Source organism: Electrophorus electricus, chromosome 25, assembly GCF_041902795.1.
Source record: "Electrophorus electricus isolate QZ-2024a chromosome 25, ASM4190279v1, whole genome shotgun sequence".
NCBI lineage: Eukaryota > Metazoa > Chordata > Actinopteri > Gymnotiformes > Gymnotidae > Electrophorus > Electrophorus electricus.
Window position 1 is genome coordinate 7449343 of NC_137521.1, and position 63158 is coordinate 7512500.

Genomic DNA, 63158 nt, shown 5'->3' on the forward strand with positions numbered 1-63158 from the left:
ACCATGACTATGACCCTGATATTAACAATGATGGTGACCTCCAGAGCTCATGCTCTTTCTCCTGTCAGCAGTGTCAAAGGCGATTTAATAGCAGACCAAGCCTGGAGCGGCATACTGCAACATCCTGTCACAAACGCATGTTCAAATGCCGCCACTGTCGAAAGGGCTTCAGCACACAGTTTGGCCGACGGCGGCATGAGAGAAGACATGATAACATGAAAAGAAGGATGGGTCGATTTATGATTAGGCCATTTCTAAAGGGTGAGCGAGAGACTGACAGGGTGGTCTCTTCACAGGAGAGACATCACAGCTCCCAGCCAGTCACAAATTCTCCCATGCCTGATTCAAAACGAAGAGGTGACTCAGATGGAGGTAGAGAGAATAAAACTTCCTTTGTCTGCAAGTACTGCAAGAAAGCTTTTGGGACTCGCACTAGTTTGCGAAGACATGAACGCAGGATACATGAGCGTCATCTTCTACCCAGAGGTATCTGCCAGAAAGTCATAAGTTTTGAAGAGCCTGGTGGTGTGTCAGACACCTCTTCAACTGCCAATATATTGCATGAGGAGGAAGGTGAACAGGAGCAGGAATATATGGTTGACATCTCCAGCAACATCTCTGAGAACCTCAGCTTCTACATTGATGGGAAAGTCATCTCCACCAGTGCAGTCACTAACTGTGAAATGATGGAAGTGAATGCTGGTGCTGCTGTGATTGGACTTGATGCCTTGATTATCAGCCCAGGTCAACTCACACAGGCTCTTAAAATAGAGACTAAAGACTGTGGCTCAACCTCTGACTTCCCTGGTCAACCATCTGGCAGAAGGAGGACATCAACTCCACCACTTCTGCCACAAATAAAAACTGAACTGGAATCAGAATCTATCTTGACAACATCTTCCTCCTCCTCGGGAGCTACACTGATTGGCACTGTTCTTCCCCAGCCTTTAGAGAGCACTGTTTTACAAAAAGAAAAAACTATCTATTTGTCCCCCAAGCTAAAGCAGCTTCTACAGAAACAGGAAAGCAACAAGTCCACCTTTGCTTTCATTACTGAGGGCCAAAAACTTCTCCCACCTTTATCATTAGCGCTTTTACCTTCATCATCCAACAGGTTTAAGAGAAGGACAATGTCCCCTCCCAACTCACCACAGCAAAGCAGTGTGTCAGGGTCGAAAACTACAATGACACAGGAAGGAGTTTCTTTAGCCCCTAAACTGCCGAAGATGAATAGCCTTCATGGGTCTCCTGTAACAAGCTTATGTAAGAAAGATGATGTGGAAACTGTAAATCCAGCTACAAATGACACTGCTGCTGATCAGCAGGTTTTGCCACTGGACTGCTCTGCATCAGGAACTGGTGGAAGGTCGTGTAACCAACAGCCGCTAGATCTCTCCAGTACTGTGGGTAAAAAAGACGGTGAGATCTTGGCTGAGGGAGTTCTGGATCTGAGCATGAGCAGAAAGAGTACAGAGTCTGACGTAACAGGAGGTTCAACCTCCCAGATACCAATCAGGCGCACTAAACCCAACTCGGACATGTTGGAGAAAGTCTTGCTAAACCAGTACTCTGGTGTAGATGTCCCAACAGCAGTAGATGCCGGGCTTCTCAGTGCTCCTGTAGTAACAGATCTTGCTGTAATGGCTGTGGCCGAAGCAGTTCCTGCTAACCCTGAAGGGATTATGTTTGAGCTGTCTCTGCCCTCTCCTGCTGTAGTGCAAACAACCCCTCCTGTACTGAGTCCTGCTGTACTGCGTGCTGCCCCTCCCACCTCACTGCCGAATGAGGTATTTGCATCAGTGCCAACATCCATACCTAATCACGAGCTTCACCCTCTCTGTTCCACTGTTCAGTCCCCCATACCTGTGGTGCCCTCCACAACTGTAGAAGTCTCTGCTGAAAATTCTTTAGCTGCTTTTAATGTGTCACTTCCAGACTGGCTAAATTCTGCCCCTGGAGGTATGACCCATACTCTTATACCCACAACCCCATCTTTAAGTTTACAAGGTTCTCAGTTTCTCACAGATCAGTCTGTATGTGAACTAGCACAAAGAGCCTTGGTGGTAGATTCTGTCTTGTCACCTGAAGCTCATATATTTTCTCCTTCCCTGTCGGTAAACCAGTCAAACATCACCTCCCTGAGTTTCCCTCCAAATGTCATTGTTATTGAGTACACAGTTGCACTTGAGTCCTCTGATGCGTCCCCTGTTCTTCAGGCTAATGCTGTTCACTCCCTCCCTGACCAACCACCACTGGCACAGGCTGACCCACGAGAGCTCCATTTCTCACCACAGCCACAGGCTGCTACCATTGGGCCAGTAGCTCCAGACCAGGCACAGGCTGGCAACATTGCATGTTTGGTTCCAGAAATGGCTTTGTCCTCAGCCACTTCTGCAGTCCCATTAGAGAAGCCTGCAGCTGCAGTGCCTCATGGTATACATACTCCAGAAACAACAGAGACCAAACTGGAGCCTACAGACAGCTCGGCCTGCTCTGATCATCTTGAAACAGAGATCTCAAACAAATCTGCACAGGATAAGCCTCTGAGTGAGGACCTATCTCCTCTGCCTCCCCTCTGTAAGCGCTTTATGTGTAATGCATGTGATGAGCCCTTCCTGTCAATGAAAGGTCTGAGTCAGCACATCAGTGAGCACTCAGAATCTTGGCCATATAAATGTGAGTTTTGTGTGCAGCTGTTTGAGAGCGACACTGGCTTATTGGAGCACCGCTCCAGTTATCATGGTATTGGTAAAATCTATGTCTGCAGAATATGTTCCAAAGAGTTTGCTTTTCTTTGCAATCTAGAGCAGCATCATCGAGATGTGCATCCTGGCCAAGAATGCTCTCACACTGAAGTAGAAAATGGTAAATTAAGACCTGAAAACCACAATAGTCCTGTAAGGGTGGACACTGTTTCCCCAGTGTCCCTGACAAAAGGCAAAAATCACCAGTCCTACATCTCATCTACAAAAGCAGAGGATTTTACGGAGTCTGATAACACTACTGAGGAGTTGTACACCACCATCAAGATCATGGCATCTGAAGGGGTCAAACCCAAAGGTACAGACGTTCGACTCGGTATTAACCAGCATTATCCAAGTTTTAAGCCACCTCCATTTCCATACCACAACCGAACACCAGCTGGAACAGCAGCTGCTACGGCTACAAACTTCACCACTCATAATATTCCACAGACTTTCAGCACTGCCATTCGCTGCACCAAGTGTGGCAAGAGCTTTGACAACATGCCTGAATTGCACAAGCACATATTAGCCTGTGCTAATGCAAGTGACAAAAGGCGCTACACTCCAAAAAAGAACCCCATACCACTCAAGCAGTTTGCAAAAGCCCAGCATGGTGTTCTGTCACCTGCTAAGGGAGTCAACAGTAGGCAGAATGTCTCTCAGAAGGTTGGACAGCCCAAAAAACCCAACTGCCCTGAGCCAGTGGCTAAGGTGAAACTGAATGCACACAGTAAGAAGAAATCTATGTGGGTGCAGAGAGGCAGGACTGTGGGGAGAAAAGGTTCACAGGATGAGCTGGGGGTTTATGTTTGTCCTTATTGTAGCAGGGAGTTTACTTACCACACCAGCCTGAAGAAACACATGACTGTCACCTGTCCCATGAAGCCTGTCTGCAGGAAGCCCAAAAAGAGAAAAGGCAGCATGACACTAGCGCAGGAGAACAACGGAAGCATCCGCACACGTACAGCAGATGTAATGATGAAACCACGACGGTCAAACCAAGGACAGAAAACCTTAACGAAAGCACAGATCAGTGTGTCTGGTTCAGCCAGCGATGAGTGTCTACCACTTAAAGCTCACATTGGCAAAGGGAAAATTACTGTGCATAATTTTAGGCCTAAAAGGTCTGACATTCTGTCAACTTCGGTAGTTCACATCAGCAGAAAAAACAAACCCATTCTAATGGAAGGCATTCAGTCACCGCTAGTCTCAAACAAATCTCCTGCAACACAAGGAAAACTTCAGCAGACTGGCATTAGGGTGCAGGGCATTGGGAGGGAACTTAAGCATAGAGAGGTAGGGGTGAATCCACTGCCGATGGCAGAGCAACAGTTCTCTCTGAGAGTGAGAGAAAGGACTGGTGGCCCCGTTACTCGCAGTTTACAGCAGGCTAATACAACTAACAGAAAGGGTGTCACCATCACTCCAATCAAACACCCAGGCCAGACAGACAGAACGAACATCAGTGAATTCCCAGTAGTTGTAGAGTCAAACGAATAAGTCAAAATACATCTTCTTAAAAACAGACAAAAAGGTTTTAATGAAGCTCTTGCATATAATCTCAAAGTTAGGTTTTTACCTGTAAATATGAACCACAGAAAGTGATGTGATCTTTTTAATTGAAAACTGGCATTATAAAGTGAACTCTGAATGTAGAATGATTGTGAATTAGTTTTGTTAAATGTGCTGCTAATAGAGTGCCCTTTGAACCAGGACTCTTTATTTATCACTGAAAAATTGTCTCTCCACTGGAATGTAGAGTAACTTTTTTATATGATTAAAATTTGGGATTTAACAATCATAGATGTCATGACATACAAACATCCATAACCAATTAACGTCTATAATATTGGTTGTTACAAACTAGTGATTTTTATTTATGGCCCATGAGTACCCCTGTACTGCACATGTTGGTGCTTTCCTTGGAACGCATCTGACTCAATTCATCAGCTAATTATGAAGCCCTTCATGACTTTGAATTTGGGGCACTAGATGAGGGAAAAATTAAATGTGCAGTGTAGAGTTGCTTGAGGATTTAGAAACATTTTCTAAACCTCTTTTAAAGATTTGTTCATTGTTGAGGTATTTACATAGAAAATGCCCCCAAATTAACTGTTTTAACCAGTTATAATCAAAAAAGCACCCCACATCACACCAGTTCCTTATAGTACTTTTGTAGCAATTTGCTGCACCCATATTAGTAAGCCTACTAAATGAACAGACATCAGTCTGCCAGAACATAACTACACACAATGTAGAGGGTATTTTTACCCCAAAATGCTAGTTAGCTGGAAGCTAGTTGGCATAAGATATTATGATTTCATTTGCATATGAAACTGGCCCACTATGGGTTTTTAAACATTAGTAACAACATTAGCATGTTTTGTAGGATTGGAAGTATTCCTTTAAATATTAATATTTCTATAAATATGTATACAGTGTTATCATACAAATGAGGGTCCTCAGCAGATTTTCATAAGGCATGTCAAACAAATGTTCATCTGTGCTCCATTGTCTGTATTAATCCTAACACCCCAAGATGCTTCATGAATTTCAGTCATGGAAAGTATTCAAATGTTTTACAGGCTTGATTACAAGAGAGTCATCTTCTCTCTGAACATGCTGGAGACCTATTCCCATGTGCAGTAACAATAACGAACCAGCCACAGGCTGGATTATTACTGCTTCTCAGTCAAGAGTGTTTTCACATCTATAGTCTTGGTGAAATTCCATTTGAGAATGCTATTTGTTTTGTATATCTTTATTATGCACTTTATAGGTTGCACAATTTCTTGTCAGACTAGTTGCAATACTAGGCTATTGGTAAATAATTTCAGTAATTTATTAGTGTAATGATTTAATGTTATTCAAAAGAAAGCTATGTATATTCCTTATTTTGCAGGTTGTGTGTTTTAGTTGATTGATATGCTATAACTGATGTTCATGTTCATACTTGTTAATGTGTCAACTGGTAGATTTGTTTTGCTATAGTCTAGTCTCCCAATTGGGTCAGGTTAATGCATGCTAAGGTCTCACTGAAAATTAAAGAGTGAGCAAAAATGTTGTCAGCATGCCACCTAAGATACTGCATCACTACAGAAATGTATATCATTGTAAATGGTAAGAAACTTGCAGTCTGTTCTGAGACGACATTTAAGACTAATTTTATTGCCTGTCATTTGGATGAATACAGATTATTCTTTTAAAAATTATTTATTTAGAGATTTAATCCCACTGTCAAAGCAGATTTTCTCATATCAAGAAGCAAATGACTTGTATTGATCTGGCTGTTCATGATGACATCAGAGAAATGAAATGTTTTGGTAATGTTCTAAAGTTGGGATGTGTTACAGACTCAGTGGTTATGATTTGCACAGTACTTTTTTAAAGAATATTAAATAATTATGATTTTGTCAGCTATATTGTTAATACTATTTGGAAACAGTGTGCAAGAAAAGCTTTAAAGGTTTCTGAAGAAAATGTTTAGCTTTGCTGATGTAATCTGCTTTAACATTAAGTGGATACATCAGATTGGTTTTTAATGCAGGGTATTCAGTAAAATTACCAGGGCTGAATGGAGTTGAAAATGTTTTCTGAAAATAGATTAAGCCTGGTTTAAATTGATTAATTAAGTGTGTGTTTTTGATAAAGTCCTAAACAGATCAGGGCTAGGGATAATTGTTATCAATGTGCAAACGAGTGTTCTTGCAGTTGTTAACTGGATCAGCTCCATGGGGTTATTCTGTAGGGGCACTTTGAAACTGATGGTTTTACAATGTACTAAGAGATTATAATACATTTTGAAGAGTAAATTAACAGTGACAACAGTTATTCAAGTATGTTTACATTGTGACTGATCAAAAAGGGTATTACCAAAGTCTGTTTAGTTTAAATTAAACTAAAATGAAATTAGAATATGATCAAAGAACATCAACATGGGAATATAATCCAATATACACACATACACATGATTTATTATTATTAAACTGGAATTCAGTAACATTAGTTGGTGTATGTATTGGAACTTCTTACCTGCAGGTGAAATGACTGTCATTTCACAGAGAAGATACTTTATTCTAAGACTAAATTGTTTAATTTTAAAAAACACTTTTTGCACCTTGTAAATCAGCACAAATCATGAATCTTAAATGTCTGCACTTTCTTGCCGGTCGAACTACCAGCCTGAGACCATGACTCTCATGTACTGGGCCTGAGGGTAAAAGCTGTGAACAGAAGGGATTTAAAATTCCCAATTTACATGAAACGTGATTGTGGAAAACTATGTGATGTTAACATTAAAAACATGTCTATGTTTAAGCCTTAGTGCAATTTTTGAAATGCCATGCTATGTATGTTGGAATAAATTGCTCTGTGAAAAATGTTGATGGAGAGATGTGCTGGTCCATGCAACATTAGGTTAAGAGAGCTTCACGTAAGATTAAACAAAAAAAATAGTATGGCACTGTTGTTTGTAACACCAGTTAAAAACTCGATCACCTTTTCAGTGTGGTTGCATGACTCTTATTGAAGCTTGGGTGAATCCAGATTTATTAAAAGGACTTTGCAGTATTGCTTTCTTTTACCAGCAGGTGGAACAGTACAGCTGTTGTGTTATAAAAGCTAATACAATTTTTATCCTCTTTATTGTGAATTTGTGAAATAATGTTGAATCTTTACTATACATTAGACTGAAATAAAGCCAGAAGTAACATATTATTTTTAAGACTTACATCATACAAAGAAAAGTAGAAAGGAGTTAAATGTTATTTAACAAACACCTTTACAATGCGGAATAACTTGGTAAAACAACTTAAATTGAACTATAGCCTATGTTTAGCATATGTCCAGGAACTGATTAAAGCAGACTAAGAAAAAATAGTTTAAAATTATGAGAGGTTCGCATTTGGCCTCTACAGTTTATGATATGAATACCTGATTAATCTTTTGTTTATGTTTTTGAATGTTGCTGGGCTTAATATACATGTGTTTTTGTCATTAAATGTTTATGGATGAAATATTTTTTTTAAAACTAAAAGTCCTAACAAAAATGCTTGAATCCTCCACTTTATTTGAAATTCCTATCTTGCAGCTATTAATCAGCCAATTATACCTTATTAGGTAGCCTACTTGATGGCTACATTTTAAAAGGTGTATAATCACAGACAAACCCATCAGTTTCCAAAGTTAGCCCTCATGGGGCCATCTTTCCATGTCTGAGGGCCGCGTTGTGTCCTAGGGCCCCCAACAGATTGTCAGAAGCACCGCCCTTTCGTTGCCCCAACTTTCTACTGGCTTACATCTTAAAGGTGGTTTATTTGGTTCACCTCATTTCAGCACTCTAGCCACACTATCGGCGGTGACTGAAGACTGTCCTCAGAACCGTTTTCTTATATCCATTAGGCTACCCTAGATTTCAATACTGAAACGGTAAATCAATCAATAAACAATCAGTCAGTCTCTCTCTCTCTCTCTCTCTCTCTCTCTCTCGCTCTCTCTCTCTCTCGCTCTCGCTCTCTCTCGCTCTCGCTCTCTCTCGCTCTCGCTCTCTCTCTCTCTCTATCCATGCTACGCGGGCATTGCACCCCCCTCCGGCGACGGCCCTCTATGTGCGTGTATAGGAATTCCAAGCTATTTTCTGCCCCAGCCACCCTTCATACAATATAGACAAAACAGATTGGTTGAGGTTACTGATGGCTCTTGCATGGGAGCTTCACTGATGTAGTCTGTTTTGTCGGCGAGGGGCGGTGTCAGTGAACCGTACAGAGCAACAAGCGTATACAAATGTGCTTACATAGTAAATCCAAAATCCAGTCTGTGTTCAACGTGTACCACTGAGAAGGCTGACAGAGGTATTTTTGTGGCTTTGGAACAGCCAAGCCTGCTACCAACTATACATGTAGAACTGAAACAAATTACAAGACAAGCTTTTTTCTTTATAGAGCACATGCATTAGTCTAGCGCCATTATTGTTTAAAGTTTAGTGTTAATCCATAGATTCATTCTACAGTGCTGGACACAGACACAGCCCCAACTTATTCGGCGTTGATCAAATATGTTATGTAGCATTTTCAACTAGAAAAACTCACTCTCCGAGGTTCTATTGAGAAATTCTCAAAGCCTTCGTTTATCATGTAAAGACTAGGCAATAAATATCCGCTTAATTCTTAGCTAAAAATCCTGGTATATACTTAATATGAGCACCGTTTAAGGCTGCTTTGTATCTTGGTCAAAAGTTAAAATAATAGGCCTATAATGTGTTTGGATTGTTTTATTGTTATGTATGAGTTCACAAATTCCGTATTTTAATTTTATTCTTTATAATCCTGTATTTTAAAATATATTTTATATAACCCATATAATGTGCTCGCTGTTCGTTTTTAACTAAAATACCAATAAACAGACGTTTAATAAAAAGTTAAGTGCTGATCACATTCAAATCCGATTGCCTTCTTACTGAGGAAACAACCTTAAGAAAAAGTCTAGTTTCCTCCGCCTGGCTATTGGTCAAATGTGACATCACCAAAATCACCACCTCCGCAGCACGCACGATGTAAACAAAGCAACTAGATTTTTTTTTATCGTGGCACTATGAAGATATTGCATACTGTTCACGTCGTTACTGCAACAGTTTGCCTAGGAATAGCAAACAAGAGATTGAAATGTAGTCTCGTCACATGCGTTCTTACTGAGCTTTTGGGCCCCATAACCCACCAACAGAGATCCTGCCATAGGAGCGAGTTCAGATAGTACGATTCTGACCAAGAATCTTGTAATATCTTGCAGTCACGTTATAAAATCGCTACATATGGCGAGAAAAGACAAAAATATCACGATTATCAAAGAGCACCTCTTCGACAAAACGAATATATTTTGAAAGTCCGGTTATCTCGGTAATATTAAGCAAGACGCATCAGCATCTACTAAACCCGTCCGTGCCCGGTCTGAACCGGTTCGGGGGGGAAGCGCGCGTCCCCGGCGACGCCCCCCTCTCGTCACGCGCCAAAACACAGCAGCGCGCGCATACACGCGCGCGCATACTACCGCTAACTCTCGTATCCTCATTGGCTCGCTAAAATGCTCGTGCCTCCCGGCAGACTTCGCGTTCATTTGTCGAGTAGCTCCTGCCGCCGCCGAGCACGCGGACGTCGTTGGTCTAAGCAGGAGCGACCCTTCCATTCTCATTGGCTCTTTTTTTATTATTATTATCACAAACGCTACGAAGAGAGTTGTAAACGAAGCGCGTGCTTGCGGAGAATCGCGGGGTCGACGATACGCGTGCGTCTTTTCTCATCTCTTCAGCACCGCGAGCTGTGGATAGCAGGTCGTACCCGTTAACGAGCGAGGCGACGCAGCCCATCGTCTGCTTTCTTTCTGTTGCTTACCCTCCCACCATTTTGTTGAATTTTCGCCAGCACCGGTAGCGTCTCGAGTCTAGCGAGCGGCGGATTTGGGCACACCACCGAGGCTTTTGTTTCGCTCCTTGACGGGCATTTAGTCGTTGCCCTCGTCGGAGCTATTGACCGATAGCTTAAGGGCAAGAGACCACCGCGTGCATCTATTCGGCGTGGTGGACGTAACGTTTTTTTTTTTTTCTCCCTCCGCCTTTTTAAGTTAGCCGTGTTAACGGTTATCTAGCGGGATCCTGGATCGGGTGAGGCGGGAGCAACTGGCAGTGAAAAAATACGCGAAAGCATCGCTCGAGCGGTCCAACTAGCGCTAGCTCTCGAGCTAGCCTGACGCGCCGCAGTCGCATCCCATTGTTTGGGCTCCCAGCTTTCTCCCCGTCGCTGCCCGACCCCGGATCCCGCGCTCTCGCCAACCTACTGTCCCTCGCGGCTGGAGCACTTTTATTGCAGTTTTTAAAGCCGAAACGATTTTTTAAGTTCCGTTTTAAACATGTGTTCCCGGGTGTGGTTTGTAACCGATCGGCGCATCAGCCAGGAGTATCCTCAAGTTCAGATCCTGCGAGCTCTAAAGGAGCGCTGTGCAGAAGACGATGTTGAATTTCGATATCTCTTAATGGATGAGATCGTTATAACCATCACCGACGGACAGCTTGGTAAATGCAACACCAATACTTTACATCAACTGCCTAAATCTCGAGTTCATACTTTATTCGATGTCTTATTTACATTTTTTAAAAAATGACTTGTTAAATTCGGAAGTGAGTTGTTTATGGTGCGTTAGCGTGGACTGGTGAGGATGTAACGTTAGGTTAGCTGGCTAGCTAACCGCTACCTTCACTCCTTTCTGTGTGACAGTGACCGCCTAACCTAATTTCCAGGCAGTCTTCGATACATATACGGACATTGGACCGTTTAAACCTAAATGTAGTCAGACCACAGTGATTTTGGTAGTGGACATGTGGGTTTAACGTCGTTTCATCCTTTGAGACCCGTATAACCAGCGTGTAGTCGCGAGCGTCTGGCGAGGCTGAACGCGTTCTTCGTCGAGACGCGACGGTGGAAACTGCTGTGGTGCGACATTTGCTTTACTATAGAGGCTGTACATGTACTAAACGAAACTGGTTTTAATACATTGAGAAATCGGCTCTTTGCATTTAAAAAAAATCATCGGATGTTTCATTCGTAAGTTCTAGAAGCAGAGTTAGGCCGTCTGGCTGCATCGCGGATTTTTTAGTCGTATTCCAGCCCCGATCAACTGCTCCATGGTGTTTGACGGTTTCGTCAGCTATCGGTTGTAAATACTGAAATAAAATTTCCCCCAAATTGTGCCCTATGCACATTTTACACAAATAAAGTTTAGATAGCGCCGTTGTTAATTAATAACCAGATTTGCGCCTGCAGTGTAACGTGTAGATGATGTAAATTCACAGCCCCCACAAAGTGTGAATGACTGCGAGTGTTTGCGTGTACAGGACACTGGTAATATCCGACACTGCAGATCGGTCCTTTATAGCGCAGCTGTCCTTAAATAACATGTCATGACAATGGACATGCAATGACCTGTTTTGGTGCTAGCTGGAAACTCTTTTGATATAAAAGAAATTTATATCGTCACCAGAGAGAAAGTGGTGAATCAAGATAAATGAGATTTGACATGATTGATGAGGAGTCACTAACAAGCTCAGGAGAATTAGCACAGTCCTTGGTCTGAATTTGGGGTGGCAGTGGTTTGGGGGGGGGGGGGTATTGTTCATCATTCTCTCTAATCTTCCTATACAAAAAAAAGTATTCAGTATCATCCTTTTATTTTTTGTACATTTTACCTCAGACAAAAAGGTATTATACAAGTATTAATTTTATTGGCCTAATACATACCACATCACTAGCTACCTGTTTCACCTTTGACCTCCAGACTTTAAAAAGGTGATGTCCAAATGCCTCCAAAAATTGTATTTTGTTTTCTGGGCTTTTATAGAAACATAATTGCATTTATTCAGAATAGTTTAAAACATTACTTGCAAAACATTCAGGTTTACCCATGAACAAAAAAATAATATATATAATCTTTTGATAAAACTAGGCATTTCTTGAGAGAGGAAAAAAATCACTGTAAACAGCAAGGTAAAGGCCATGGGTTTGCATCAGAACATTTCAAACAGTTCCAAAGTGCTATGAGTACTATGGAAATGTACTTTGGAAGTACTATGAGCCCAATACTTACTGGAGTAATTGTTTCTACAGGATTTCAGTTGATTAGGAATGAGTAAGACAGATCAATATGCCTTCCTAGGAGCTAGTTGAAAAATCTAATTAAAATAAGAGAACCTAGTAATTAATCATCTTGCAAAACAAGGAAATTTATCTGCTTACCTCTTACTGGTGGATCCTTGCTTCAGCATGTTTGTACACTCCTCTGTTCTTTCTCTGTATGGGAAGGAGCCAGCCATATTCATGTTAAGGCTTATTCATCACACTATTGTTTGTTATATATTGAAATGTTATATTTTAATACAGAATGTTAATACAAATGGTAATACAAAAAGCATGACTGCTTTTTCTTCTTAAAAAGCACCAAATAGGAATGTAGCCCATGTTATTTTTTGGGGCCATATTTTGCCCCCGACTCCAATATCAGCAGAGCCTCAAACTCCTAGTCAGACATGCCATTGTTGTTTCAGAGCTTGACACACTCTTCTGGTATCAGTATCTGACTGCGCAACTGTGTTGAATTCAAAACAGCCCCTTTTTTTTGTCTTGTGGAATGGTACCAAACTGATCCGTAATTGAAAGTCCATTCAAGATGGCTGCCCCATAACATTATAGTGTGTTGTTCTTTTTTTTAAAGATATCCTGTCATGTCCTAGATCTTGTCAGCAAGTTAGAAAATTATTTCAGAACCAGATCAAGCAAGTGTGGGTAGACTTGGACATGAAGTTACAGAAAAGATGTATAGTTGTAGGTCTTTGAATTGCAGCGCTTGCTTCCATAATTAACGTCACAGTTCTGGTACAAAAACTAATGAAGGAAACATCAGTTACCAAATGGCTCTTAATCTGTATTCCTAATTATATCACCTCGACACCAAGATAACTTTCTCTGGGGAGAGGTTCTTGCAGCTTGTTGTTTCCACCTAACAAATCACATCTGCCCGAACATGAATCAGTCACACGTTGGTTGAGGGAGCACAGCGAAGCTAAAGGAGCTCTGTTACCAGGTGTGTGCCTGAATGTGGCTGAAGTTGATCGTGTGCTCTGGGACTTGGGGAGGTCGGACTGGGCCTATAGACACAGTTGACGAATTATGCCACTACACCGTTGATTTAGGGTTTACAGGTTCTGATTGCTCTACATTCTGCTATGTTGTGTCAGTCAGCAATATGAGACCTATGTTTTGACTGCTGTGTTTGATGTTAGCAGGGCTAAATAGTCCAAATCTGTTTGATAAATATATTTACATAAATGGTAAATTTGGTAAATACATTTTTTTTGTAAATATATAAGGCCCAAACTAATTTTGGTACTGTATTTGGTAAATATGTATAGTAGATCTGTTTATAATCAAAATGCAATGACTTAAACATAGCGGTGTTTATCTGGGCTACATACCAATTACGGCTTGGTTCAGTATTTATTGAAAGACTATATTGAAATTAGAAAAATGAAAAATGAGAATGGGACGCACCCCTTCCCCGATCATCGCAGTAAGAACTGGGGTGTGGCCTGTCACAGACAATGCATGGCACAGTGGAAGCACAAACCTGGATCTCAGCAGTGAGTTTTTTTTGGCGAGAGAGAATGTGCTGTAAAGCCACACATATTTGAGACGTATGACAGTGGGAGTTTAATGTTCCATGGTCCAAACGCACTAGTGTGGGTGGGCATGTGCATTTGGGTGGGAGAGAATGAGCCTTCACGAGTGATCATTCCACTGTCCTCTGAGAAATGTAACACTGTTTTACTGTTTCTGCTTGTTTTGGTGCCCCACACCAGTTAGAGGGGACACTTCCTTCCACACATGCATGTGCGCAAACGTGCATGGTCGTAGTCTTAAAACCTCAATGAGATTACTGCACTGCAACCCACTGTGTAGTGACAGAGCACAGTAAGGCGACACATACACAGTACAATAGGTTTGCCCAACACACTATTAGAAAACTCAGTCATGGGCTATGTTACCTGTACACGCATGCACTCTCAAACATGTGCACCTGCTGCTTTTGGTGTAGACAGCCTACAGCCATGCTTAGTCAGGCTGGTTTATGTACCCATCCTCTTAAGCTCTGTAAATATCAGACACTCAAAGATCATATAGGTGTTTTATCATTTGATTATGGTGCAAAGTCTTAAAACATTGTTACAAAAAGCTTTTTTTCAGAAGTGTGTGTGTGTGAGAGCGATGGGACTTTTCACGTGTCAAAGCCTGTGCGTGCGTGTCCGTGTGTGTGAGTGTGTGTGTGTGTGTGTATATGTGGCCCAACGAGTGGTTTTCCTTAAGGGAAAATTGTCATTGGCTTGGTGCTTTGGCATGGATGTGGGATGGGTGTTTCTTTTTCTTTTCCTTTCTTTTTCCATGAAGCCCAATAATGAAAGTACCCCGCCGGCGTAAACCTGGAAAACGACAAGTCACAGGCTGAAGCCTAAGGACACATGCTAAACCATAAAGCAACAGGAAAAGGTTCCTGGGAGCAGGAGAGAGGGGAGAGGAACTACGCAGACAGATGGAGACAAGAGCGCACGAGAGTGCAGCTGTGGGGGGGTGGGTGATGTGGCCACGGATGAGTTTACCATCTGAACGGCTGCTTCATTCTGAACCCCAGGAACTCGTGACTGCTTTAACTCTTGTACTCCTAAGCGGTCCAGACCCCCAGCCGCATGTGCGCATGCCCAAAGTGTGTTCTTTATGCCCAGCTGTGCGAGTAGGAGCCTGAGTGTGTGCCAGTAGTGTTGCATCAGACGCAGCCAGAGACATATACGCAATCTCACCCTCTTTTATGCTGGATGGCCGTGCACCACACTAGCACTGAGCTGCATGGAAAGGTCTAATACAGTAATTTGCAAGTTCAATTCCAAATACACATCAACATAAGGTCCAAACCAGAATTTTTGGGAAATAAATAATTTGAACATCTTCCAAATGGGAACCCAAGATCAGTCATTAGATCAGCCTGCTCCATGTAGGATAAGAAACTGCACAAAATAGTTGAAACACTGACATCAGTTAAGTTAGACTCACAGTTAGCTTGTTAATAACCTTGGGCAAAACTACTTTTCTGTTGATCACTGCTGTGTGAATGGGTGGCAAACACACAACAGTTGCTTGGTGGGGAATTATCAATGTAATCTGAAAAATACATAATGTGCTGTTGTGAAAACTGATTATTTGAAAGAATTGCAGTTGCATGCTGATGTTTAAAAGGTCACTTGTATTCAGAGCAGTGTACTATTAAGGCAGTTTAACACTGCATGCCTGCAATGTTAAAGTCCTGTTGTAGCAAAGGCTAAGATCTGTGTGGATGTTCGTATGCATGTGTGTGTAATAATATAACTTGCAGTGTATTTAGAAAGCTCCTATGTCATCACAATACCTCATATAATGACACACTTCCTTACTTATTCCTTCTGACCCTGAAGCAAAAGTAAAAAAAAAAAAAAAAAAAGGGGGGGGGGGGGTAAGATTTATTATACTGGAGGCCTGAGTTGCAGAGTAGACCTTGATAAGGGTCGTCATTCAGGAAGTGTGTGTGTGTGTGTGTGTGTGTGTGTGTCTAATTAAGGCAAAGTGATGGTGAATATGAAATGTTGAATAAAGCTGAGATGGTAATTAAACTGTTAAAATGAGAGGAGGAGAAGGATCTGGGTTAGTGGGTCAGCACATGGCAGCAAGTAGAATGTTCATGTTGATCTACTCTGGAGGTAGCAGATCTCAAAAACTTGGTAGTGCAGAGATTTTATTTGTAAGTGTCCCGCCAGCTCATTTGGCATATCAGTAGAGAAACGGGGAGAGTGTCTGTGTGTGTGTGTCGCAGAGGGAGGCAGTGGTCCAAATGCAGGGCTTAGTGTTCTGTTGGGCATTGCCCAGATACATGTCAAGAATCCTCCCCACACCCCAGCCCTGGCGGCAGCAGTCCTGCTGACGCGATGCAGCCTCAAAACCTACAAAAGTCCTACAACCAGGAGGCTGCTATGTAATAGCCTGAAAGAAGCTGAAAACAAACACTGCTTAGTACTATGACTTTAAAAAAAAAAAAAAAAAAAAATCAATAATCTTGATGAGCAAGAAACCAAACAGTGCAATTGTGAGTTACTTGACAGATGCTGCATGCGGCGTGTTAAGCATATTCACGGGTCGCTCTGTCTCTCCTAGGGCTGCGCGTGGGGCAGGAAATGGTGACGTCGTACCCGCAGGTCGCCGTGGTGCGTGTCCCCACTCCGTGGGTGCAGTCGGACAGTGACATCACTGTGTTGAGGCACCTGGAGAAGATGGGATGCCGACTGGTGAACCGACCTCAGGCCATCCTCAACTGCGTCAACAAGTTCTGGACCTTCCAGGAGCTGGCAGGACATGGAGTCCCACTGCCTGACACTTACTCCTACGGTTAGCACCAGACACTCTCACATCACACACAGACACACTTAGCATTAACGCTGAGCAGTGATGAAGGCTCGCCCACAGGTATAAGAATACCCATGCCCGCTTAACCTCTGTGACTTGTATTTGTACACGGTGCTTGGCCATTTCTCCTTTGCTTTCCACGGACCCCATCATAACAACAGCGACACGTCACAGTCTCACACACACACATACTGGTGCTTCAGCAGTTCCCTCTTCTGTTCTTAACCAGAATTAGTTGTGGAAAGAGAACTGAAAAAAGACTTGTGTAGGACTGCTGCGCATTCAGCAGAAATCTTTGTAGTGGAAAGTAAAAACAACTTCAAAAACTTCACAAACACCTTTGTTCCATTTTAGCTGGTCTGCAGCAAGGCTTCTATTACTGACAAGCCTCAGCTCTCCTGTATTTTATTATTAGTGCAAGACACCAAACTATGTAAGTATTTATGTTAATGCTGTGTATTCCAACATAATTAGAACAACATTGCAGTACAAAAAAAAAACCCATTATTGAGTAAGACTCAATACTTTTTGACAAACCCCAGATAAGCCCGACTGTCAGAGTGTACATTCTACGCATGTCCACACATGCGCAGATAAGTGAGAGACCCTTATGCAACAGGGCTTGAAGGGAGTGGTGGTGGGACTCATGACCATCTGAATGAAAACAGACAGGGAGAGCGTGGCAGCTGCTCCAGTGACGTGTCCCGCCCCCTGCCTGCCTGCCTGTCTGTGTGTGTCTCTCTCTCCCAGCTGGAGCACAGAGCTCGCGATAGAACGCTACAAAGGCCCCAGGCAGTATCCGTGGCCAGCGTAGCGGCGCGTAAGGGAGCAGAAGGCCCGAGTCGGCGTGCAGCAGGGGTGCGGGCATGCTCTCCCCTCGGCCCGGGCGAGCGGACCGAGGCACGGTTGTAATTAAGGCTGGGGCCTGCTGCTCTCCCTCCTCCCCGCTGCCATCCAGAGCCCAGCTGCCTGTGCTCCACCCTCAGCAGCACCACATCACGCACCGACTCAGCACTGCAGCCCCACATTGTCAGTTAATACAGGCCAAAATGGGTGTGAACGTGGACAGCGGTTGTGAGTTGAGTGGTTTCTGGTTTGAGGCAGGCAGTTTTGTTCTATTAGTAATTCTAATAACTTGTTCTTTATGAATGCCTTTAAGAGAGAGTTATCGTAATAGTATAATTGTTCAGAAGCGTCCGTTCCGATGCTAAAAGGGGTACGTTTCTGTGAGTTTAAGATCGTCCCATTCAGCTCATGCCTGTGGAGTGGGTGTTAAGGTATGGCAGCACTGGGGTGGTGATTTACTGATCATCACTGCATCAGTCATCAATCCCGGCTTTGGATTCATCACACCGTGCTCTCTGCACATCTAATTTGGCCCTGCCATTTCACACACACACACACTGCAGTGGATATTAGAGTCCAATTATTGCAGAGGTTGTAATGTGTGTGTGTGTGTATGTGTGTGTGTGTGTGTGTGTCCAGGTGGCCATGATAACTTCCGCAAGATGATTGATGAGGCGGAGCCCCTGGGCTATCCCATTGTGGTGAAAAATGCTCGAGGACACAGAGGTGAGTCCCTTACTGCTCCCAGACCAGCTCTGCTGCTCTTTGTGGTTATGCTCAGTGGAGGCCCAGGGAAAGGAAGCCTGTTCCCAGATCAACTCCCACACTACGTCTGGGAGCGGCTGCACTTATGACATTTTGCATGCTGGCAAAAAAAGTGGTAGGGTGGAATGGACCAGTGCATGCTGGGAAGAAAGCTAAATGACAGGCCGCTCCACTTGAGCATCATCTACAGACAGCTCTGCACAGTGAATCAAGACCAGCTGTTCCCCACCCCGAGTGTCTGCCGTCGCGCACCAGAGAGGCCCCTCTCCCTCCCAGAGAGTGGAGAGGCCGAGTGTGCTCGGCCGACTGGAAACTCTGGGTCAGCTGCGTATGCAAAACTCAGGATAGGCCTGGAAAAATGAGTCTTTATTTTGTCCCCTTTATTTTGTCTAAAGGAGAGGGGGAAAAAAAGCAAAATGGGTCAAGAGTCTGTCAGACTTGTGTAATGTAATGTTTATTGTTTATATATTTGGAATTGTCAGGGGTATATATATATTTTTAATCTTGCTGTCAAATAATCTATTTTGTTTGTTGTATATCTGAAGTATTTAGGAAACACATGGACATGTGCAAACACACCGCTGCCTTCTTACTGTGTTAGAGGTTAACACTTGCCTCAGGCCAAAAGCCTGCCTTTACATTTTTTTGTGTGAAAATGTGCTCCTGATCCCTCACGCACATTGATGTGCACAGATGCCTCACACAGCCACAATCATGGTATGGTTCTGAAGAAATGGCTACTATAGGTACACTAGTTTCAAGTCAAGCCTTTTCTAACCCCACCTTCTCTGGCCATATGAAATCGTAAGGATGAGTAGAATGGGGAGACGTTGAGTTTGCCGTGCTAACACGTGTTTCCGTTCTGTACCCTTTGTGCAGGAAAGGCAGTGTTCCTGGCGCGCGATAAGCACCACCTGACCGACCTGTGCCATCTTATCCGTCACGAGGCGCCGTACCTCTTCCAGGAGTACGTGAAGGAGAGCCACGGGCGGGACGTGCGTGTGGTACTGGTGGGCGGCAGGGTGATCGGCTCCATGCTGCGCTGCTCCACGGATGGACGTATGCAAAGCAACTGCTCGCTCGGTAGGCCTGGGGGTAGGGGGAGGGCCACGCCAGGGGCGGGGCACGTTGGTTTTTGAGACGGGTTCAATTTAGGGTAACCGAGAGCTGAATGACAAAGTCTTTGTTCAGCTCAGATGTCGCCATAAGTCGAGCCTGAGAATAGAAATTACACTGATCTGTAAATGTAGCCTCATGTAAACCACACACACACATTTGCACACTGAGCACAGAACATACATATTGCTTATACAATATTCAAATATATTCTTCAAATTCTTATATCTGCCGATACAGACAGAGCAGTTGTTCATTATACAGTATGCTGGAAAGAGAAACACCCCTAAATGCACCCAGTTATGAAACATACCAGACTCAGCAGATGATGAGCCTCTCTCTCACTCGCTCTCTCCTCCCCCCCCCAACCCCCTGCGCTCGCTCGGCAGGTGGGGTGGGCATGATGTGCCCCCTGAGTGAGCAGGGCAAGCAGCTGGCCGTGCAGGTGTCCAACATCCTGGGCATGGATGTGTGCGGCATCGACCTGCTGCAGCTGAACGACGGTTCGTTTGTGGTGTGCGAGGCCAACGCCAATGTGGGCTTCATCGCCTTCGACCAAGCCTGCGGGATGGACGTGGCAGGAATCGTGGCGGACTACGCCCTCTCGCTCCTGCCCAGCCGCCTCAGCCGCAAGATGTCACTGCTGTCTGTGGTGTCCAGCGCCAGCGAGACCAGCAGTGAGCCCGAGGTGTGCCTCCCCGCCGAGGGCTGCATCCCGCCCGAGGTGGGCCCGCCTGTTGCCACCTGCACCATCCCTGACGCAGTCAGCACCATGAGCACCAGCTCTACCTCCAGCGAGAGTGAGGCGGAGCTTAATGAGATGGGCCATGCCCCCAGCACAGCAGACCCCGCCTACAACATCAACTCTCTCCTCGCAAAGGAGATTAAACTGTTGACTGAGTGAGCTGTAGATAAACGGCTACCACATGTGCAAGCACGCTAATACACACACTGAAGATATACATGCATATACAGTAAAGACATACAGTACATATACACATGCAAGTTGATATGTTGCATACAATGGTCCATCGTACACCTCGTGCACACACACAAACGCAAGTGTTGTCATATTAACCTACTGTGTAAATGTTGGTATGAGGCTGCTCCCCTGATGTTTCGGTTTAACTAACTGCACTGTACATTTTACAGTCAATGTGAAAGTGTACACTCAAGCCATGCTTAGTGCACTAGCTGAGGTGTATACTCCAATTTTTTGCAACCTAGAGCTATGGCTGGACAGTTTATTTCCCATCATAGCAAAATCATCAGTTATCATTCAAATTTATGCAGACTGACTTAATAATTAGACAGTGCACACAAACACAGTTGCAAATATGTATAAATATATATGTATGGAGAGAATGAATTCAGTCAGTCCCAAGACCATTGCAAGGCTTGCTGAACATGCTGCGCAGTGTGTTGTGATCATTTAATGTGGTGAGAGAAAAGGGCCCTAATCTCCTTGTTAGAGGTTTGTTAGCGTTTAAAGGAATACTGTACATGTGGCCTCAAATTGTGACACCACCCTTAGTGTGGCACATTTACATTGCCATTGAATACAGAACATAACTGGAAAAGCTGTATATAATTCTCTTCCGAATTCAGTTGAATGACCCTTAGCTGTATAGAGCAAAAAAGCAGTTAAGCACATTTTTAGTTTCAGTGGCTGGCTGTATGTAATGAACCTTCTTACTACACAAGCACAAGATCTAAATGGTCTGAGTAGTTACTGATTTGGAACCAGACTGGAGTGGTTTTATTAGTGGTAAAGGTTAGAATGTGGGTATAACGATAAATTTGTCCTGTGTCGACACTTAAGATGCCAACCTTCTGGCAACGAATCCTTTCTTTATTCTAACTCTGATTTCATAGATTTCAAAAAGATAATTTTGTACTCATTTTTAGTGCAGACAGGCAGGATATGTGACGTTGGGCAAGCCTTTCTCTTCTTTTTTAATTTAATGTTTTAGAGACTGTTCTTAAAGAGCATATTCTACCCAGAGCCATTGCTGGTATGGTTTGGTTAATGAGGCAGTCATTTTAGAAAATCTGCTGTTCCCCATTTTAAATAGGAACATTAAGTCACTCTGGTCCTATAAAATCTGCAAGGAGAAGTGACACAAGCAGAAATACAAGGTGCATTTAAAATATACCTTGAAAATTTTAATCTGCTTTCATTGCCAAGTATTCATTCACTTGTCTTGTAAATACAAGTTGAAATGTGTGTGTACAACATGTGGCACACCCAACTTTCCCATTCTGATTTTTAGCACCTAAGCAGCAAATTATGTAGAACAAGTATACATAGTGTGGATGTGAATTAGGTTTTGCATTCCACAGCAGCTGAAATTTTTGCCCAAACCTTTAAGCTGTCTTTTTGCAGTTTATTTGTACAAAATCTACAATAAAACATTAAAACTCAATGGGTGCTAGGCCTTCTCTGAGTTCATCTTGGCGGCGTAGTCTGATAGAAAAACAATTTTCTAGAGGACAATGAGCTGAACTACCATTCTTTTTAAGCAAGTTGGTCAGTTAAGGTCTTGTGTATGGCGTTAAAATGTATTAGCATGCCATCTACTTTTGGTAACTTGAAGCATCCTGCAGTAGCTCTGTCTGCCATTTCACAACCTAGTTTCTGGATTTAGCACAGGTCTGGATGGAGTTTACATCCAGACTGAATTCATTTTCACACTGAGTCTTAATCTACATAACACTGCAGCTCATTTTCAATATGGACCAAATTTATAATATGAACTCTGTTTACAGTTTACATTGTGTTTACAGGCCACAACATTCAGAAAAAAAACAGTTTACATTTATGTATAATTTGTAGTGCTGATAAGCTGAAAACAGTTGTATCTTAGAAATGAGACTTCTGAGACTTGGATAAAACTTTTGTTATAGTTTACATTGAGACTGAATTCAGATTAAACTCAGGGAAGCAGCCTGGATTACATCCCTCCCCTGTCACATGTGACATCCATCCGTACTTTGCCTATAATGTTCAACATCCAACCAACCAACTGACTGACCAATTAATCTATTTAAAAATAAATAAACAAAAAATGCTTGTACCCTGATGGTCAACATGTACCTTTTCCCTTGTTTATCATGTTCAGTGTTTTTGTTTTTTAATGGTTTATTTTTAAGGATAAAACTGGTTTGTGTGCCTGAATCTTGGTTGGTTGGGGAACTGTGAATGTGGATTTAAATGGAGCAGTTTAACTAACAATGGTTAACAGCTAAAGCACATGCATACACACATTCACCATCACATCACACCCCATGTTGTGATTTGTTGTATTCTGTGATGTGTTCCTTCATTCCATCACCTTTCATAGGAGTGAACCATAATCAAGCAACCAGAGACACTAACACTCACTGTAATCAGAGCCATCAGTTGCTTTGCCTGTTTATTGCTTTCCCCAAACCTGTCTTACTCCAAACCCTCACCTGATATTAAAGGGTGAGGCAAGATTTCAGAGCACTGAGTATTAAACTGGCATGATCATAAAAATGTTCTTCTAGTTTTAACTGGGATCAAATAGGACTTGCAGCAGAGAAATTACTTGCAGGCTCATTACTATGACTGACAGAGGCAGAGATTGGTTATACTCACTGGGTAACAACAATGTAAAATGATGTCAGTTTAATTGCTGCTAACACTTTGGTTCTGTTGCTCTCCAGGATGTAAAGGGATGTGAACAAAGACTATAGGTGTAAACCACTTATTTGCCTCTTCCTTCTTTTTGTTCCTCCTGAATGAGAAAAAAAACAAAAAAACAAAAACAAACAAAAAAAAAACTAAAAAGAGTAGTAGGAGTCATAATAAGCATTTTAAAAATGTCCAGACATGAAAACAGGGCCCGTGTTTATTTACGACCACTTCCCATTCTAATTTATAATAATATACTGACACCAGGGTAACTACTATTAAACGTATAAGGAGATCCTGCAGAGGAACTGGACAGCCATAACTATATGAATAACTATATGAACCTATAGAAAAAGATTGATATTTAGGGGATACAGAAATATATTGGATATAAATTTTTATTGAACACATGGGAGTTTTCACGAGTGATGCATTCAGATCCAAATTGAGGGTGCACCCGAGTACTTGGTGTATTATGGTTAGCACTGACTCAGAGGTGTTTACTGATTGTACAGGTTACTTTGCAAGGCATGTTTTGGTATGTGGGTGTTGAATGTATTGGTTATTGCTGAATGGTAGGTATTTGTTGTATGGTGATGTGTTTTTCTACTTCTTGTATGAGACTCTGGATAGACTCAGCCAGACTGTTCTGCTCCTCACACTGCCGGCTAAACTCTGCAGCCTTCCTGCCAAAGTCCAACGCCTGCAAACAAGTCAATATGTCCTAAGAATCAGGCATCAAAATTGTGTTATTTTATTCATTTAAAGAATCAATGATTGATTTGCTAAGCATGGCTATTGATGAACTGCAGGACGTTTGGTTCCCATTATAGCCAGTGACACACCTGAACCACCTATCTTTATCCGTTCAACTTTATCTACCAGTGCTAATTATTAAACTAGACCAGGCAGCCCAAGCACATGCACACAGCTGCACTGGGTCTTAAATACAGTTATGGTCTTCAGGACCTCCACATACAAAGAACCAGAAATTAAAAATACAGTATTCACAGACCATGAGGCTGACTGAAACAGCTCATGTTAAATGAGTTTATTTTATGGATGTATTTCTTTGTTGGAGAATGACATCAGGATAGGTTTAGTTTATGGTTAAGGAGAGGTCCATTCTTGGAGGCTGGATCCAAGAAGTTAGGTCATTAGAGAAAGACCTCTTCTGCCAAAAGGATGTCAGCTTAAATGTACTAAACTGACTAGCTTTATTCATGCATTTGGTATGGGAGTCATGCAGTCATGGCTGGCATTGCTTTTGTTAAAGAAAGGAAGACCCATAGCCAGCTATAAGAGTGCTAATGAAGAACATTAAATCAGCACTTAAATCTGGCTACTGAGCCACCTTCGATTGAGAAGTAGTTAAAACAATTTGAATAGTCCAAACTGGCTCTCACCCCCACAGACAGCAGAGGCGGCATTGCCTGTGATTGTCATACACCCAGGGATATACTGCCTGTTGCTAATGCTTAAAACCACATTCGTGAAAAGCAAAGACAATGTATTTGTGTGGAAACACTATACCTTACTGTGGTCTCTGCAAAGGAACCAAAACATGGCAAGAGAGTGAGACAACAACGCACTCTGACCAAGAGAGTGAGACAGCATGGCGCTCTGATGGGTGTTCACACCCTGCTGCTGGGCTTCCAACATCACATTCAACATCTGATCCACTTCTGCAAGCTGTGCCTCATCTAAACACACGCACACACACACACATACACACACACACACACACACACGTACGTACACCTCCTGGCAAAGTAGGATGTGCAAGGTTGTGGTAACACCAAAGAAATGGCTTTGATTCTCAGAAAGCACACATACAAATCACACTTTTAAATATGCATCAAGGATCTGTATAAGTCTGCCAAATGCTGGAGATGTACATATGTAGACATAAATCATTTAACATGCTTGCAAATACACCTGAGGTTGTATACAACATGCTCAGATCAGCATTTAAGCACACGGAGAGTAGTGCTGCCCTATATAAGCTGTTAGTCATTTTTACTGATGTTCAAAATGTTAACTGCCTACCTACATAGGTCACCATCAAATGCACAGCAAATTGTAGTGAATAGACGATGCACACTACATATTCTAGTGTATACTGCAATGCAATGCTGTCTTATTAAAGTTATACTTTTTCAGTTAGAGACAATATTGCCAACTTATTATTTCATATTCATCCTGCTTGACAACAAACAAAATGGGTAAATGAGAACCTCTTTATTGGAAATTCAGTTGTTACTCAGAGTAAGTCAGAAACAACGGCTGACACCTACTGATACTAGGTAGTATTCAAGTACAACACAATGATGCCACAAATATGATAATCCGCACACCTAGTAACATTTAGTGACATTTCGAGCAGGCTTTAGCTACTTTCCATGAAAGTAGTTGACAACACTTTGGCAAGCCCTTTTTGTGGAGATATGCAAATTGGGGGGGGGGGGGGGGGGTCCCAACTTGAGCTATATACCACAAATGCCATTTTATTTGACTTTGTCAGCCATTTAAAACATCTTGAAACAGTAGCTTGGCTATCAGTTCCAGATGTATAGGTCTTTCCCAATTTAAACAAATGAGAGCCTGGTTTTGCATGACTGAAAATAGCTATCTAGGGATGTGGCAAAAATGGCCGACAACTAAACACTTTGCACAGGGCCATAGACGTTAACGCATTCTACAGAGGTCTAAATATAGCTCAATGCAATAGCGAGAAGGGTCTGTCTGTGGCCTATTGACTTTACCATAAAACGGCGCACATTTTGGCAACGGAAATTGTGCCATTGATCCATAGTGTTTATCCAATCTCTTAAACAGCTAACCCAATTAAGAAAATATATGTCAAAATACTGTGTCAAACCATTTATCCTTACACAATGCATATACGCAGATATTTAGATTTAATAAGGTTCTTCAAAATAAAGGTCCCACAATAATGGCGAAATCGAATCAATTTAATTTTAGGCCTTTGATTTTACAATTTTGGGATAGACCATGACGTTTATTTAGCCAGCCAATGTGTTATTTTACACATGCCATGCCGTTTGCAATAAGTCACTAGATGCCTAAAAGTAATTGTAATTGGAAGGTTGCTGGTTCAAGTTGCCACTGTTGGGCCCCTGAGCAAGACCCTTAACCCTCAGTTGCTCAAGTTCTACTCAGTCATAATTGTAAGTCGCTTTGTGTAAAAGCGTCATATAAATGCTGTAAATGTAAAACAAAATAGGCGTCCATGGCAAAAGGGCGTTTTATGGCCAAGTTTGCGCGAGGTGACAATGACTAACCTAGCTAGCTGGGCAAAAGCTAGCTAACTTGAACTGAAAGGACATTAGACTAACTCATCTTCAAAAGGCCTAAATAGTCACATGTCAATGCATTTATTAACTTTTTTTTTCCGAGCTAGCTAGTTAGCTAATGTGTTTTGCTCGATAACCCCTTTCAATCAAATTAGCTAGGTTAGCTACAGAGACCCGCTAGCTGACAAACAAAAACAAAAAATAACCCCGTTTGTCAGATGGCTAGCAAGTTATCCTAGCTAGATATTAAGATACATCACATTTTTCTACATCGGTCATAGGGAATATGATCATGGTATATTTGCAGCATAGCTAGCCAGTGCATAGCTGTAGCTGAGCCATTTCCTGCTCAGGTGCCAGATACAATGCTGTTCCGTGATCAGCTGACCCAGGTTCAGCATCTTAGTGTCTGCAGTGTGTGTAGCTGATCAGAGCCGATACAGCCCGCACTGCGCCACTCCCATAGACTGTACAGTCTATATTCACTCCACAATTGAGTTCAGCAGGTTTATAGAGGGGAGGTAACGGGGCCAGACACCAGCACGTGCTACATTAAGCTGTGTCAGAGTCGGTTTTAGTCATCTAGAGCAAAGATGGTTGGGCTACCGGATTCAGCATCGGGATATGTTAAATATAATTTCAGTTACCTTACACCCCCAACACGCTCACTTCTGATACATGCATATCTCCACATGTAGGTGTGAGTGTGACCAGACTGTTAAGTTGACTAAAGTCATTTGTATTGTCACGTGAAATCAAGATTCATAACTGACTTGACTTAGGTTAGGCCTGGCATTGCTAAATGTTTATAGTCTGTTACCTGGATTGGTGCCAAGGAGAGAACTCTTTCAGAATAAGGAGAGTCACCCACTTGTTTTACGCATTCAGACAGTGTATATGATCATATCATTGATATTGGTTATGGTTAGATCAAATGTAAGAACAGAAAGAGAATCAAAAATGGGTAAATTTATAATGCTCACCAAAGTGTTGCTCTCCTTGAGTGCCCCTCTGACTGTAGTGCTCCACCATCTTAGACAGGTGCATGTGCCAGATACTGGTGACCTCAACACACGCACACCCAAACACATGCTAGAATCAAAAGCCTAATGAACAGGACACATGAGGTGAATGATTACAAGGTGCTGATGTACCTGTGAATACAGCGAGATGGCAATGTCCGGCTTCTCTTCCTTCACAAAGACATTTGCCATCAGGAAATAGCCTCCTGCCGATACCACACTATTTAAGCCAAACTCCTCGCTTGCATGAAATATCTGCAAGCACGAACAACTATTCAGTGCAACCTTTCTATTTAAACAGCACATGTGCATAAATATGCCAAAAAACTGATACTTTAGACAAAAGTCTATATGGGTCTATAAAGGCGAGGGGTAGGTATTGAGGAAAAGGGGGGAGTGACATCAATGTGTGAAAACTTAGTTATAGTGAACAAAAAGGATGTTGGTTGAAAGGAAGGAGTTCTGTTAGTGGATATTGCATAACTGCATTTGAGTACAAGTAAACACACAGGTAAGCCTTCCATGGCACACAGCACAAATGTGCAGGCAGACTCACATCATTGGCAAAGTGCAGCAGGGCTGAACGGTAGCGTCCGGTGGCGGTGTACAGACGGCCCAGGGTCCGGTGCAGCTGATGAAGAATTACCTGACTGCAGCCCAGAGTCTTCATCGTTGTCCACTGTGCCTTGGAGAGATAGCCTTCAGCCTGAGAAAGAAAACCTAAACCTGACAAAACACACAGACAGATGTACACCCAGAGAGAGAGAGAGAGAGAAGCCCTGTTAGAGCAATTAGAACTGTTGTTTATGTGGGAGCTCGACACTGAGATAAAGCACTCTTAAACTTTTCTTATTGTAAGAAGAGACATAAACACTCATACACAATGTGTCTGATCGTACAGGTCTGAGTTCAGACCGTGCTTTACTAGCTTTAAGAATGTAGATATGTCTCAAATGATTTTTCACAATGATCAGCTCAGTGACAACTATGATCACTCACAATCTGAAGCCATGGTGTGCTAGCTTGTTTATACAGAATGCAGTTACACAATGGCTTTGGAAGATGCTTAGCTTATTTAAAATTAAAACGAGTAAGCTGTCTTGCAAGTGTCTCAAAGCACATCTGAGTCTCATAGCCATTCATGTAGTCAATCGACACATATTTGCTCAAAGACAGACTGTGTAAGCGGCGCTGTGTGCTTCACCCATGTTTGCCTCAGCAAGCAGCAGGTAGGCTGGCACATGCTCCACAGCATTGGGGCCATAAACATCCATGGCACAGCGCAGGGAGAGCTGAGCTGCTGGCAATGCCTCCTCATACTTCCCCTCCGACACCCTCCTCTTAGATTCTGCATGGGACAACTCCATTAGCTGCTCCTAATGTCAGTCAAACACACATTCCAATAAGAATATGGCTCTTTGTGTCAGTTAATACATACATTAGATAATTTGTATAAGCTGTAAGTACAGCCTTTGTGCATTCAACTACTGTGGTCTTTAGCAGAGGCAGTGATTAGGTGAGCACGTACCAGTCTCTTCTGAGTCTGCATGTGGTGATGATCTCTGTCTGTTTGCCAAGAGTGTAGGGGAGCAGGTGATCGTATGAGGATCAGAAGCTCGCACGCTTTATTATGTATGCTGTTCCAGTCTGCCTGCTGGTGCGCTACATCACTGCAGAGACAACACACACACACACACACACACACACACACACACACACACACACACACACACACACACAATCCCCAAACGGCAACGCTGCACTGATATGTCTGTAAAAAGGACCGCTCACGCCAGTGCGCATGGCCGGCACCACAGCGTGGGTGTGCAAGCGCTCAGGCCCTCGAGGAATGTCCATCCTGCCAGAGAGCGAGACAGACCGCGTTCCGCTTTCCTGGCCCTCGCCGTTAAGAGATCATCACCATGGATCCTCCAATCCATGCACAATGATCATGGTCGTTGAGTACAAAATTACAAAGTGCACACTGCTTTTTTTTTTTTTTTTTTTTTTTTTTTTTTTTAACTGTCGCGCCTTCTCTCTGTTCTTGTTTAAACGCCCCCCCCCCCCCTCTCCCCCAACTTCTCTCAGCTGTCTCGTCAACATTTCAGTCTAAAAAACGGAAACATTATGTAATATGGACAAACGTTTAGAGGTGTTCAGTTGCTGCCACCTGGCGTACGTAAGGTCATATTAGCTTTTCGCTATAATCGCTTGTTATTAAAAGCTCTGGAACACCGCTTGTTTTGACCTCGTTGTTTTGAATAAAACATTTAACATTTAGCAAGTTAGCTAGCTAACTGACTAAACTTACCAGTAGTAGGTAACGCGGCATTTTGTGCATTGGAGGTAAGCCGGTTTTTGACAAAGCTCACACAATTTCTTCCCTCCTTTGGGGTTTGCTAAAGGGTTTATTGTTGCGGACATCCCATCTAATCAGACGGAAAGCATTCGGAGGCTCAGCTACAGCAATTATACTGAGAATCAAAATTTAAATCAAACTAGTTTTTCAGTTAGCTAGCTAGCCTAGGAAGCCAACTAAAATGGCCCACGAAGAGAGAAATACATCATAGTATAAAAAAATACACCGACGGTTTTAAAAGTACAGAAAATAAACGCAAAAGTAGATAATGCGTAATGTTTTTAATTCAAACGTAGCTAACGTTAACGTTACCGGTTTCTAGATAGGCTGTCTGTGCTGGCTTTGTTTCTTCTGTCGCGTTCAGGTTTCCAAGGTTACCAGGTTACGAACCGTTACCTTGGAAACCTGGCTCCCAGATGGTGGAACTTCCCTGGCTGTCCGGACAGCAGAGTTCCATGGAGTTTTCAAACGCAGACTGAAGACCCATCTATTTGTGGAATATTTAAACTGATCCTTATTGACTAATTGACCATTGATCCTGCACCTATGTTGAGTGACTGAAACTCTAGTTCTTATTGTCGGGTATTGTTTGTTATTTATATAGCGCTTATGCTTATTTTGCACTTCTAGATATCAGCATTAATTCTTGTATTTCTAGTTCAACGGTATGAATAGATATCAAAGCATGTTTGTCATATAACTGTAACTCCCACTGCTATGACTAAACTTGTGGATAGCATTTGGTATGGTTAATACAACAGATTTTGTTTGATATTTGCATGACATGTGTCTTATGTCTGTTTCACCTTTTTCCTAACTCTGATGTTTTGTATGTCTCACTTGTAACTATAATATAGTTGAGTTGATTGCATTTCAGGGTGGTTTGCATTTCGTGTGGGGTCATCTTGAAGACAGAAAAGACGACTGAATTCCCAATTAACGTGATTTTGTTAGGTAAATTCTTTATCCACAAAGCAAAATTTCTAAAAACTTATCCAATCTTTCAGTTTGCAAAAAGAGCTTTTGTTTTTGTTTTTTTTGCTTCTCTGAGATGTATGAAAAGCATAAATGCAAAAGTAATGCAAACTTGTTTTAGATTTTAAAATGGTGAAAACAGACCGTCATTCTATTTTTTTATTTTATTTTTTTTTTTTTTTAGGTATTGTAATTTCACTTTGTTTTATTGTCATGATGTAATCCATAGGACTCAATTTCTGTTTTTTGAGGGGTTTTTTTTGTGTGTGTGTGTGTCCCCTCCCTTCATCCTTGTACAAAATGAGGATGAACAGCCAGGGGCTGTTGGGACATGTGAATTTATTTATGCATTTATTTCTAATATGCTTATACAAAGAGACAATACCCCCATTAATTTATTTATTAAATCATTATCACTTTTAAGTTATTAAAGAGAGGCCCATGACATTATGAATAATTGGTTGTTTTTTTTTTGTAAATATCAGAACAGTAACAAGTACACACACCAAACACCATGTAGTATATGGTTTTTGTAAATCTTCGATTAAACTATAGAGAAAAATCAATTGTGTCATATTGCTAATATAAGAAAAAAAAAGTAAATGCAGAGCCATAAAAAAAAAAAAAAAAAAAAAAAAAAAAAAAGACATCCACCCCTGTAGTTTAATACAGGATCAGGCATACTGGGTTTGATTCTTATTTTTAATGTAGTGTGAATTTGGGTAAATTGGGCCACTTGTCAGAATATTTTTAGCAAGCTTAGCAACATCAGCTAAATCATTAAGTACTGGCAACAATTTGAATTTATTAAGTGATTGGCCATTAAAATTTTAAGTTATGAGACCCCGACCTTATTTGGTCCCTTTTAGCCGACGGCACAACTTAGCAGTAGCCGCTAGTTAGTGCTGGCTACCAGGTCAAGCATTTGAAACCTCACTTCATGGTCATGTGACATAAGGGTTACACCTTGAACCACTGTTTAAAAATATTTTGAATATAAATATCCAAACAACAAACCATATCAGACTTTAATTGGGTGTACCAAGCTGTGCTTCTTGTAGGAGGAACCTACAATTGTAGAAGCACTTTGCTTACACAGCTGATGAAGGACCTGTCTGAAACATCCAAATTGTGTTCTTCACTATAGTTTTGAATATCCCTACATCTTTTCTACAGTACATTGTAGTTACTCACCTGAAATCTTCAGAGATTTCAACCCCAAGCAGCATGCATACTTGTACACACACACACACACACACACACATCTACTTTTGAAAAATAGTTTATTGATTAACTACTCAGAAAAGTCAAACATACAAGATCACACCTGGATAACAAGACATTTTAATTTACCATGTCCATTACAAAACTACACCCACCCTCCCCTCAAGATTAAACTACCCTGTTGTTGAAAGCCCCAACCCCTTTACCCCCTTACTACAGTAACATGTGCTCCTTTAGATAGCTGTCAGCTAAAACAGGACTCCAAGCCAATTGTATTCATGTAGGGAGGTATTTCAAAAGCCCTACTGCTGGACATTGATATTTGCGACGCACAGCTGTTTACATTCTGAATGAAACACTGGAAGCATGGTGTATCTGCTTTCTCACGCAGAATATCAAAGCCACAGCTAGAAGCAACACACTTCTGAATTCTTGTCTAACAGCAATTAACTAAAATATGGTTCAGCAATAAACTTCTCTAAACTCATTCCCTGGGGCTGCCATCAACAGAACAGGCACACGAATCTCTGCACAAAACTGGTTCACAAGCATTATTTTGGAGTCATCAGATAGCAGCCCTCAAGATTGATCCACTATTCCTTAAACAACATAGGGTAAAAAAAACTATTTGACTGATCATTTTCTAAGAGACTAAAGTGCACTTAAACAATAATACAAAAAAAACCCACCATGCACATTTGAGTGCACCAACAACTGAAAATGACTTCCCCACTAGCAATCCCTTCCACCTGTAACAGTGAATCTTCTAGAGAAACGTCTAACAAAAACATCTTCAAAAGTATAGATGTTTGGAGACTACAACACAGAACACAAGAAAATTGGTATATAGGCCGGGTTGGCAGGTGACATTTCTGTGGGGCATCAGAAGAAAAAATAAATCCAAATTAAAATGAAACGAGCTCCTTGAAGAATCAACCATGCATGACAATCTAGGACTAATTACACTCCATTTAGTGTCCTGCTAGCGAAGCCACAACACCAGCTCTGATCATAACAGGTTAAAAAAATACCCTTGGTCCTTTATCTCGAGGCTGAAGGTTGAGGATTTGGGTGTTCAGTCAGTTCTCAAACATTATTTGAGCTACAGTCATGCATCTGCGGTTCCTGTCTCGAATATCACAAGTAAATAAATCTTGCCATCGTACTAGGAAATTTAAAAGCAAGAATACCAGTTTCTAAAAAATGGTTAAAAATGTTAGCATTTAATATGTTACTGGAGATTTTAAGAAATGCCTTGGACTTGTAACTTTTATAAAGTTTAAACCAGAGGGCACAACAAATAAGGCACCTTGTTAAAAGGCAAAAAAAAAAAAAAAAAATCTTACAACCCTTCACACAGGACTATGAATACCAAGAGACAAATGTGGTCAGCCTTTCAAATATCGTGTCTATGTAGCAAATTCCTCATGGAGAGAAATAACGAAACAAAACGGAAATCCATAAATATTTGTGCACGATACCAAAAGATCTAAACCCAGATTATTGCTACGATCATGGCAAGTTATTAACTATAAAAAGTACCAGCCAGAAAGGTGATTCTCCTTGGTGCCGATTACTGCTGGGAACCACTAGAGGGCAGCATGGCTATTGTGCAGAAATGTCAGGAACACTTGTGAGGGGGAAAAACTCATCCCGAATGCCACTCAGAATGAAGACACTGGACCATTTATCCTGACAAATTGTGGTTTCTCTTACAATTTTTTTTTTTTTTTTTAAACTAAAAGCAGTCAGCCTGAGTATCATTTCTTACACAAACACACAACGTAAGCTAAAGAAAATTCCAAAGCTAAGCTCCAGATGGAGCCAACATTTGTAAATGCACCGGTTTGAAAGATGCGTGTACACGTTTCCAGACCCGTTTCATACATGTTTAAATACACGTAGCTCAACTTGCAGCTGCACTTCAAACGTGAACACAAATGCCCCAAAACACAGATGTACATATGTATGGTGGCTCAGATGGGTCAACAGCATTTACTTCTAGTGGGGAATAAAAGTGTTACTCTGGTGGAGTGTGTATGATTTTTTTTTTTTTTTTTTTTTTGTAGCAGTGTGTGTAAATGATGGTACAAAAGTTATACAGAGAACAAGCAGCGAAGTAATCTTTTAGCTGCAACTCAGAATAAGTAGTGAAATTAGGGCAGGGAAGTCCAGAGCTCCAAAGCTTACATATGGACGATTAGAGCGGGAAAGGTGGACCTAGGTGACTCGTTAGTCTGTACATTTCTCATTTAAAGTAAAAGAAAATTGTCCGGTGCTCATTTATTGCAGATGGTCAGTACTGGAAAACATGGCTATTTGGCAGCCATGTGCGTCTGTGTGGGTTAGGGGTATCCGGCACGTTATACACTACTGTCCTCGTCTGCTGGCTTGAGTGGCATGCCTACGTCGGCTGCGTTGTCCACATTGGTCTCGGCGACCTTGGCAGCCAGGCTGGCTTTCCTCTCCTCCTCCCTGCGCTCTCGGTCCAGCAGGTGGTAGTTGAGCCCCATGCCCACAAACAGGAAGATGCTGGCTACGACCAGGACGATGCCACAGCCCATATACGTGTACTTGTAATCGTTGTATATGTCATTCAGCCTCCCTGCGAGAGACACAACGTTGGGTTGAAACATAACGGATGCACTGATTGGACTAGTGCCAAGAAACTGCAGTGCCCATGGTGACAGAGACTACAGGAGGACACTGGTGTCCCCTCTACAACAGTTACCCACCCTTACATCCACTTATGCTTACCCAGCAGCGGGGGTCCGAGCAAAACCGGGCCGCACTCCACGATGGTGACGAGGCCCACGGCGCTGGAGAACCGCTGTGCGCCCACCAGGTCCATGAGCGTCTCGAAGAGCACAGAGCTCAGCCAGCCGAACGCCAGGCCGAAGAACACGGAGTAGATGGCAAAGCCCACGTAGTCCACAGAGAGGGGCGCCAGCAGGTGGCACACGCCGTTGTACAGCACCGATGCGGCAAAGAAGTATTGTATGCGTGGGCGCACCCAGCGCGTGTTAGCCACCAGGCCCATGGATGGACGCGCCACCATGTCTGTGAAGGCCAGGATGGAGAGCAGAAAAGCTGCCTTCTCCTTAGAGATGTCCTTGCTCTTGGCGTAGTTGCTGAGGAAGACAAGCGGCGCGAAAAGGCCAAAGAACATGATGACGTTGCCCAGGAGGTAGAGCAGGAAGCCGCGGTGCATGAAGAGCGTCAGATCCAGGAAGCTGTTCACCTTCTGCATCATCGTCTTTCTCTCAAGCTCCTTGGCACCCCCGTCTTCCTTTGGGTTGGCATTGGCCGGCTGGGGTTTGGGCCCGATGGGCCTCATCAGAGAGCCGGCCACGCAGCAGTTGAACAGCGCACCGCCCAGGATCAGGAAGCTGCCCCGCCAGCCGAAGCGGTCGTACAGCCAGCTGTTGAGTGGTGCCAGAGTCGACAGGAAGACCGGGCTGCCAGCCATGGCGATCCCATTGGCGATGGGTCGCCGCTTGTAGAAGTACTTGCCGATCATTGTCAGGGCCGGGTTCAGATTGAACGCCAAGCCCAGACCTTGGGGTGGGAGGGGACAAGATGCCGGTGGTAGTGATCATGACAGGGCAACACTGGTCACAACAATCACAATTGCTGTACAACACTTCTATTAAAGGCTCTGTTTCTACTAAAGGTTCATAGCAGAGCATTTCTGAAGATCAATACCAAGTATTCCACAAATTATCCCAAAACAGATTATTGTGTTTTTTATGTATCTTACAATGTCTAATCAGTTCAAATCATGGTCACTATGTGACTGGCTTAATTTAGCATCATTACTATATGACAGACTGAAGTGAAAGTAGCTCACCCCCTATCACTCCCACACAGAAGTACAGCCCCTCTACTGTGTTGCAGAAGGATGCAGCAATCAATCCTGATCCAGCCAGACAGCCTCCGATCATCATGATTGGTCGACTGCCAAACTTGTTCACCAGAATACTGCTGATTGGTCCTGTATGGAGAACAGAGGCGGATTAAACAGTGAACACAGCAGATGTGTTTTTGTCCATTTGTCATTATATTTAAATATGTACCTGCTACATATACAAAGCACATTTAAAAAGGCACTCGCCTTCCTGTGCATACACTAAAGTACACTTCCATTGAACAAGACATTTCTTTTAAATAGTGTTATTTTGAAAATGTAAACTTCAATATCTAGTCTTTCTGTGGATGTCAATGTGCCATGTACCACTGCAGCGCGCATCCTTATCCAGTAGAAGGTGAGAGAAAGATTTTTCACAATACACTTTATTAAATCAATTACACCATACAAACACATTTCAAATAAATAAATTATATATAAAAAAAACCCAAAACACTCCCTCATCTTTCACTGAGAGAGAGAGAGAGAGAGAGAGAGAGAGAGAGAGAGAGAGAGAGAGAGAGAGAGAGAGAGAGATTCACCTGATTAGTTTATAAAGCTCTTTTATGGACAGGATCAAGAGCAAGGAAATGCCAATACCCTGCCTTTGTCTTAGAATTAAATTACTTTGTTGTGAACTACTGACTGTGCCTCGGAGGCCAGACTCCCCTACTGCAACTCACGATAGAAAAACGTGAGGAGTAAAGCAAGAATCTGCTAAACCCACATTAGGGATTTTATTTCTTCTGTCTACTTCACCACTAGATGGCAGTAAAATGTCACTACTGATATTACACTTTCAGGCACTTGGTACTAAGAAGTTGCAAGTCACTGCACTCAATATGGCCTTCCTTCATGTGAAAAAGCCACCCACCCCCACACAAAACTGGCACCAAATCATCCTGTTCTGGTTAGGCCAATTCATTTAGTGTCTGTTTAAACAGAGACGGGCCTACATGCTTTTGCTTCAGCTCTCTGCGTCTCTCGGTTAAAACAAACATCTTATGCAGAGCTGCCGCAAAACTGCTCAGAGGTGCCTTTGTGCTCATCATCACACAGCAGCAAATGCAACTGGTGCCACGTCTGGGCAACCTCGAACTATGGGCCAGGAAGCTAAGGACCCGGGGACACAGCCAATCACAGGCCAGGGCAGTCTGCTGGTTCTCCAATCACTCACCGAATGCACTAATGTATCCCGACAGGCTTGCTCTGCTTCTGTACTGGACCAAACAAACTTTCTTTTCTAATCCAAGACAATGGTGCATGTGATTCTCTCTCCCCCCACCCTTTCCGTGGTGTTACGCCACCAAGGCCTTATAAAGCAATGCTCCAAACAGCACTTTAAAAGGGTTCCAAACTCAACTAATCAAAACAGCCCCAGCAAACACAGTGTGTGCGCACACGCGCACTCCCCCACACACACCCCCCTATTCCTGAGCTCCCTGTACAGTGCTATCAGCCTCACTGCAGGCAGCATACTCTGATCCTTCTACAATGTGTGAAACCGTTCCATGCAAACGTTTACCAAAACATGAAGTAAATCACACCAAGTGGGGTATATCCAGACTGTTGGGGCAAAAATGGCTGGTATAAATCATAACAACTAGCAGACAGGTTTGTGGCCAAAAGCCTTTCGTGATCGTAACGAAGCACTGTTCAACCAGTCATCCTTCATTATTCCTTGACTGTTGCTAACCAACAACAACATTTGACTACAATGAAAAGAAAAAAACAAACAAACAAACCAGAATTGAGAACACTAGTGCCAATGAAAGTCATTACATCAGTTTATGCAAAGCATGTGCACCAACTAAGCATAAATTAGCCTTGAATTAGTACTGCTGCGTCTCCTCCAGTCTAAAGAGAAAAGCACAGCTGGGCTGCCTGCATGAGGGAGACAGAGGCATGATGCCTCCGCGTCTCTCCGGCCCCTCCGGGAAAGCACCACTCGCGCACAGCCATGAATCGACCCTACCGGATCCCCCCGCAAATACACTCGCTCTTTTCAAAAAGGTATATGGACAGATTCTGGCTTTTGCATCAGATGACTATCCAGCTAGTTCAGGGGTTTACCCACACAGTGTGTGGTTGGGTAAACCTCTGGAGAAGAGTGCAGCCTGTGAAATCACTTCACTAAAACAAACAAACAAACAAACAATAACACATGGTCTCCAGAACCCCTGGACACATGATGGGACAGTACCGACACTCCAGTCCCGCCTCTCCAGTTGGACAGACCACAATCCATCCATTTTGAACAGAAACACTTCCTGTACCACGTACTTTGCTGCACTTCACCCAAAGTGAAGTGTACTGGTCAAACCAGTACACTAATATGTTCCCTGTGAAGTAATCACTCAGAAACAGCACGTTTACTCTTCTGCCATTGGTGTTTCTGATGCAAGAGAAATCATGGGAGCATGTCCGCAACAACAAAAAGTCTGTACAAAGTCGCACCACGTCATCAAATTTAAACGCGAGCAGCAGTCAGAGCAGGTGAGCGGCCATGTGAGTGGAGCAGCAGGCCCTGCTTTCAGTTGCACTCAAAGGCCTCACGGCTAACACTTATGCTCAGAGTGCAGAGCGCGTAGCAGCTTCCTAAGCGGGCGCAGAGAGGTGGTTTCTGTGAGACACGTAGCTTCTGAAAGCACACGCACGCGTCACAAAGAAGTAATCAGGAGACAGGCTGTCTACATGGTTTCCATCAAGCATTAAAAAAAGGTTTTCGTAGGAGGTATTTGTTTTAAACCGTTTAAAATGCATTCTGGGAAATGTAACAATGATTAAAACAAAGAGGAAATAAAAAATACAGGGGGCGGGGGAGTCTTGAATTGCATCAGTACATACAAGTAGATAATTATGGCTGAAAGCGCACCGCTGACTGGCATTACTGTGTCACAGTCACCGATGCAGTCACAGCAAGTCAGTGGTAGGGCAACTATGTGCTGAAATGTGCGTGTGTAATATTCACACTAATGCTGAGTAGGACCTCACTCGAGAGGCCCGAATCCTGTATGATACACCCACCACCTTCTTCAGAGAATACATCTAGAACACCATCAGGCTTACAGGCACGTTCTTATACATGTCGATTTGGGCTGAAAGAGTAGAAATAAGCCCACATTATGAATCCATGCAAACGTATCTGTGTGTGTGTGTGTGTGTGTGTGTGCGCGCGCGTGTGCATACTTCAAGTGTATTTTGTGGTCTAGGGATAAGATGGCAGCTAAAAACTGCAGGAGTCTGAGAAAATGATATTTGCAGATTTTACTCACATTACCTCAAACATTCTTTGCTTCTCACAGCCATCTTAAATGAGTTGGGAGGGCTTACATTTCACAGGAAGTCCATGTTCCCATGACAACCACCACAAAATGTGCCTGTGACTTCTGTCTTGCTCATATGCTGGTTTAAGCTGAGTCAGTTGAACCAGTGCAGTGCTGGAGCCAGATCTCTGCCCCAAGCGAGCAGACCAAGGACACTGGCACATTTCAAGACCAATAAGAAGCTGGTAGGTTTAAAGTGATGCTAAACTTCTACTTCTGCATTATGTACTTGGCATCAAAAGATAATGATTAAATTTAAATAAAAGTTTGATTCACATTTGTATTTAATCAGAAATAATGGTAATTTATCAAAAACAAAAATTAGTACATTAAATTGGAAACTCAAATGGAGCTCTGTGAGTGTATGTTTGACTAGGAACCGTTTTAGGCAAGGCAAGTTTATTTAAATAACACCTTTCACACACAACGGCCATTCAAAGTGCTCCACATAAGAAGAGAAAACTATTTAATGAATGAATTTAGATCTCTGGTTCTAAAAAACCTTTAAACAGACGAAAAAGAGGAAACAGAAAATCTTCCAGTTCCTAAACTCACATGACATTTTGTCACGTCAGCTCAGCCACTGCCTCAGATTTGGAAGCCGGTTTATGTAGCCAAGAATGTGCTGCACCACCCATGCCAGCTACACAGCCCTGACATGAGGAGAGGCGTGGAGCCGGCAGTGTCTCCGCAAGACGCCTCACTTAACAAGCAGGACTACAGCTGAATCAACAGATCCACAGATGAAATCCAGAAGCCCCCTAATCTCTGGAACATGCATACATGGATATGCGTCCAGCAGCACGTCACAGCAGGACAGGTCAAACACAAACATGGTGGCGCGTTTGGTTATTTTATTTCACTGTAGTGGAACAGCAACGGGGCCTTGAAAGAAGAGCAAGCAAGATGAGAGAGAGAGAGAGAGAGACAGACAGACTGACCTCCGCCATACATAACTGCCAGCATGATGGATGAGATCCAGGAGACCTGGCTGCTGGTTGCGTTGAAGATCACCTCGATGTCTTTGAAGAAGACTGTGATGGACTTGGCAAAGGCGTAGGAAAAGCCAATACTGATGAAGGCCCCTGCCACCACCGCCCATCCCCAGCCTCCCTCTGGGGGGGTGTACCCCACCGGACCGCCTGTTGCTGGAGGCATCGCCAAGTACGATCACGTGGGCAACACTGATGAGGAAGAGCTTGGTCAGGTGAGGGTCTTGGTCGGTCTGAGAGACAGAAGGACAGAAAGAAAAATATCACTAGTTACATACAGAATACAGTAAACAGTTGTTACATAAAGCTAAATAACGAGAGAAGTAAGCCTATAAAATGAAAACACACTGAACTGTGTTTTAGAGCTCCTGAATATTTAAGGCATCACACATTCAAGCACTGCACTGGGCTTTGCTCTCAAGCCGATATGAGCAGTAGCAAAACAAAAGTGCAAACCGTGATCAGACAGCGTGCCGACAACAGTCTGACTTCACAAAGTACACCGATGGATTACATGCTATAAACAGGACGTAGTTAGATCATTACATCTAGATTTGCAATGTTTAACCGCTACATCACACAAAATGCATACTCAAGATCAGTTAAACCACAGAACAAAAACAACAACAACAACAAAAAAAGAGGCAGTAATCCTTTAACGTCTTCTCTCCCAGCCCTGCCCCAGGACAGACCTCAGCAGCACCCCCGAGTTGTGCAACAGGGCTGCGTGTATGGGAGTGGGCCTACCTGCAGCTGTGAGCCTCTTCCTAAGTGCTCCTTGCGTTCTCATTAGACACACAAGAACACACACAAACGCCCGTCCCTGGGAGAGCCTCTTGCCATTAAAACACGTACAGATCCCCTTTAGCTGAGCTGAGGTGAATGAAATTAAGCCAGGAATGAATGCCAGGAGTCAGGCTGGTATGTCCAAGTGGCAAGATGCCAGGGAACATTACACCTCACTGCACATTGAGTTCACTTCAGCAGTGAAGCCCAGTGCCAAAGCAGAACCCATTGAAGAAAGAGAGTCCATATATTAGACACAACAATACCCGGAGACCCAATGCATTTCTCTAGAGCTTTAAAATGCATCCTAAAGGATGAGGGGTCCAAGCTCTGAGAGAGTTCCCAGGATGCACTTCTTCACTCATCCTCGGGCCTAATAATCTTTGGCAGAATAGGAACATGGGAAAAGTACTTTGAACTTTTCAGCAGCTGCTGCTCCGTCAACTGTCTCCTGTAGCTGGATGTCAGATGTCAATTTGTTAATTCATTAACCATTTAATTATTAATTTGCATAGGACTAAGAATGGTTGATGGCTGATCAAAGTTTAAGGTGAGCGGCACAGCTGGAAATGCCAAGCAAAAAGGTTGCAGTCATTTTAATCCATCACCTTCTGTTGAGTTGCTTACTGAAGTAACTGTGGACAGTTTACAAAACCTTTAGTTCAGCTGCTGAACAAAAAAACCCCGCAGCTTCGTAGTATAAAACCCACGTGGGACATAATGACGGCACTTCAGAATAATGAGACGTGGAAGCCCCGTCTTTCACAGAAGCACACAGTATACGGTATCATTAGACTTCTGCTTTGGGGGAGCTGCGGAGGTGGGGTAGGCTCACATGACCTTTGATTTCGTTAGTGTGAAGAACTCCCACTTTATCAAACTAAACAAACACATGCACTGCCAATATACAGAGATCCTGTGTGAATGTTTGCATGAGTGTTTGTTTTAAACTGCAGAAGCATGAGCATGCACACGTGCATGTGTGTACAGGCATGTATTTCGGAACACATCCAACATGTCTGGGACGTGCAGGCTATACTACCAAGACTGCCAAATGCACGCTGTTGTAGACTCAATTCTCTGGGCCTCTGGGGGGAAAAAACCTGAACTGAACACATCACTTGGCATCATTAGCCATTGCTAACATTTTTCTTCTGTCTCATGTGACAATAGCCAAGTCAGAATAATGTATCTTCAGCACATTTACAACTGAAAAATGGTATTCAAAGTATTCTTCTACATCACTGAACACCTTCACAATATGTAGCTGAATACAACTCCAATAAGAAGTTGGAAAAGTCTCAGTTTTCCTGTCCCTGAACTCAAGACGGAAATACATGCAATCAACTAGGAGTGTACATTTATTTTTATTGCACACATACAGTTTTTTTTTTTTTTTGAGGAACTCTACACTCCAAGATGGCTGTACTCCCATCTTGGGTTCAGGGATAAGAACAACTTAAGACTTGTAATGCTGCATTTCCAGTTTATTAGGGCAGTGGTAGCTCAGTGGTTAAGCAATTTGACTTGTAATTGCAAGGTTGCCAGTTCAAGCCCCACCACTACCAAGTTGCCACTATTGGGTCCCTGAGCAAGGCCCTTAACTCTCACTTCCTCAAAGATGTACTCAGCCATGACTGTACATCGCTTTGGATAAAAACTTCACCTAAATGCTATAAATGTAAAAAAATAAAATAAAATAAATGCATTGCAGTAATGAATAATGTGGACTACTGAGCAACCCTGTGCACAGTAACTTCAGGCTCTTGGAATCTAATACAACTCCAGACATGGGAGAGGAAAAACCTGACAATAGCCGTTACTGCACATGCTGTGCTATTTATACGAAACCTGCATGTAGACGTGCGCGCACACACAACCCCCCCCCCCCCCCCCCAAGTATAGCAGAATCACATGTCTGTTTTAAAACAGACAGGCACATTTTGTTCCCCTGTGGAAAATATTCGCGCACATGCCACTCCAGGAGCTATGCCTTTAACTCCACATGCGCAAGTACACATGCGCACGTGACCGAGGCTTAACCTACTGTTCCAAGAGCAATTACTCAAGGTTTCAACAGAGTGACTCTTGACCGCAGGGTGCAGCGTCAGGCTGTAGCTGGTGGCGTACTAACTGCTGATTGGAGAAAAGCTGTAGAGGCGAGCGGCGCATGGTAGCATGTTTACCCGTGCGTGAGCTTACTCGTCACTAAAGAGGTCAAGCCATGCTGCGGCAGAGACTGCCCTTCTGAGAAACACTGGCTCAGCTTGGCCATGGGTTTATGCTTTCACGCATCCCGTTTGTGCTGACCTGGACCAGCTGTGCTAATGCAGACGTCTGAACCCCGAACACAAAAGCAGAGCACCGGCAGTTGAGGGCAGCTCGTGCTAGCGTGACATCTTCAGCTCCGGCAGTCCACAGAGGTACGGTTCAAAGTATGCAGAGCATCGGGTTTCTCAAAAGGTATTCAAATGAATGAAGATAAAAGAACATTGACTAGCATTCATCCACATACAACCTGGGCAAACCAAGTAGCCCTGCTGTGTCAAGATTAGCAAAGGCTTCTACAAGCCATACTGAAACTTGAGAACTTTCACCTTGTTCTGCTCCACAGCCTAATCAATGACTCTAGTGCAGACATCTTCCCTGGACTCTGTACTTTAAAATGGAAAAAACATTCAGGGATTTTGAGTTTAACTGAATGGTTAATGTAAGTCACCGTCAGGCAACATTTTTTTTTTTTTTTTTTTTTTAAATCTGAAATACTTAGACCTCTTTGGCTGCAAATCGAATGCTGTGACACACCTAGAAATGAACAAATGAGTGATTACAAAATCCAAGACAATTTTGAAATCATGGTCCTGAACTGAGGTCCTCTGTTCTAGATCTGTGGCTGGTTTCTTCCTTAATTTCCACACTAGGAATACAATTATCATTTAAAAATTTTGCCATAGTGGAGAAAACAATGATTCGTCAGACAAGCTGAATACATGCAGCAGAAACAAAGTAAACGTATGTGAGATTCAGGGATTCCTCCACATAAAAAGAACTGGAACCAGTATACTTACATTTACATCCAAATCCCTGAGTTACCCCTAACCTGAATTCACACGGTGTATCGGGATCAAAAGTGCAAAATTCTATGGCAGTACAAATGAAGAATGAGTCCCACCTGAAGGTTCTTCCTCTCAGCTCTCCATGTTCCCTCAATGCTTTTATCTGTTACGACCACATCACCAAACACACACTTGGGTAGTCAGCAGGCCCCGCCCCGAGACCCTCCAGCCCCAACGGAGGAGGCGAGGCACCAATCAAATGTCAGTAGGACGGCAGAACCTCCCCTATAAAGGCTCCATATCACTGCCAAAAACACACCCAGAACAGTGTGTTCTTCAGCCCATCCCTGCTGTTGAGAAAACCCATAAGGCAGCAAGACCTCGGGCCACCTGCAGATATCCGAGACATGCCTGCCCCAGGTTAACGCGATTTAAACATGCTACTCCATGCCAAGAACACACAGGAACAACAACATGTGTGTTCAGGCCGAGTGGTGTTTGGAGAAGCAGAGGCCACACTGGCCAGGCTTTGGGAACATACCCTTGGTTGATATGAAATGGGTTGTTACGTGGGTACTGAGTACTTCACAAAGCTCTACAGCCTGTTATTTCTAGCAAGTCAAAGCAAATTAGTCGCTAGTTGACCTGAACTCATTTTACTTGAATGGTATCCTGAGGAATTTCTATCTTTAAAATTCTGCTTGATTTTATTTACCTTTTAAATACTGCAATAATTACATTTGCAATATAAAAAGCTCTTCAACTAAAACTGGGAAAACCCCAAACAAGACCATCCTTAAGGAAGAAGACAGTAAATGAATAAATAAATCAAATAGTAATAAAAACTATTTACATTCTTTACAATTTACAGTGATGCTTTGCACTGCACTTTGCTTTAGATTTCTCGGCAAGTTTCACACAATCTGGTTTTACAGAGACTTTCAGTGTAAGGAATACTAATCTTTTAGTATAATTATGAGCTCAGAGCCAACAAGTCCGTACATTTTCATAAACTATAGGCTGTCACTCTGCTCACTGCAGATAACTTCATGAGGAAGTATCAAACATTTCTTCATTCTACAGCGCAGAGTTACGAGCACGTCCCTAATATCTGGGTAGGAGAAACACTTCCCAGCCAGGAGTAATAACTTGTCAAGACGTTTATGGTGTTAACACGCCAGTAAACAATGTATGATGTAAATGTGCCTGTAGAAATAAACCGTCATCTCTTTAATTTTATGTTAAGAATTCTGCCAGTTTGCTGAGTTATGAATTTCCAGAATCTCGAGATTTGTCTACAAGTAATGAAAGTGTGTTCCTAAATTTGTGCTACATTTCCCACACAGAAGCAAGACACTGTGGTCAATTGTATTCATCACTCTTTCTATACAGTCCCTCGTAGTGTGTCTCTCAGACACACAGGGAGGGAGTTTTCAGGGCCTGCATGGTCCTCCGCCAGTAAGGCTCCAGCTGATGCACACCACTTACAACTGCTTCAGCACAAAGTAGAACTACAGCTCATTTCAAAAATATTACTCCACTTTGCTCACTATGAAGGGCTGTCCCATAATGACTCTTGTAGCAGTTCAATAACAAATTTGACAAACAAAAACGCAAAACACACCAGTGATCCTCCTTTGAAAGGAGGTTTGTCTCATGTGCATTCCCTTAGAACAGCTCTACCAAAAGGGGCAGAATTTATACCAGGAATTAATTCTGGGCTCTTACTTATGGAAGACAACAAAAGTCTGGCCTTTTTGTTTATAAAAGTTATTGTTTGGTCTGTCACTGACTCACCTTTGAGTTAATTTTCCCGAGGGGATCACTAAAGTCGTAATCTTTATATGATCTCCTTCTCTTAATGGTGTTAACTTCTGTTGCTAAGATTTATTACCAATTTTACTGAAAAGTAGGGCAGTTCAGAGAAGAATGGCATAAAGTTCATCACTTGCAGAACATACAAACAGTTAAGATTAGAGTTGATTTTTTTTGCTCCAGACTCAGATCATTAATCCGCCCTATACATCGTCTTGGATGAGAACCAGCAAGGCACCACGTAATATCTCGATATCTCAACAGAAAGAATTGCTTTCACGGTGCCATTACGGTCATTTGACAGCAGTTTTAAAAGGACGTCTTGTTTATACACTGGCTCTAGAGGGTGGAGTCTAGCCTATCAGCGCTGCCATTTGCTCAGAGTGAGTGCCTGATAAAACTCTGAACCACTGCCATCTGGATTCCTCAGAGATGAGAAAGTGCCGCCATGCTGAGATGCTTGAATCCAGTCCGATCCGGTTCGAATTAGATCCAAGCTGAAGGTGACCTTTCCAAAACAGTGCTACCTGCTCGAAGACTGCTGTTCGCGGTGTCAAAGTCCGTTAGTATTCCACTGCTGGGACAAAGACACCACAAACTGCATTTGGACAGTAAGATAAATGGCAGTGAAGTGCAGCAAGGGTTGGAATTGCTGTTTAGGACATCAGCACCCCAAAGTGGGCAGAGTGTGGGCAGAGGCTGGAGGGTGGAGCCTCTGCAGGGGGTGTGCACGGGGCATGACTAGATCAAGGTCAGGCAGGTGACTGCTATGTAATGACTGAGCATGCAGCCTGCTGTGAACGGAGCGCACACACTCACATTACTGAAAACTACACTCACACTAGATAGCACAATATAAGCACTCGAGTACAGCTAAGAACTCCGGAAAGACATGTTCAAGGGTTACTCGATATAAGCAAACTACATTTGCTTATATCAAACTACATTTTATAAAGCAATATGCAAACACACTGGTGAAAGCTCGATATGACAAGGTTATATTATCCTGCATTAAAAAAAAAAAAATTATTAGATCATGTTAATTCTATTAAAAAACTCCCACTGAACACTCACCCACACACATAAGATGTGTTAATGTTTTACTGTACATTCAGGTTTTCTATAATATTGGTTTGCAAAAAAATATTAGGCATCTCAATGATTTTTAAAGCCACTGATTTATAAAAACTCCCACTGACCAATTGGTCAAGGCCTTCAAAGCACACACAGAAAATGATTTGAAGTTTGCATATTGTAGCCTTCTGTGATAGTGTAATAAAAAAAACCCTATTGCCAATATCCTGCTAAAAAAATTAATTGACTGCTGCACTCACCACATGTATTTGGTGCAATACTCAAATCAAAAAACAAAATTTCTAAATTTTACAGATTATGCTAGTTATTTTAGACCAACATTATCATTATTATAATTATTATAAAAACTTGTGAACAGAAATGACTGACATCACAACAGCACATCAGTGTAGAGACAAGGATGAGTGATCTTTATATCGTTCAGCAACATGACTGCAAATTTTTGCCAAACAGTTCATATGGAGATACTGTTATAATTAAGATAATTAAGATATTTCTCCCCAAGCAGATATAGCCACCAGAGCTATAAATGGCTTGGTGGGTGGATATGTGCAGCTTGCAGATCCTAAGACAGTGGCATTTAGGAAACTTTCGCGAAAAGCAACCACAACTGTAAAAAAAAAGGGAAGCAGGCCCGAAGCCTCATACAAGTACCTGCAGACACCAAAACATCTGCAGCACTAACGGCACAGGAACGGGAAGCTTGCACTTCCTGCAAGTGCCTGGAAAGAATGAACAACATGATAACGCTTCAGTCTAATAAAAAAAAAAAAAAAAAAAAAAAGATCAGAAGCGAACTTTGAGAAGGGGAGAAGAGCTCAAAATTTTAGGTTAGAAAAAGTGCACAACCTCAGTATTTCCTTGAAGAAAAATGCAGACACACCCAAAGTGTTCAATTACTCCCAAACAGCTCCGTGTGTCTGTCTAGTAACAGAACGAATGTTACTTGAGTACAATGGCTGGCTGGTGTTTGATATACTATAAACGGGCCCAGTGAAAGAACTCGCTTGTTCCTTCACCGCATTCCTCTCCCCTGGACAATCCTCCAGCCCACCACTAGTGCTTAAACTCGGAGTTCTGGAAGCTCTGTACACATAGAAAACCGAGCCGTGCTGTGAACGAACCCATATGACCTGAAAGACCACCGACAGAAAGGTCTGCAGAGCCAAAGGCCGTGACCTCTCTTCTGCCATTGCTCTCTAAAGCCTCCCATCCTGTGCATTTCTCTACAACACACGCCTCCTACAGACCAGGGCAATACCCTCGCCAAGAAGCTCATACACCCATTGCTGCCCCATCCGTTAGGAAATCAAGGAGCAGCACAAAAGAATAAAGTCTAGTAGTTAAAAGCGAAGTGCAACTGCTGGCCTCTGGCATTCACACAGTGCTAACAACAGACTGCTGTCCTTCTGCCCACAGCACACACCAGGGAGACGCAACACCCACTTCATTCAGGTGGATCTGATTTGGTAAGGTGACCACATGTCTGTCCATCAAGCAACTAGATGTAGGCAAATAAAATGGATTTAAATGGTCTTGGGTCTGACTGCCTAAAAGGTTCATTAATCAAGATCTGTTCCTCCAAAGTCTGTATCTGCACAGTCACTTCTGAATTCACAACTAAAGCAGGTCAAGATTCTGTGGGAAACATAGATAAGTACTGTTTCTGATTCAGTTACTAAGAGACTTAGAATCTCTCACTTCTACTGGGAGAGTTAAAGCAAGACCTGATGACTCAGATTAGGTCAGAACTTTTCCATACATAAACCAGGCCCGATCACACACTTGTAATCAACCCCATCTCAGTGTTGGATTACTACTAATAGAGCAGCAACTAATTATAACTTGCTTTGTTCACTTAACTATAGAGACGAGTTCCCACTTGGGCTGACTACATGGCCCTTTTAGTACAGCAAACAAAAGTTACTACATGATCCCTAACCACCTTCCTCTATCCAAACTTCAAAACAGCAGCACAGAGAAGCTGAGACCATGCCTGATGAGACCACCGCGATGATTCGAGTGAGACAGAGACAACTCAACGGCGACTTATAGCGGTAAAGTAACCAAACTTTTATTGGTCCAATAAAAGCCAAACCCGCCTAGCGAACAGGAAACGCGAGGTTCACCTTGTCGCCGAGAGGACGCTGGAAAGTCGCACACTACGAGCAACTTACACGCGGTGCGAAATGGAGGATACATGTCCTCAAGCGAGGGTGGGGAATCATTTTCGATAGTTAGCTACATTCCTGGCGTGTTAACTCTAATTATAGAAAGCAAAACAAAAAAAACCCTGCCTAAATATCTGAATGTACTTTATTAGCGTCAATAAACTCGTGACACGCTCCGCATGGCGAGAGCACGGTGAGCACGTCCGTTTAAGCGCGACTGAGATACCCACTTCCAGCCAAACCACAAGCGAATGGCTATGCTTCGGGGGTTTACTGGAGAACTCAGCCACATTGACCACCAATTTACTACTATCCAGCAATGATAGCTATAAATACCCAAGTTAGAGTCAAAGCGCACAGGTATACGCATTGCGGCATCGCTGGTGATGTATGCAGCTAATGGTAGCTGTACTTAATCACTGGCACAAAAGTTAATTCAAAAGGTAGAACGTTGCTTTTAAATACAGTGGAAATAACCATTAAAAAAAAAATCCAGATTCATTCATGTTCGTAGCTAGTACTCCGCTTATATAGCTGGTTAGCCATCAAAGAAAGAAGCAAGGATGCTGACAGCTAACGCGTTATCTAGCTAGCTAGCTGAGTTGGCTCAGTGTCTAGGGAAAAAAACACAAATATATATATATATATATATATTTTTTTTCCTTCGCGTTCTTCGTTCTGCAACGTACCTGCCTTTTGAATCGCGACGTCCAGTGGTGGGCTATCTTATGTATTTATTACCATAAGACCCGACGATCCTGCCTCTACGTGGACGTGTACATAGGTATGCCGAAACTTGGGCTCACACTGTAGGCATGGCCTTAGCCTCATCTGCGCATGCGCACGGAGCTCCCATTTCCAATTACGGTGCGTTTGGAGATTCAAGTTTGCGGGATTTGCCGGGGCGCTTTGAGCTACACGGATCAGGCGCATGTTTCACGTTGTTTACAAGGTCGATTAGAGGTAACGGCTTAAGCCTGGTGCAAGACTAAAAGAGACTAGTAGGCCTGTAGACAATCTCCATTAACAATGCAACTTAGAACACGAATCTTACAGAGATTTTCATTAAATTGGTGCTTAAGGATTTGCTGTTTATTATGCAAAAATACAAAACTTTAATACATAAAAAAAAAATACAAACCTTTAGAAAACATGGCTATGCTATCTTGGAAAGGAAAATTCAATAGTTCAGAAACTTCGTTGACAGAAGTTTTGTATAATGGTGTTATACAGAAGAGGTTCGTTAAAGGTTAATATGACTGCGTTTACAGTATCAGCATAATTGTTTAAAATGACCTATATTTGTGGCACAGGCGCCTTCTATTTATTTCGATTAAAAGTAATTTGTTTCGTTTCACGAAATGTTCGTTGTGCCGCGTTTGTTATCTCGGCATCGTGTGGCAATATAAGCACGGACGCTTTCTGATGGCCATCAATAGTCCTACACGTTTGGTTTTATTGATTAAAAGAAGCAAAACCATTCGAATTATTATTTAAACAGTGAAGCAACGACCGCTCGTAAACGAAACACCAATATTCTCAGAATACACTTTCAAAAAACGGTGGGGACAAAACCAGCCATTTCAGGTGCAGCGATGTCGCCAGTGTCCCCAGTGCAAATTACGCCTATGGACGTGTTAATGTTCAAGAGTAAGGCTAGGGCCTTAGGCTCACTCACCGATTCATTCAGCGATTGGTCTAGGAGTGGTTTAACAACACGGACACAGTAGTACAAAGATTATTATTACGCATCGTTCACGATATTCAAAACAAGCATAGTTAAAATACCAGGGCCGTAGCCATGGACTGAACATCAGTTCTTTTCGTCTTCGTCTTCAGGTTTTTCCTCTCCTGACATCTCCACCTTTGCTCAGCTCGTTTCTCCTCTCCAACCATCTCTTCTCTTCTCCATGTCTTTCTTATTTTCCCGTGGTCCCATCTTCTCCGGCATCTCACCCACCTCCATGCCACCGGCTCTGCCTGACCTGTCAGCATCCTCATACTCTCTCTGTACTCTGAACGCACCAGAGTGAATGATTTTATCGATAATATGTTTACCAAATATTATCAATAACCAGCTGCTATTCCTCGCCTTGATGTTCAAGAATGCATTATTGACAGCTTCAGATTTTACTGGCAGTTATTATATCAAGAAACACTGGCTCATCTCACGTACTAAAGTATACTTCTATACTCATTTTCCTGCTGCTCTCAACGTACTTTTCTTTTTCCTAAGGCTGCTGTCGCAAGTCCCTGCCGCCCCTCCTATTGTTCATGACCATTTTTATTTATATTTTTAACATCATTGTATTGATGGGGACATTTTGAGTATATTGCTGTATGTTACCCCACAATATCTATTGTGATAATGGCCTGTAATATACAAATCGGATGCGTAGAAGAAAGCATGACACTTACACATGCATTTCCCACCCCTCTTAATGTTGCATACCCTTTTAATAATTGATTAGGCTCTTGGTGTGAACAGTCAGATGCTTGCAGAAAGGAATAGAGGATTTAATGCAAAAGTCTCTGTAGTTGTAAAAGTACAAAGCAGTAAACCAAAAGGGTGTCAGAGCTATATTCAAAACACAATCTGAAATCTAAAAAAATTAAAATAAATAGTGCAAAACAGAACACTGGTGAATGAATCCAAAAACTAGAATCGACCATGTAAACAATTATACATAGAAAATGGTAGAACAGAATAAATTCCCAATATGAACTAGAATTGTGGCAATACTCACAGTGACTGAGAAAAAATCTTTATAGGATAGAATAATGAGCAACAGGTGACTGTGCTTATTATTCTGGGCAGTACGATCTGCTGGTGTGGCGAGTGCTCTCTTAGGAATTCTGGGATATTGAGTTGTGATCTGTTGTTCTCTTATTAGCGGGAGTGCTGCATGACAGTGATGACTGTCCTGTTGTTCCATCATCATGTCCTTCGTATTCAACTGTATTTCAAGAGCTTATTTTGTAACTTTGATTTCAATCTTAATTAAACACTAACATTTGTAACCTTAATTTAATCTTCATACATGTTTTAAAAGTACTTCTATAATTGTGTTTTTACTCTGAGAGAGGCTCCACTGCTTGGATGCTTGCTTCAGAATCAGCTTGTCTGAACGTCTTTTTCCACAAGCATTCTTGGTTCAGCACTCTAGGTTCAACAGATGGTATATTAAGGAATGTTTTCAGTGTGTGCTGAGAGCAAGCTGAAATATATTGGGCAGATCACAATCTACCTATCGGTCCAAGCATGTTCAGGTACCAAAAATGTGGGCAAACAGGTCTCTCTCATTCTCTCTCTCTCTTTCTCTCTATAGCATCAGTCTAAAAGAAAGTTGTATTCTGGTTTCAGATGCTCTGGTTTCAGATCCTCTGCATCAGAATCCAAAGTGTACATACAGGCCTTATAAAGAGGTCAAGAAGACATGGTTAATTGCTCATCTGTCTTTTCTAATCACCCAGACAGGAACTTGCCTTACCTGCACCTCCCTTTTTCTGTGTCTTACGTTGTTACCCTTTTTGTACTTTAACTGCTCCTTAAATTGCCACTTCACATGTGCTTTATTTTCCCGCTTTCTATCTTAGCCCTTTACCTTTTCTAGTCTGCACCATTTGCTTTTTTGACATTCCTGTCAGTTTTTGACCTATTCCATTATTTAGCCTTTGCCACCTGCTTACCTGCATGTTTTGGTATCTTTGTTTGCCCTTTAATACATTACCTGGTCCTTCAACAGCTCTTTACTTCTGCCCAACTGTCCTTTGTAGTCATTACAAGCTAATATATTTAACTTCATAACTGAATTTATATCAAATTATATTCTCTTTTCAGTTAGATATTTTGTTCACAGATGTATAATCAATACATAGGTAGCCATATATCAGCATATATATAAGGCAACAAAGATGTAAAGCTCACTGCTGATTGGCAACATTATATGATTAGATAAGTTTACATTTGATTAGATATACTTGCCAAATGTGACACCTTATGAAATATGAATTCAAAATTATACTAAACTAAACTATATACTATTAATGATACTAAAGTATATATCACACACGACAAAAACACTGTAATAGGACTGGCATGCACCACTCCTCCACCCTCTAGCCATGTGACAGACCCTCCACAGGAGTTTGTTTCTGGATGGACCAACCTGACAACCCCGAGCAGGCTTGTGATGTGAAATGGCACGTAGCGTGTCAACTGCCTGACATGAGAGATGAGCTGCTTAAGAGGGATTCCACCAGCTCACTGCTTTCCTGAGCAGGTATGAGGCACGCTTGCTCCAAGCTCGATCTGCTCCTCTGGGGGAAGAAGAGGAAGCCTGGTGTAGCGATTCCCCCCAGCCTGAGCAGACAGCATCTCCTGTGAGTGCTCAGGTGATGGAGCCAAAGAATCATCGAACTGGCCCGATGATTCTGTAATAAGATCCAGCCTGATCCTGCTCCTGGGCCAGAGCCTCCTTCTGTCCCATACTGGTGGCCCAGCTCTCCTTGTGCCTGGAATAGGGAGTCCCCCCTGGAATTTCTTGGGAAGGGGCTAGAGGCTCCTGGGTGGGGACCTCCTAGGGCTGACCAGTGTCTTTGGTGGTCTGGTTGGCTCCGGGTTGTGCCCAGGAGTCTGTCTAACAGGTTCTCTCTCTCTCGCTTTCTCCCATGCTAGGTGTGAGTGCCAAGGGCGTGGCTGGCACACCTGGTGCGCCTTAGGCAGATCCTCCAGTGCCAGACCCTTGGGCAGACACTCCTCCTACAGATGCAGTTCCTAATGATGTTCTGCTTTGCCCTCGTCTCAACAGCGCCCTGTGCCTGGGATGGTACCTCCTCTGCTACCCCCTACGCTGCATTCCGTGCTACGCCCGGCTCAAAGGCCTATGCTATGCCAAGCTCCCAGGATGGCATCGCCATCACTAAACCCTGGAGCCTGACCTGTGCTGCCTCTCAGCCTACGGCTGGACCCACGCCCCTTTTCCAGGTCAGGCTGCCCTAGTCCCTGTCAGAGTTCTGGCACCTGCTCCCAACTCTGTGGGAACTATCCTCCTCTGGCTTATAGTCTACCTGTCTCTGTCCAGGTCCCAGATCCTGCCACGTAGTCCATCAGTCCAGGATCTGCAGTTCAGAGTTCTGAGTTAATCTGCTTCTGGTATAAATGGTATAAATAGGCCTGTGAGCCGGGCTGTGATCACATGTTCTGGTGTTCATGACCCTGTCTAGGTGCTGTTTTCTTTGTTGATTAAATGCCTTTTATTTTCTGCATGCAGCCTTGCATTTTGCCGTTTCTTTGATTGCACACCTCATTACATCACAGCAACACTTAATGCTATTGCATCCTGTGTTCCCTTTCATCTTCATCAGCAATCGATTAATACTAATTGTTAATTATTACTATTACTAATTCCATAAAAGGTAATAGTTTGATTTTATCACCCTAATACTGTGTCATGGGCACCCAGCAGGAGGAAAAAGTCCACTCACACACACATACACATCACACCTGCAATGGTCCCAATCACCCACTTACTAGTTAAGTGAATTTATTATTGCACACACCTGTTCCCTGTTTGTCCCGTTTTTGCTCTCCCTGTTATTTAATGTCGTTGGTGCTGAAAATTGCCAGTCATTGTGTGCCCGGAGCCATCACCTCTGCCTGCATTTACCAAACGCACTGAGCTATTGCCAAAGCTATGCATTGTCAGCTTTTTGTTTTCAAGTTCACTCGAGTTGAGTTGTTATGGAGAAGAGTCTCACAACTTTCATTCGCCTCTCACTCCCTCACACCTTAGAATACTACGAAACACATCAACACCTATAAAGATAAATGTGCTATTGCAAATTGAAATTGTCTTTAATACCATTCACTACGAATAGTAATAGCAAAAACTGTTAAATGGCTGTAGTAGCTTCTCGGTCTTCCTATTTGTCTCACTCTCTCTGGAACTCCGACAGGTCCATAAATAGCCATAAGAAGCGACATCTGTCCTCTTTATCTGCTTATCTGCTTGTTTAAGTGTTCAGAAGAGGACCTTGCCTCACCTGTACCTTCCTCTACCTACTTTAATGAGCACTTTCCCTGACCCTCCCCACCCCCTTTACCTTCCACCCCACTGGGCCCTTCCAACTGCCCTGCTGGCTTTTTCATTCCCCATTCCCCTGTCTGTCCTGTAACTCATCAGTTTCCTGCTCCTTCCTCTGCACCTTCAACTATACTGTAAAACTTGTACCTGCTCTAGGCTGTATGTCAGCGCTCTAGCTGTCCAGTACCTGGCCGTGTGTAAGAGCTCTACGTGTCCAGTACCTGGCCGTGTGTATGAGCTCTAGCTGTCCAGTACCTGGCCGTGTGTATGAGCTCTACGTGTCCAGTACCTGGCCGTGTGTAAGAGCTCTACGTGTCCAGTACCTGGCCGTGTGTATGAGCTCTACGTGTCCAGTACTTGGCCGTGTGTATGAGCTCTACGTGTCCAGTACCTGGCCGTGTGTAAGAGCTCTACGTGTCCAGTACCTGGCCGTGTGTAAGAGCTCTAGCTGTCCAGTACCTGGCCGTGTGTATGAGCTCTAGCTGTCCAGTACCTGGCCGTGTGTAAGAGCTCTACGTGTCCAGTACCTGGCCGTGTGTATGAGCTCTACGTGTCCAGTACCTGGCCGTGTGTATGAGCTCTACGTGTCCAGTACCTGGCCGTGTGTATGAGCTCTACGTGTCCAGTACCTGGCCGTGTGTAAGAGCTCTACGTGTCCAGTACCTGGCCGTGTGTAAGAGCTCTACGTGTCCAGTACCTGGCCGTGTGTATGAGCTCTACGTGTCCAGTACCTGGCCGTGTGTATGAGCTCTACGTGTCCAGTACCTGGCCGTGTGTATGAGCTCTAGCTGTCCAGTACCTGGCCGTGTGTAAGAGCTCTAGCTGTCCAGTACCTGGCCGTGTGTATGAGCTCTACGTGTCCAGTACCTGGCCGTGTGTAAGAGCTCTACGTGTCCAGTACCTGGCCGTGTGTATGAGCTCTACGTGTCCAGTACCTGGCCGTGTGTAAGAGCTCTACGTGTCCAGTACCTGGCCGTGTGTATGAGCTCTACGTGTCCAGTACCTGGCCGTGTGTATGAGCTCTACGTGTCCAGTACCTGGCCGTGTGTATGAGCTCTACGTGTCCAGTACCTGGCCGTGTGTATGAGCTCTACGTGTCCAGTACCTGGCCGTGTGTATGAGCTCTACGTGTCCAGTACCTGGCCGTGTGTAAGAGCTCTACGTGTCCAGTACCTGGCCGTGTGTAAGAGCTCTACGTGTCCAGTACCTGGCCGTGTGTATGAGCTCTACGTGTCCAGTACCTGGCCGTGTGTAAGAGCTCTACGTGTCCAGTACCTGGCCGTGTGTATGAGCTCTACGTGTCCAGTACTTGGCCGTGTGTAAGAGCTCTACGTGTCCAGTACCTGGCCGTGTGTATGCCATTTTGTTGCCCTTGCAAGCCAGTCTGTCTCACCCAATGTTGAAGCAATGGAATTTCAAATTAGTTTCAAATAAATGAGTAAACTCTTTTCCAATAGATAATTTTGTCTAGCAATGTACAAAAATGCCGTAACTTAAAATGACCTCTGACCATAAATTAAAATGTTAAAATGTTAAATCTGCCTCATAAAAATCAAAGCTCATGAACAACTGTATGACATATATACCTTGCACCTCCAACCCCGACTCCACCCTCCACCCTCATCCTCCAACCCCCACTCCATCCTCCACCCTCCACCCCCATCCTCCACCCCCAACCCTCGTCCTCCATCCATATTGTTTTTATCACAATGAATTGGTGGGGTGGAATGTAAAACTATAGGCAATCTGCTCCTTTGGCGAGAGATTTATCCACTAATATCCCCGAGCAAAACAAGCAACAACACCAAGCGGTAGATAATTTCTTTCTTTCTGCACCTCTCTGTTCCTAAAGCTTTGAAACACAATATTCTGTCCCAATCTAAATACCCGTGGGAGTTCCATGCAACGACTAAAACCAAATTACTGCACAGGTTAAATAATAAAGCCATGTAGACACAGTAACATAAGATGCTTCTGCATACCATTTGAAGTGGGAATGTATGGATGTCTGTTTTGTTCTAAACTTTCTGAAACTCAGCCTTTTGTCTCTCTCTCTCTCTCTCTCTCTCTCTCTCTCTCTCTCTCTCTCTCTCTCTCTCTCACACACACACTGCAGGGCTAGACTATGAAGCATGGCCAGATTACTGTCATCTGTCTGGAACAGGGCCGACTGTAACAGACCCTTCTGCAATAAATGGTTATTGTTGTTGTGGTTGAATGTCTTTCTGTGGATTTTGGTCTTGTGTTGCTCAGAGCAAAGGTCAGTGTAGCTGTTCACTGATCCGTTCTATGCACCTAATCCCTGTAATCTAATGACTGTAAACACTTCATGGCAGGGTGTGCTTGAGACTACATTCATGCAAATGATATGGATTCAAACGGACACATACACAGCCAATAGTAACATCACACCTTTACTACAGATGCATAACAAACAGCATTCTTCAAGAAGCATGCCTAAAACTATCACCATGACTATTATCATGCATCAAGGAAAACAAGACATCTCTCTTTCTTTCTTTCTTTCTCACTCTCTCCCCCCCACCCCACCTGCCTCTCTCTCTCTCTCTCTCTCTCTCTCTCTCTCTCTCTCTCTCTCTCTCTCTCTCTCTCTCTCTCTCTCTCCCTTTCTGCAGCTGAGAGGCTGGCATGTGACTAGGGCACCCCACTTTAGACAAAACACACACATTGGCTAAATATCTTTTTAAAAATTCTTTCTGTGGTACAAATGATCCTTCTGAGGCCCAGGACACAGTGAAGCCATATCTCCAAATGTCCTGATGTGATGCCACTGTGTCTTATGATACTATGAATAGTAGCTTGAAACTAGGTGAGTTGTTATCTGTATTTATCCTTAAAGGGGAACTAGAGCTACAAATGGTTTAAACTGTACATCTAACTGAGTCAATGATTTAACTGTATGTGTGAATATTTTGGATTGCGAGTACTTTGTGAGGTGCAAACAGGGTTGGGAAGGTTACTCTAAAAATATTTGGTTATAGATTACTGATTACCTATTGAAAACATATCTTGAACCTATTCTTGCTATAATAAATAATACCATATTGCTATAATTACTATAGTATTTCTATATTAAAGTAAGATCAAGATTCCTTTCTGTTACTTTTGGATTAGTTTTTAACTGTCAAATAGTTTCAGAAAACTGGTCCATTACAGTGCCGGGCAGTTTGGCCATCAACAAGCTCCCACAAGATCCTGTATCCTGTGCGGGCTTATAACCAATTCAGGAGATGTGTAAAGGTCATTCATATAAACAATCTGTTCCTTCTCCAGAAATTCTCAGAAGATGCAGCATTGCTCATGTTAACTCGGTAGGCTCTACTAGTGTAAGCATTCCATATCGGTATGGAATGTTTTGGCATCGGTCAATAAGCACAAACGTCTTCATACTGAACCGGAGAAGCTTTGCTGGTGTATATGATTTAAAAACATCCTTCGGCAATAGGAGTTCGTGTTCAACATGTGATCACTGTCAACTAAACACACGAGGAAATGTGTGTAATCGAAATAACTTTACATAACGTGTATGCAGTCAGTGAAACAAATACCACATTCATGATAAAGAAATCGTTTTCACAATAAACAAATTTTGTGTCCATATGAAACAAATCTCATGGTGACCATCAACAAAGCTATTAGCCCTCAATCTGCATCATGTGTGTTGAAAGCAAAGCATATCACAAATCTCACAAATGCACCATCTGATTCCGATCATTCTGAATATTGCAAAGGAATGATGTAAAAAGACCCCAAATGCAGATAGGGTAGAAACCGAAACCAGGACACATCTTTAAAACATTTAAATAAATGCAGGCTACATTCAGTGCTGTTGCAGTGCAACCATCAGGGGAACCATTTACTTGATTAAAAAAAAGTGTAACAAAAAGTGTAAAACAAACCAAAAAAAAGACAAAAGGCGCAAGAATTCCTTGCTACGTTAGCAATGAAATTTCTAAAAAAAAAAAAAACACCAAACAGTAAACTGCTCCCTTTTTTCCTGTAACTGTAATGGATTCCAGTTCCTTTTTTGTATCCTGATTATGTTACATATATTCCATTACTATCCAGCCCCGTGTACGATACAATATGACACGTATCTTAATATACGTAAACCAGGGCAGAGCCGCTGACCTCCCCATGACGGGTCAGAGCAGATGGTCACGTGACATGCCATATCATGTGACCATCTGGGTACGATTGGGAGAAAGCGGACTGAAAAGAGCAGAACTCTGAGAGAAAGAGGAGGGACAAGCACAAAGAAAGGGGGATGGAGGCCTCCCATCGAGACTGGCAAAGTGTCTGGTTAGCTGCGCATACGTGTCTGTTGACGTGCTTACCCGAGAATGTATCAGTGACATACAGCCACATCTCATCATGTCTGTCTAGGCCTCTCCATGTCTCAGTCTCTCATCACATCTCCATCGGAAGAGATTAATTGTGTGAAACAGTGTTTTTGTCCGTACATGAAATGTTATGCAATGTTGTTGATGTTGTTTTTTCAGAGAGAGAGAGAGAAACTGAGTGAAAGGGGAGTAGATCACACGCCAGAGCACAAGCCGCGTGACTTTTTATCCTCCGTGATCTGCTGCGGAGCGCGTGTCTGACCTTTTCTCAGCATAGGTGCGCGGTTCTTGGGTCAGGCTCGGCCTTTCATGTCCTGTAAGAAACTGAAGCCCATAGGCAGCGGAGCTTTTATGGCTTTCCACGTGTATGTGTGTTTGTGTTATTAGCATTAACAAGGGCTAAAAGCAGAACAACACAGTCAAACTGAAGGTGTGCATGAATAAATCATGTGCTTTATATGTACCTTGTTCTCTCTTTTTTTAGGAGTTTTTGAAGTTTAGGGTTTTAGAGATTGTTCACATCACTTTGGTCTTCCTTTAAAGCTCCCAGATGCTGTTTTCAGAGAGTACGACTACATCTAAGTGATCAAAGAAACAGCCAAAACAGATCAAATGGATCACCAATCCGGTGTATCAGTTATGACACTGAAAGTAAAGGGTCTTTCTCTAACAGTGATTCTCATCACCTGTAGCTGACAATTCTGAAAATGGAACATTTTCTCTGAAACATGGGAGGAATGTGTGAAGGCTATGAAACCTAGGACTCTCCTAAAGAATAGAGAGGGAAGGAGAATGCACTTGGGATAAGTAACACACATTTGTCTGCGCAGTGCTCACCCTACATACACCGCAGGCTAGAATGAACAGATCATTACATCAGATCATTAACAAAGTGTAAAAAAGGACTGGATGGTTATGTGGGTCTATCCATGCAGTATCCATATATCGGAATCAAAATCAAAGCAACGTAAGCCAATAAACGCAGTGTATTGCCCGTGTATACCAGTTGCTAGTGTGCCGTGCCATCTTTGGCCTTTAGAACAGCATGAATTCGCCTGGGCATGCATTCTGTACCATGCACTGTGTACCACACACAAATGACTATGTTGCACCATAGCTGTAGACCAGATAGCTTGCAACCAATCTTTTTCCCCTTGTTCCAAAGAGGCTCGCCAGGCATGATACCCCGGATCTCATGCCAGCTGCTGAAGTGATGACAACTTGCTGTCGTGTTTCTGGAAGCGTTTGATGATATGTGTTCTGTGGCATGGTGCATTATTATCCTGGAATACATGAAGGGACTATAGCAGTGAAGGGATGAGCTCAGTCAGGAATGACACTCAGACACGCCGTACCCTTCAGTGGGTATTGGGCCCTAATATGTGCCAGGGAGCAATTCTCATGCCCTCACAGTTCTACCACAGGCCTATACCGCTTATACCAAATAGTCATGCTGCATCAGCAAAATTCCTGCTGGCAACCTGATACCTCAGGAACCTGAACTGATGATTGAAGAACCTAATTCTAGAAATACAGCACTCCTAGATTTATACCAGTCAGGAGACCTATGACACAGCTAAGAATGCTCTTTGAGAGGCAGCTAACAAATAATGTAACCCTTCCACAGGTCCTGAGGATCCAGTTCTATACAGTGATTATCGAGGCCATCCTTATCTCATCAGTAATGATCTAGTTTGGATGGTTTACCTCACATGACTGAGTGAGCCAAACTCCAATACATAATAAGGACAGCAGAGAGGATCGACTAATGTAGCCTTCCAGTTCTTGAAGACAGTAACAAAAGTAGGATCATGAAATGCGCTGGTGAGCTTATAGCTGACCCCTCTAACCCTGGACACCATCTCTTCCAGCGCCTTGCCTCAGCCAGAAGGGAACTGCATTAACATCAGTAAATACAGAGCAATCGAAACTGGACCTCCCAAACCCCCAGTCCTGTGGCCCAAACTGTGGCTATACCTCTGCTACACAATAATGTATAATAGGAGCAGTAACAGGAGAAATCCTACAACAGTGCTACTTTTAAAGTCACTCAGCTCTTCCATACGACCCATTCCGCTCACAGTGTCTCATAGAGATCGCAATGTCATGTGACTTAATACACATGTGGGCAATAGATTTGGCTGAAACACCTTATAATGTACATATGAATTATCTTTCACTGTTGCTTTGGTTTAATTTTATATTAAGTTTTCATTTGTTTTTTGTTTTTCTTGCCAACTTCTCAACTTCCTCATTCGTTCTTTCATTTTACCCACAGCACTTTCAATACTGTGGCATCAGCCACTATATTTAGTGAGTGGCGAAATCAGAAGGATGGTGAGGACTCCCAGAATGCTGTGTACCTTCCCACAGAACTTTAGTTAGTTCAGTGTTCTAAAGAGCTGTTTATGGTTGGCATGTGTGCATGTCTTAGTTTAGCCTAGTTGTGTATTTTTAGTTTAACAAATGTAGGAATGTGTTACTGTCTGTGGTGAATGTCTTATATTTATCCACCACTATTTCCCACAGTAGTGCAGTTCCTGATTGGCTGTGTACAATCTGTGGAGAAGATTGTGTAGTTACAATAAAGAGCTTTCTTCAAGCAGAAATGTCTTCTGGCAGTTCCTCTTCTCTACCAATTCTATGATATTTAAATTTGTTGTGCTTTCTTTAATATACTTATTTGTCTATTTAATTACCTCTAATTCTTCCATGTCAAATTTCATTTCAGTTTTAGTCTATGTTTATGACAAATTTCTTTCATCATGGTGAGATCTGAACTCATAGCTATCAACATTTATTTTTAATTATTTATTTACTTTTTTGCAAATCACCATAATAGGTACAATGGTATTTACATAATGGGACAATATAACTTAAAAATTTTTTAAAAATTAGGGACCTCTCAGAATATACATCTACACTGAGCAGCCACTTTAGAAGAGTACCCATCCAGTAGCGCATTGGACCTCCTTTGGCCCTCAAAACCATAGAAATACATCATGACAGATTCCACTAGGTGTTGAAATCATTCTGCAGGTATTTTGGCCCATGCGGACAGGACAGCTCCTCGCAGGTACTGCAAGTTAGATGGAGGAAATGACATGCCCTGTAGAACCCGTTCTACCTTGGCCCAGAGATGCTCTACAGGATTAGGATCTGGGGACTGTGAAGGCCAGGGAAGCAAGCAAACCTGGAAGCAGTCCATGACTATACGACCCTTATGGCATGGTGCATTGAGCTGCTAGAAGTGTCCTTCTACCACAGCATTAATAACTGCCATGAAGGGATGAACTTGGTCAGCCACATTGCTTTGGTAAGTCCTGCTGTCCAAATGTGAATCTACAGATGTCTGAGGACCCAGGGTGGGCCAAGAAGACATTCCACACACCATTACACCACCTTTACCAGACCTAACCGTTGACACCTGACAGAAGAGGCTCATGGAATTATGCTCTTATATCATATTCATGCATATTCACAATTTACAATTATATGTTTATAATCATGATTATA

General features: G+C 42.8%; 4 protein-coding genes and 2 long non-coding RNA genes across 27 annotated transcripts in view; 3 read left to right on the forward strand and 3 right to left on the reverse strand.

Moving 5' to 3' along the window:
• The window catches only part of prdm2a (PR domain containing 2, with ZNF domain a), a 10001-nt gene extending 2874 nt beyond the window's left edge, over window positions 1–7127 (forward strand). For 3 of the 6 annotated variants that reach the window (XM_081707791.1, XM_081707790.1, XM_081707792.1), the window contains exon 3: window positions 1–7127. This exon is cut by the window's left edge. In XM_081707791.1, coding sequence (XP_081563917.1) covers window positions 1–4244 — 4244 coding nt within the window. In that variant the 3' untranslated portion in view covers window positions 4245–7127. The other 3 variants (XM_081707795.1, XM_081707793.1, XM_081707794.1) reach the window with 3 other exon arrangements.
• Window positions 7128–9859: 2732 nt separating this feature from the next.
• On the forward strand, window positions 9860–23219 carry rimkla (ribosomal modification protein rimK-like family member A). Its single transcript, XM_027001365.3, has 5 exons — window positions 9860–10803; window positions 16514–16744; window positions 18248–18334; window positions 19253–19456; window positions 19879–23219. Exons 1-5 carry the CDS (start codon window positions 10641–10643, stop codon window positions 20391–20393), a joined length of 1200 nt encoding a protein of 399 aa, XP_026857166.1. The 5' UTR covers window positions 9860–10640; the 3' UTR covers window positions 20394–23219.
• On the reverse strand, window positions 18349–20014 carry LOC145653731 (uncharacterized). Its single transcript, XR_014119902.1, has 3 exons — window positions 19803–20014; window positions 19330–19588; window positions 18349–18762 (listed from the first exon to the last, which is right to left on the reverse strand). It is a non-coding gene; the product is annotated as an uncharacterized LOC145653731 (long non-coding RNA).
• On the reverse strand, window positions 23112–30210 carry zmynd12 (zinc finger, MYND-type containing 12). 6 transcript variants are annotated; one of them, XM_081707652.1, is made up of 9 exons: window positions 29798–30210; window positions 29015–29156; window positions 28691–28862; window positions 28043–28212; window positions 27619–27741; window positions 27448–27529; window positions 24681–24850; window positions 23758–23850; window positions 23112–23250 (listed from the first exon to the last, which is right to left on the reverse strand). In XM_081707652.1, the coding sequence occupies exons 1-9, from the start codon at window positions 29908–29910 to the stop codon at window positions 23221–23223; spliced, it is 1095 nt and encodes a 364-aa protein (XP_081563778.1). In that variant the 5' UTR covers window positions 29911–30210; the 3' UTR covers window positions 23112–23220. The 6 variants fall into 6 exon arrangements, with proteins under 6 accessions (XP_081563778.1, XP_026857167.2, XP_026857168.2 ...); XM_027001366.3 differs by lacking the exon at window positions 23112–23250 and having other exon boundaries at window positions 23258–23850; window positions 29798–29915; window positions 30158–30209; XM_027001367.3 differs by lacking the exon at window positions 23112–23250 and having other exon boundaries at window positions 23258–23850; window positions 28043–28206.
• A 1876-nt stretch (window positions 30211–32086) lies between these two features.
• Window positions 32087–50025, reverse strand: slc16a1b (solute carrier family 16 member 1b). 10 transcript variants are annotated; one of them, XM_081707451.1, is made up of 7 exons: window positions 44124–44138; window positions 43828–43860; window positions 43653–43708; window positions 40219–40502; window positions 35895–36038; window positions 34802–35602; window positions 32087–34649 (listed from the first exon to the last, which is right to left on the reverse strand). In XM_081707451.1, exons 4-7 carry the CDS (start codon window positions 40433–40435, stop codon window positions 34408–34410), a joined length of 1404 nt encoding a protein of 467 aa, XP_081563577.1. In that variant the 5' UTR covers window positions 40436–40502; window positions 43653–43708; window positions 43828–43860; window positions 44124–44138; the 3' UTR covers window positions 32087–34407. The 10 variants fall into 10 exon arrangements, with proteins under 10 accessions (XP_081563577.1, XP_081563575.1, XP_081563578.1 ...); XM_081707449.1 differs by lacking the exon at window positions 44124–44138 and adding exons at window positions 42098–42143; window positions 43366–43510 and having other exon boundaries at window positions 43653–44117; XM_081707452.1 differs by lacking the exon at window positions 43828–43860 and having other exon boundaries at window positions 43653–43713; window positions 44124–44141.
• On the forward strand, window positions 44501–57783 carry LOC113572070 (uncharacterized). Of its 3 annotated transcripts, none has more exons than XR_003410064.3 (3): window positions 44501–48490; window positions 48993–49078; window positions 53871–55578. It is a non-coding gene; the product is annotated as an uncharacterized LOC113572070 (long non-coding RNA). The 3 variants fall into 3 exon arrangements; XR_003410062.3 differs by having other exon boundaries at window positions 54004–55578; XR_003410063.3 differs by lacking the exon at window positions 44501–48490 and adding an exon at window positions 57395–57783 and having other exon boundaries at window positions 48501–49078; window positions 54004–54179.
• The last annotated feature ends 5375 nt before the right edge of the window (window positions 57784–63158 follow it).

Excerpts from the sequence above, each read along its gene's own strand:
- rimkla (XM_027001365.3), top strand. The coding sequence starts at position 10,641 with ATGTGTTCCCGGGTGTGGTTTGTAACCGATCGGCGCATCAGCCAGGAG. Across the intron at positions 16,745-18,247 it reads GCCTGACACTTACTCCTACG|GTGGCCATGATAACTTCCGC; the intron begins GTTAGCACCAGA and ends GTGTGTGTCCAG. Across the intron at positions 18,335-19,252 it reads AAATGCTCGAGGACACAGAG|GAAAGGCAGTGTTCCTGGCG; the intron begins GTGAGTCCCTTA and ends CCCTTTGTGCAG.
- slc16a1b (XM_027001333.3), bottom strand. The coding sequence starts at position 40,435 with ATGCCTCCAGCAACAGGCGGTCCGGTGGGGTACACCCCCCCAGAGGGA. Across the intron at positions 36,039-40,218 it reads GGCAGTTATGTATGGCGGAG|GACCAATCAGCAGTATTCTG; the intron begins GTCAGTCTGTCT and ends TTCTCCATACAG. Across the intron at positions 35,603-35,894 it reads CTGTGTGGGAGTGATAGGGG|GTCTGGGCTTGGCGTTCAAT; the intron begins GTGAGCTACTTT and ends TCCCACCCCAAG.
- zmynd12 (XM_081707651.1), bottom strand. The coding sequence starts at position 29,910 with ATGTCCGCAACAATAAACCCTTTAGCAAACCCCAAAGGAGGGAAGAAA. Across the intron at positions 29,157-29,797 it reads TGCCGCGTTACCTACTACTG|TGATGTAGCGCACCAGCAGG; the intron begins GTAAGTTTAGTC and ends TTGTCTCTGCAG. Across the intron at positions 24,851-27,447 it reads TCAAGGAGAGCAACACTTTG|ATGAGGCACAGCTTGCAGAA; the intron begins GTGAGCATTATA and ends GCGTGTGTTTAG.